Source organism: Anoplophora glabripennis, unplaced genomic scaffold (assembly GCF_000390285.2).
Source record: "Anoplophora glabripennis isolate ALB-LARVAE unplaced genomic scaffold, Agla_2.0 scaffold101, whole genome shotgun sequence".
In the NCBI taxonomy this organism is placed as follows: Eukaryota; Metazoa; Arthropoda; class Insecta; order Coleoptera; family Cerambycidae; genus Anoplophora; species Anoplophora glabripennis.
Window position 1 is genome coordinate 202,348 of NW_019416426.1, and position 72,089 is coordinate 274,436.

At 31.5% G+C, this 72,089-nt stretch overlaps 5 protein-coding genes across 11 annotated transcripts in view; 2 read left to right on the top strand and 3 right to left on the bottom strand.

The window, feature by feature from the left end:
* Positions 1-3,577: 3,577 nt before the first annotated feature.
* On the bottom strand, positions 3,578-48,084 carry LOC108904309 (ATP-dependent helicase brm). Of its 4 annotated transcripts, none has more exons than XM_018706810.2 (20): positions 47,945-48,084; positions 45,496-46,262; positions 19,261-19,487; positions 19,010-19,160; positions 13,186-13,332; positions 12,091-12,287; positions 11,552-12,019; positions 11,324-11,498; positions 11,051-11,270; positions 10,643-10,994; positions 10,413-10,590; positions 10,111-10,353; positions 9,888-10,054; positions 9,647-9,835; positions 9,262-9,592; positions 5,694-5,924; positions 5,345-5,641; positions 5,070-5,284; positions 4,895-5,021; positions 3,578-4,836 (listed from the first exon to the last, which is right to left on the bottom strand). In XM_018706810.2, exons 2-20 carry the CDS (start codon positions 46,255-46,257, stop codon positions 4,525-4,527), a joined length of 4,989 nt encoding a protein of 1,662 aa, XP_018562326.2. In that variant the 5' UTR covers positions 46,258-46,262; positions 47,945-48,084; the 3' UTR covers positions 3,578-4,524. The 4 variants fall into 4 exon arrangements, with proteins under 4 accessions (XP_018562326.2, XP_018562329.1, XP_018562327.2 ...); XM_018706813.1 differs by lacking the exons at positions 45,496-46,262; positions 47,945-48,084 and adding exons at positions 19,563-19,627; positions 19,989-20,026 and having other exon boundaries at positions 4,525-4,836; XM_018706811.2 differs by lacking the exon at positions 13,186-13,332 and having other exon boundaries at positions 4,525-4,836.
* On the top strand, positions 32,546-43,401 carry LOC108904311 (inositol monophosphatase 3). Its single transcript, XM_018706815.1, has 6 exons — positions 32,546-32,664; positions 32,739-32,866; positions 35,864-36,123; positions 40,453-40,558; positions 40,609-40,760; positions 43,060-43,401. Exons 1-6 carry the CDS (start codon positions 32,602-32,604, stop codon positions 43,188-43,190), a joined length of 840 nt encoding a protein of 279 aa, XP_018562331.1. The 5' UTR covers positions 32,546-32,601; the 3' UTR covers positions 43,191-43,401.
* On the top strand, positions 47,607-49,343 carry LOC108904310. Its single transcript, XM_018706814.1, has 4 exons — positions 47,607-47,801; positions 48,143-48,516; positions 48,575-49,024; positions 49,138-49,343. Exons 2-4 carry the CDS (start codon positions 48,235-48,237, stop codon positions 49,282-49,284), a joined length of 879 nt encoding a protein of 292 aa, XP_018562330.1. The 5' UTR covers positions 47,607-47,801; positions 48,143-48,234; the 3' UTR covers positions 49,285-49,343.
* A 3,569-nt stretch (positions 49,344-52,912) lies between these two features.
* Positions 52,913-57,744, bottom strand: LOC108904306 (kynurenine formamidase). Of its 3 annotated transcripts, none has more exons than XM_018706804.1 (5): positions 57,575-57,744; positions 56,611-56,728; positions 55,428-55,529; positions 55,061-55,280; positions 52,913-53,394 (listed from the first exon to the last, which is right to left on the bottom strand). In XM_018706804.1, exons 2-5 carry the CDS (start codon positions 56,714-56,716, stop codon positions 52,953-52,955), a joined length of 870 nt encoding a protein of 289 aa, XP_018562320.1. In that variant the 5' UTR covers positions 56,717-56,728; positions 57,575-57,744; the 3' UTR covers positions 52,913-52,952. The 3 variants fall into 3 exon arrangements, with proteins under 3 accessions (XP_018562320.1, XP_018562322.1, XP_018562321.1); XM_018706806.1 differs by lacking the exon at positions 57,575-57,744 and adding an exon at positions 57,325-57,427; XM_018706805.2 differs by lacking the exon at positions 57,575-57,744 and having other exon boundaries at positions 56,611-56,890.
* Positions 57,745-71,050: 13,306 nt separating this feature from the next.
* LOC108904300 (GTPase-activating Rap/Ran-GAP domain-like protein 3) overlaps positions 71,051-72,089 on the bottom strand; it is a 150,395-nt gene continuing 149,356 nt past the window's right edge. For both annotated transcript variants that reach the window (XM_023454520.1, XM_023454521.1), the window contains exon 16: positions 71,051-72,010. In XM_023454520.1, the coding sequence (XP_023310288.1) occupies positions 71,790-72,010 (221 nt within the window). In that variant the 3' untranslated portion in view covers positions 71,051-71,789. The remainder of the gene's footprint in view (positions 72,011-72,089) is intronic.

Sequence of the window (72,089 nt, forward strand, 5' to 3'; positions counted from 1 at the left end):
TAATAAGCTTAAAGATGAAAAAGTTGCATAACACCTTGTAACATACATTTATGCAGATCATATATTTTAAAATAGGTACAGTAATAAATATTAAATATAAATTGTATCACATTCACTTCATCTATAAGAGGGTATTGAAATAACCAAAATTTCAAAATATTACGAAAATAAGCAACCAAGAAATGACACCGTCTTTGTAGAAAAAACTGTCTATTATGTAATGGAAAACAAATTACTTATAGGGAACTAAACGAGCCTTTATCATTGTTCACGTTGTGAGTTACATGAATCTAGCGAATGTAATATATAAATATCATACTGTTTTGTTGCTGTGTAATTTGTATTTATATTTTAGTTATGAAAAATGCATCACATCCCTGTACCCCAGCAGAAATTTTGTCGGACATCACAGGCAAATTAAGACCTTTGGTCAAAATGGAAACTGAATTGAAGGCTGGTATATAAAATAGATTTACTGGGTTTATGCAAAATACAAAGTTAAGCAACTTAATATTAATTAGTAATTTTATTGTTTCCATAAACAGCCAACCATTTAAGATATTCATCTAGAGGGCACTGGTAGTAACCGAAACATAGTCTCCAGACTGATAAAGTACCATAATCTCAAATCTAGATCACCTAGCTGGTCAAATATGTAATATATATTAGGTAGTGCCTAAAAATGATCAATTTTCTAAGGATCAGCAGGCTTTCAGCCAATGTGACATAAATAAAAATTTGTCGGCCATTTGGAATTTCAAAATAACAGTGAATTTTATAACTCTGCTTGACGCTGATGGCCTGAACTAGATTTTCGAGTATAATTAATCATCATATATTGGCTAGGTTGATCATGAATTTGCAGTCACCAGTGATAGATAACTAATGCAATCTAGATTTTCTTTAGATTTGTGTCTGTCAGGATTGCCACCCGTCCCGTATTTCAAGGGACCGTCCCGTATTTAAGTCACATGTCCAGCAATTAGTTTATACGGGACACTAAAAGTCCCGTATTTTCGTACTTAGGAAAAATAAATGCCAATCCACACCCAAACAACCATTTGAATGCACACAATTTGTGCATTTTAAGTTAAAATAGTTATAGATAGTGTTTCATATAAATTGTGACCAAATTTAAAGAATGCGGATAATAGTGGAACATTTAAAAATTTCAGATACAGAATCGCATTTACCAAATTTTACAAATGCTATGGGCCTGTTCAATTGTTAGCACTGATTACAGTTTAAAAATTAGGCAATTTACAGCCAGGGCACAATCACAATAAGATATAAGAAAGAATTCCAAAAAAAAAATAGGCAATTTGTCGCGTAAACTATGATAACACGCTGATAAAAGTAATAAATAGATGTAGTAAACTATAAAAGTAAATGTATAATTTGTCAGATCTGAGGGTGTCAATAGCAGTGCCTCGGGATCTTGATAGCCTGCTACAAATGTCAAAATTTGTAGGCAAGCGTCAGCCCTTACTTTGACTCATCTGACAGCAATAGCTTATAAAACCAATGATAGAAAATGTTAATATATTATCTTTTATGCGATATTATCTAGAATAGGAGACTTTTGTAAAAAATATGGGTGTTTTTCAAAATTTACTTGAACTTTGTATTGAACTGTTTTTAATTTCACTGCTGTCAAGAACTAACACGATCTCAATTTAACCAGATAAGTTACGGTTTTGTCATCGGATCCACCAAGCATAAATATCGTTTCGTGGAATTTTTGACAGATAGCACTTATTAAACATAAAAATTATTATTAATCGGTGAGTGTATAGGTATTATTATTTGTTAATTTTCTTTGTTTAGATGCAAATGAAAAAGTTCTCGTTATTGGGTTGTATTAAAAAGCGACATTTTGTTCTTAACATAAATTAAAATATGTTAAAAAATTTCGAAATATGCAGTAAATTATCTTTTTAAATTAACCGTATTCTATCATAAAGTGATTTTCTACTTGATAGATCATCTCAAAAAATATCCATTTTGAAAAATGTCCCATAATGCGTTTCAAATGCAAACTCTGATTTTTTGATATGTCATATACAGGATAAACAGATACACAGGGTGTTTTGAGAACAGTAGATTATAAAATAAGACAAGGTTTCTCCTGGCCTATCGGTCTAATGTCTTTTGTTTTTTATGTACACAGAGTCAAAACAATTTATGTAAATTTGAAAAAAATATATTGCATTGTAGTTTGTTACAATTAAATTGTTTAAATGCACTTATTGTTACTTTTGGGCTATCTTGGAGAGGAGGTTAGACATGACCTTTCCAAATTATGAATGTTTTAGGCTATAACTTTCTAAGTTCTAAATTGTAGATCACAAATTTCAATGTAAAATTTAATTTTACACTAAGTACACTCGTTGACATTCCTGAAAATGCACAATTTTCAAGAAAAATACTATAAACAATCAATGCCTCAAAGGTCCACTGTCCAAAACGTCGACAGTTTCTTTTTCTAATATTTCCTTAAAAATTTCATTTTATCACAAGGAAACAGCTCGATATGTAGAAGTTTTTTTTTATCCTCAAAGTCCAAGTTCGAATTTTACGTTAAAAAACTGGTGTAAAGTGCACTGCACAACCGTGCTCAGGCCACTTGCAGCGCGGTATGTAGACATAAACGAAATGTGTTTCCCTTTCATGCTACATATTACTTTTTCTCTCAGTCAACTCGATAATTGGAGATTTTGCGTTACCTAATTCTTCCATTATCTGGACGGTATATTTTGAAGCCGATTTTTTTGGTGTTTTGCAAGATATATTTCCTTTTTAAAAAATCTGTGATTTTCTCATTGAAAGAGATGACTAACGTGTCTCCGATGTTTAGACACCAGTGGTAACGTCAAAATAAATTTTGTTTTTCGGTCAGGCCATTTTCGATCATTATTTTTGTCATTGGGCAGCAGTTCGGGTCTATCACAGACAATATTAAAGCAGAAAAACTTAATTTGAACATTTCAAGATTTGTTTATATCTGTGAGGACTTAAATATTGTAATACCAGATATGGCATATGAATAACTAAATTTGTTTTCGTCGGCAGCAGCGGCAGAGTACGCCATCTGTAGCTAGTGCAACAAACGACACACTCGGAAACCACAGACCATAAAATAATTAAGGAGACTGTATTGGAAGACACAATTAGATTAACCTTTAATTCTGCTATCTAATAGATGTCGCTGCACTATAATGGCAGTAAATTTAAATGTGATAAAATACACTGAGAATAGCAATAGATCACAAAACAGCTACTAATAGTTTAAAAAGGTTTATCTGATTTGGAAGTGACAAACAAATATTCATAAAAAAATTAATATAAGCTTATTAATATGAAGAAAATCCTCAAAAAAAAATTATGAATGGTTTGGATAAACAAGAGACGAAATATTAATAAAATAATCTTTCACGATTTAGTACGAAGTCTTATGAGAATGCAGATTTTTTTGGTCTTTCCACTTTGAATGTGCAACAATTGACGAACACTTTCCACAGCAACTTGTATAAATAGGAAACCAACATCTAAGGAACCGTATGACAGCTCGTAGAAATCGATTAGGTACTTGGAAGATACATAATTTATAATAATTCTGTGCATTTTAACGTATTTACAGGTGCATTTCGAATCTTGCATTTGATTTCGCGGAAAGTTCTAAAGAAAAAGCGTGAAATAGGCACCCAGTCGGCACTATTTCAAATAAATAACGTAGAAAATACGTGAAATAAAATATAAAAAAGCCGCACCCCCGCGCAATTCGAGGCAATCGTCAGATTTCATCGGTAAGGCGTGTGGGACTCATTCTGCCTGCATTCCGCACGAAAAATAGGCTGCGCCCATCGAGGAGCCCCGGGAAAACGTAAATTTCACCGGGAAGGTGCCGAGGAATCACCTTCTAAATATGACGTTAGGACGCAGGAAGGACGCTGCGCGGCCCACAGTAAAAACCTTTGTGGCAGCAAATCGGCACTTTTTAGGGCCGAGTGTGCGACGCGGACGGAGCTATCAAATTTTAATATATAAGAATTTACCTGCTTTTATGTAAAATGCATTGCACAGTTACTTGCCAAAAATTATGGTTAGATACATTTGTTTCGAACTAATTGGTTCTCATCAGTATGATGTAACATATTGCGCTTATAGCAAATAACAATTTTAAATGTGCATTTCGGTTTTTTAAAAGGTGGAGGTGAAAAATCATCCTAAATTAATGTTACGTTAAGAAATTGTTTTGCTGAATGTTGGATATTATCCGATTATTTTTTACAAGCCCTTGCATATATGCCACATCTTTCAAAACACTTTATATTTGATTTTGGCAATTATAATACCTTTACAGAGAAGTGAGATGACTGCATTTATATAATTATTAAAAAAAAATTAATAAAACAGTGAGTCATTTCAAATATATACCGAATTAAAATACCTCAAAAAATATATGATCCACGGATTAAAAATTGAAAAATTCTAACATTTTAACATTTAAAACTACTTATTACTTTAATCGTCATCCTCGTCATCGTCGTCAGAAATATACTTCTTCTGGCTACGCTTACGTCTACTAGGTTGCTTTTTATTTTTGAGCTTGATTCTCATTTTGACTGTAGAATCTGTATCAGACTTATTTCCTTCATCCTTTTCGTCCTCCCCCTCCGATTCGCCCCCATCAGTTTCTATGCGTTGCTTGGCATTCGAGAAAACGGACTGGAGAACTATACTGTCCTCGTGGATTAATGAGGCCTCTTCATTGTAAATTTGAGCATTTTGACAGAGAAGCATAAAGTCCCTCTCTAGATCCACAAAATCGGTGTACTAAAAGAGGCCAAAAGGAATTATAAAAATGTGTTAGAAAATTCGTGTACGCACTCACCTTTCCGTCTTCGATTCTATTAAGAATTTTGTTAATGTCTATGGGCTTCTTTATGATCTCGTAATAGTCTGGATAGTCCTTTCTTGGAGGCAGTTTCATGAAAGGTTCACTGAGAAGCCTCCCATCGCTACAATTTATTAGTGAAATATTTTGTTTACAGAAATCGAAAGATTACCTGTCAGTATATTTGGTGACTATAGCCATAAGCTTTCTCATTTGTTTCTTCAGTTTAGAGTCATTGGCCGACTGTCCCCTCATTCTTCTTTTGTTACTGGTGCCTACTTCACTATCTGAGTCGTCACCGCGTTTTCTTCGTTTACGACCTTTTTTCTTCTTTGCTTTCTCCTCTTCTTCATCTTCTTCTTCGTAGTCTCCAGTTTCATCAATTGCCTGGAAGGGAAGAATATAAAGTGTTTTAAAATGGACACGAATCATTATAGAATTACATACCTTTAACCATTCTTTCTCAGTCAAGCTATCAGTGTAATCGACTTCTTTTCTCTGCCTAGTGCCCCTGCCTAATATACTGTCGTTGTCATCGTAGTTCCACGGATCAACCTCATCGTCTTCTTTCACTAACCAGTCAGGAAGTTCATTTATCTCTAGAAGTCTCGGTTTCCTGGCAGGACCTAATTTAGCTTCCTCCCGTCTTCTCTCCAAGTCCATTTTTTGGAAGAGTTCGAATTCTGCTTCGGTTCTAGCTACCATTTGATTTACAGTCTCATCGTCAGGTACCTCGTTTTCCTCCTAAAAAAAAGCAAATAAAAAATCTGGTTCCAATAAATATTTCTAATTTTACTTCTTCATCATCTCCATCTTGATGCAAAATGTGTTGCAAGAACTGCTGCCTCTCGGTACCAGTGGATTTTTGGTCAAACATACCAGCTTGAATCACTTTTTCGTCCATGTTGAGCTTATACCTGGCAGCTGCCAGGATTCGTTCCTCTACAGAGTTCACTGTCATCAAACGAAGCACTCGCACCTCATTTTGCTGACCGATTCGATGTGCTCTGTCTTGGGCTTGCAAATCCTAAAATTTTTCAATTTCGTGAGCAATCAAAACAAGTCTATATTTTTAACTGACAGAATTTCCGGAAATAACTATTTTGCGGACTATATGCTCCGACCAGTATTCAATTACACCTGTAGTCTCTAGTAAACAGCTTATGATCATCCATCAGTCGAACCTCCAGACACATACTGGTTTCGGAGTTGTTAGTCCTCACAGTATGCCGTAAGTGTGGCAGATACGAAGCGAATATACACGAAATATAGAATATAGAATGCTACATCTATGAATGGTCACTGCTACTCAATACCTATGATTTCATTTGGCCATATCAGTAGTAGACAAAACTTTAAGTGCAGCTTAAAAACAAATTATAATCCGGCTATTCGATTAAGAAAAAAAAATCAGGTTAGTCATATACTATAGAAAATATACAGATTGTTTGAAGCCAACTACAATAATACGAGGTCTTTCCCAAAGTATCCGACCTTCCTTCATATTTCTCTGCTGCACTATGGTACGAAATGCCTAAAAGCTGGCCAAAAATGAAAAAAAGTTTCTATTTGGAATTTTTTAAGGATCAGGTTGGCAATAAGGATAGTTGGGCTATTCAAATTGACCGGTGGAACCAGTTTGCCGTTTATACTGGAGCTAGGATTTGAAGTCGAAGTAACCTTATTGTGTGTGTCTCGTGGCCATCTTAGCGAACACAAAAGTACAGTATATGTTCAAAATGCTGTAAAAATTTATTTATTGTTCTGATAAAGTCGTAATAAAATGGATGTTGTTCCAGGTATGTAAAGTATTTCAACATTATAAATTATTCATAATAAATTGTTCATTGTCCACTTATTTTCATTATTGTTTATGACAAATAATGCTTAAATTTATTACGAAAATCATTCAAAAGTAAACTTAAAAGTTATATATAAGGCACCATAAGGCTAAATTACTTATTGACCCGTAATCTATGATCAATTTACTATAATATGATGAAAAAAACATCCACGCTTTCAATTTTATGATATGAATAAAGCAAAAGTTGCAATAAATCGTAATTCAATTATTTCGTTAATGTCGTACAAAGAGTGAAAAGAATATTGCATTTATTATAAAATAAGTAAAAATAATGTTTGGAAAAATACACATAAGTAGAATAGTAAAGGGCAATAAGTAAATAAAGAGATAGAATACTCAGTATGACATAGAAAAGGATAGTCGATGCGATTTTGTCAATTCACATCCTCAGAAAAAAAAGTGGAATATTTGAGACAAGACCCTGGTATCTAAATGTTTTTGGGGTTGCTGAATCCGAAACCGGTGTCTGTTTGATCCGATCAGGTCTGCGTTAAGGTCAGTTGAAGGTCAAATGTAGAGAATCATTTGCCAACAGAGAACCTCCATATCTATGCATTTTTCCGGACGGTAAATCTGAATCCGGTGTCCGTTTGATCCGATCAAGTCTGCATTGAGGTCAATTCAAGGTCAAATGTAGAGAATCAATTGCCAACAAAGTAAACCAATGTATCTATACGTTTTTAGGGTCGCTTAATCCGAATCCGAGGTCTGTTTGACCTGATAAGATCTGCTAAGTTCTAAAACTCAAAACACTCAAGTATTCATTTATGCGTATTAAAATTTGAGTAACAAATAATATTAAAGAAAGAAAGCTTTAACTCTGAGCCCGTGACTTTCAACAATATTCAACAAATTAACATGATCAAATGACGAATTTTTAAGAATTGTAATTTGTCTGTTTTACGATAAATTGAATTTTCGTATAATTAGTACGGTCAAAAACCCCAATATCCACGTACGTTAGTTTATTCCACTTTTGTCAAATTTCGTCCGCCATATTGGATCCACCATTTTAAATTTCTCAATTTCAATATGAAATTCGTAATCAGTGTTGTCAAAAATCCCGAAACACCTATTTTTGTCAGTTTATTCGACTTTTTTAAAATTTAATCTGCCATACTGGATCCGCCATTTCGAATTTTTCAATTTTGATATCAAATTCATAATCAGTTGGGCCAAAAACCCCAGTATACCCACTTTTGTACAATTTGGAATAAATTTTTATTTTTGGCCAGCTTTTAGGCATTTCGTACCATAGTGCGCTGATGCTATTCTACATCATTGGGCTGGTGGCATAATTCAAAGCAGTCCCCATTTGATTGAAGAATACTCTCCTAACGGCCTTTCCACTTTTGGAAGTCATGGAACTAATTTTTTGGTATCGCCTTTAGAGCGTTCGTCATATTAGTTTCGACTGTTTTTTTTTGGCGTCAAATCGGTGTCCTTTCAGTGGTATTTTTAATCTTCGGAACAGCCAAAAGTCGCAGGGAACTACGTCAGGACTGTACGAAGGCTGAGAGAGCTGTACGAATTTGTGCATTGTTAAATATTTCTGCACGATGTTTAATGGATGCGCTGACGCGTTATCATGAAGAAGCCAGTCCAACCAAGTTGATGCCGTTTTTGCGTCACACAATTTTTTCATAACTTCAAGATAATATTCTTTGTTGATCGTCTGACGTCTAGGAGCATATTTATGGTGCACAACACCCTCATCATAAAAAAAATAATCAGCAATGACCTGACATTGTTCCGACTTTGACACGCTCTTTTCGGTTGTGGCTTTGTCCGTTTTGTTTCAGGCTCATAACCATAAACCCATGATTCATCATCAGTTATAACTTTTTAATTAGATTTTCATCATTACTGACCATTTCCAAATTGTCCTGAACGATTTCAAGGCGAAGATTTTTCTGCTTCATCGTTAGCAATTTTGGAATGAATATCAAACACTAGTTTTCCGTATTTCAAGTATTCTAGTTCTCTCACAACCAAATGACGATCTTCATTGACCGCAAGTCGCACTTGTTCGATATTATCCAGTGTTTCTGTCGTCGTAGGCCGCCCAGAGCATGAGTTACTATCAACAGATGTGCGGCCATATTTGAACAGCTTATACCACTCTCTTATTTGTGTTTTGCTCATACACTCGTCCTCAAATGCCGTCTTTATTATTTCGATGGTCTCCGCAGAACTCATTTCGAGTTTAAAGCAAAATTTAATGCAAAGTTGCTCCGATCTTTCCGTCATTTTTACAATAGCAAAATGCGACGAACGTAAAATACTCTTTGTAAACAAACGCACACTGTACCTGAACTAAAGCGTCCCGATGAAAACTGCAGCATCTAGGAAGTTCATGAAGCTTTACAGTTAACACTCATACCTGGCAGAGGGCGTTAAAACTGTCAGATGTGAATATATGAAGAAAGATCGCATACTTTTGGGAAAGACCTGGTATAACAATTTTCAGATTGTGAACATTTTTTGACAGATTACTTACTTGGTGAGGATTCCAATCGGAGTCAAATATAACAACAGTATCTGCACTCTGCAAATTCAAACCCAGACCACCAGCTCTGGTCGAGAGTAAAAACAAAAAGTATTCGCTGCGTTTATCATTAAATTTTTTTAGTAAATCACCGCGATCCTCCGCCTTTGTTGTACCATCAAGCCTGAGGTAGCCAAAGCCGCGCCAACTCAAATAATCTTCCATAATAGTCATGAGCTGAGTCATCTGGCAAAACAGGAGGACGCGGTGATTTGTTGCCTTGAGTTTCGGTAAGATCCTGTCGAGAAGTTCGAATTTACCCGACGCACGGTATATGTCAGGTCTGAAAGCAAAAATTTAATTACAGTTATACACAGAGACATTAAGTTTGTTTTACCCGGATATAACACCTCCTGCAATTCCAACGTGATCGCAATATTTTTCTTCGATATTCGGAAACATGAAAGGGTGGTTACACAGTTTGCGAAGCTGCACAATTGTATTCATCAGAGCTTTTGCTCCACCTTTGCCTTTATTACCCTTTTCTGACCCGTCTGTAAGTAAAACGCCTTTGCTCTGCATATGTCTGAAAATATTATTAGTAATAAAAACGGGCATAATTCAAAAAGTCTACATACTTGTATAAAACTTTTTGTAGACCGGACATGTCACACTTAATAATGTATTCGACTTTATCAGGAAGCTGTGATTCAACTTCTTTCTTTAAACGCCTAAGCAAGAAAGGTCGCAACACTTTGTGTAAACGACGAATTATTAGGATCGTCTCTTCTTCATTAAGTTCAACCTAAAATAAGACAAAGTTATAATTATAATGTAAATAAAAGGTGCATCCATTTTTACTTTCTCTCCTGTAGTGGCAAAGGGTGCGTTAAACCACTGCTCGAAAGTGGAGCAGCTTTTAAAAATAGATGGTAGCAGAAAATTCAGCAGTGCCCATAATTCTGGTAGTTTATTCTGTAATGGAGTGCCGGTGAGCAATAAACGATGCGGAGCAAGATAGTGGGTATTTAAAACTTGGGTCAGCTTGCAGTGATGATTTTTCATCCGATGTCCTTCGTCAATTATCATGTACTTCCATTGCAGCTGGTGGTTTTAGAAAAGTTACAAGGTGGAACTGAACAAGATAAAGATGAGGTTCTTACCTTTGCAAGTACCCCTTTGTCTTTAATAACATACTCGTAAGTGGTTAAGAGAACATTGAACTTTGTTGATCTCATCTGACTCTGGATTTGTCTCCTGCCAGCAGGAGAACCTTTGTAAGAAACAACGACAACTGACGGTGACCACTTCTCAAATTCTAAGATCCAGTTTGACAGGGTCCTGGAAGATAAACGATTATAACCAAGACAAGACAAACATTAAATTGTCTTACGATAAAGGTACAATAATTAAGAAGGGCCCGTTGACTTTCTTTTTCTCCATCAAGTAGGTAATAAGCGCTATGGTTTGTATGGTTTTTCCGAGACCCATTTCATCGGCAAGTATTCCGTTCAAATTATTGTTGTACAGTGACACCAACCATTCCAAACCCTTGATCTGATACTCTTTGAGTTGTCCATTTATCATGATAGAAGACTGTTCAGTAACTAGCTCGTGAACAGTGTGAGCGATGCTGTAATAAGTTTGTTCTTCAATTGAATTTTTGTGGTATTCATCGTCTTCAACCCTAGCTTTTTTGATGACCTCCTTAGCTTTGTCCTCTTCAGTTTTTGGTTCTTTCTGATCTAAAAACAAAATGTTTATAAATATAAACAGATATATGAAAATTGGGGTGTCTTACTATCATCATCATCATCAGAATCCTCATCATCTGTATCAGATATTTCCCAACCAGGATTCTGAGACAGCCATTCTTGTAGTTGACTTAGCATGGGAGCTTCTTCACCAGAAAGTTTGTTGCCTGTAGCTGTTTCTACAACAGTTATGGGCCGGTCAGATCCTTGTGAACCATCGTCATCAGGGTTCAATAAGCCTTCCAGACCTAAACGTTTTCTCTTTTTCTGCAAAATTATATTTATGGTAAGCACATGTAGCTATGAAATAATTAACTAACCTTTTTGCGCTTCTCTTCTTCTTGTTGCTTCCTCTTCTGTTCCAGTTTATGTTGTTTTACCATCTCCGTCAAATTGCTAATATATTCATCAGTTTGAGACAACAAGAAAGCAAGACGTTTATCTTTCTTCTGATCGATAAGTTTGCGATAACCTTCTTCATCTTCAGCCATTAATCTAATTTAAAAAATAAAATATACATGTTAGAATACTCAACATTAAAAAAGTACCTTCTCATTCTCTCTTTTTCTATCCTCTCTTGCTCTTTCTTCTGCTCTCTCTCTGCGTTAGCGTGATAATTCATTACAGCCTTGTTCAGTCTTAACAGTTTAGCTTGATTATTACGAAGAAACTCCTTAAAATCTTTCCCGTGTTGTAAAACTGAAGTAAGAAACTCTTGATGTTTCTGTCTGCGTTTACGTTCAGCTTCTAATTTCTGTTGTTTTTCCAACTTCTCGGTTGCTCTAGCCTCACGCAATCCTTGACGTTTGGTGCGTTTGTATTGCTTCACATTCACAGCTGTTTCAAGAGTGGTATCACGTCTGGTGCATGCGATTATTTCACTTCTCAGCTGTCTTTGGAAATTCAGGCAACGTAAAGCTTTTAGTTCTATCTGTGCTTGGATTCTAAGTTCGTCGGACATGTTAGTCGGGAGGTTAGACAGTTGTTCCATCCTAGCTGCGATTCTTGCTGCCACTCTTTAAAAATTTGATGAATAAGTATTAAACAAATCAGGAGTGGGATTCTCATAAAGAACTTAAAACTGTACCTGTTTTCTCTTTCTTGCAGTATAACCAAAGGATCTATTCCACAAGGTTTGGGCAGTGTTGTTATACGATTTTGTTTAGTGGATTGGTGGTGGTGTGGCTGCGGTTGATGTCCCTGGTGCATCTGCCCGCTGGGTCTAGGCGCGACACTACCTTGATGAGGAGGTGCGCCATGTTGTTTGTAATTCTGTACTGGCGACTTTAATAATAAAAGGTAATAACTATCTGTTTTATATTTTAAGTTCTAAATAATATTTTTATTCTTTAGGCTGGTACTTCAGCAGCCCTATATGATTTTCTTAAATTAAAATTTGACCAATATATATATGTAAAAAATGTGTTGCATTAAAATTACAAGTATTTGTGGGAGGTAAATTTGTCATTTTTATTAGTTTTCGACTACCCTAGGGGTCACTAGCTGACTTTTTCCAGTGACATTTTGGAATGTGCATATCTTTTTTAAGGTTAGATGTAGTGGTTTACAGTGAAAAATTTTGCACAAAAAAGTATATTTCTACTTGTTCCATTATCTAATTTGTGATTTTTTAAAATTTGAAACTGATTGATTATTTTCATTTAATTTAGACACATACGCCTTATAACAGCTAGACGAATTCCATTGTTTTGCAATCACTGACAACTCAAGTTAGTTTCAAATCTCAAAAATCGCTTTTTAGAGTGTAAAAAGGCTGCTTCCTTACTGCAATTTTATTTTGAATATAGTAGCCAAGTTAAATATGTGCTAAAAGATATAAGCATATTTGTATAGTATATGCGTGTATATACATTTTTTTTCTAGAAACATGTAATTGGGTTGCCAGTAATCTGTTTTTTCATATTCAAAATAAAATATTTTCGTTTTACGAGAAAAAGGTATTCTAGATTAAGCATATTTAAAAAATTATTAATGCTAAATTCGGTCTATATATATATTTAATATATGGCTAATACTTGATTTAAAAAACTACCTTTGTGATTTTTATATCAAAAACAAGATACCCTGCAGCAGTATTAATGAAAAATACGAGATGTAATTCGTAACGCTAAAATACTATGCTTTTTCATCTCCATATGAACTATATCAATCAATTATTTACCTGCGGTGGTAGGTGCACAGGGGGTGGGCCCTGTGGGACCCCAGGCTGAGAGCTTGGGGGTCCAGGGGGTCGCATTGGTTGTAGCTGAACCGGCGGCCCACTGTCAGAAGTCGGTGTCTCAGGAGGTTCATTAGGTGGTGGACCACCCTGTACGTTATATGCGAATGACATTCATTTCTTTATCAAGGTTGCATGCAAATTTCTGTTAATCGTGGTTCTACATCAGATTTGTAATTTTAATTATCTATAAACATAATATAATATATTTCTGACTATTTCCGAAATATCCCACAATAGAATTTTAAATCATTTACAAATACAAATACAAATATATATACTTAAAAACTAGTTCAAAGTAAAATTGAATTTGAAGTACGTAAATATGTATAAATTAATTTGAAATATTGATGGTATAATAATTTAAAAAATTAGGTATATGCTATTTACAAATTTGAATTACTAATGAGAGTAATTCAGTTAAATGTTATTGCTTTTATTATTAATTAATGGAAGAGATTATCTTCTTACAAGTAGTACCAAAACATGTATTGTAAATTTGAATTATATTAATTAAACAAATATTATAAATCTAATGTAGAAAAAAATTATAATCTACATCTTACGCAAAAGTTGTAGTACATGCAAAAGTATCGAACACAAACTACTTATTTAACATATAATTATTACTAGAGCTAGTTAAGTATATTAAAATAGACAATAATTTGATAATTTCAATGCCATATTGAAATAAATATTCATGGTATTATTGTTACCTAATCACTAATATACTACGGAAAAATAACTATTTTATTTACGATGTAGATGTAAAAGCATAGCATAGCATAACAGCATACCTAGGCAGTGTAAGCATGCAAAATATAAGGTGTTCTAAATTTTTAACCACTATAGTGTAGCATTACTTAAGTAACTGTGCATGTTTCTCAATATAAACAAGTTTTCACTTTTTGGTGTCAAAGAAAATCTGAATGTGAAACATTTTCAAAAATGACACAAGAAAAATTAAATCTGTCATCAAGAAAAAACCACTCATGCCTATAATAATACATAGTTTTAAAAAGGTTTACCGATGATTGACAGGAAGTGCAGGAAACAGTACAAAAGTTATTTTAAATTATTATTTTTTCACTGTCAGAAGAGAACACGATGCCGATGTTGTGTAAACAAGTTACGAAGGTAATTCAAAATTTCATAGCACTAATAAAACTAAAAAACTCTTTTTTTTATATAAGCAATCAACAATAAAAATTGATTGTATTTAGAAGTCGAAAATTACAGAAAATTTCACGTATGATTTTGATGATCAGAATTTATATTGGCGATATACAATGGGGCTCCTTAGAAAATAGAACATGACTCTAAAGGTTTTTTGAGTTGTACGATGACATGAGTTTTTTTTATACAGGGTGAGTCATTAATAATGGTACACAGCATATATAGCGATTGAACCAAACGTGTCTTAATCAATTGTTGCTCCTTTTCGTTCTACAGTGTTAAAATTGAAAAAATATTTTCGATTTTTTGCTATATTTTAAGTGTGTATGGACCGATTGTTTTGAAAATTTCTAGTTTTACTTTTTTTGAGGTGGCAAATACAAATATGAAAACACTAATTATACTGCCCTATCAATATGTTTAATATTATGTATTTTATAATATTCAATTTTTTAACTAGAAATCTTAAGACGCCAAGCCTGAATTAAGAATTAAGACAAACATTACAGCAACTGAAATTTTTATTAAAAAAAAATAAATTATTAATCATCAAAGATTCTCAAAGTAACCACCAGCGACTTCAATGCACTTTCTTAGCCTTTTATTTAAATTTTGTCTTGACATTAAATAAAGTTCTATGTTGTTTGTTAATATGAACTGATTCTTGAATATTTGTCTACAGTTGTTCTCGACTATTAATAATGTCTTTGTAAACTAAAGATTTAAGATAGCCCCAAAAGTAAAAATCCAGCGGATATAAATCAGGCCAAGGTACTTCGCTACTGCGTCCAATCCAACGGTGCAGGAAATTTTTATTAAGATATTCTCTTACTTCTCGGATGTAATGTGCTGTCAATTTGTTATGTCAATGCCTACTACTTTGGAAAAAATAATTTTGTAATTTAATTCCCGCCAAATTTCAAAAATTTAAAACGTCGGTATCCTGAAAACGGTTTGAGTTTATCGATTTGTAACAAGTATACCATTTTTATTTAGAATTGAACATAGTTCAATAATTTCTAGTCAAAAAATTCAAAATTATAAAATACAAAAAATAAGACATATTTTTTACATTAATAAGACAGTATAACTAGCGCCTCCTAGACGTGACCCCAATACTGTTTGTATATTCGTATTTGCCACTTCAAGAAATGTAAAATTACAAATTTTCAAAACAATCGGTCCATACATACTTAAAATATAGCAAAAAATCGAAAATATTTTTTCAACTTCAACACCCTGTAGAATGAAAAGGAGCAACAATTGATTAAGGCATGTTTGGCTCAATCGCTATATTTTGACGTTAACAATCAGCTGTGTACCATTATTAATGACTCACCCTGTATATAGAAATGCCTTCCAGATCCATTTGTAGATCTTTAAGTTAAAAACTAAGTGTTTCAGTTTAAAAGCAAGGAAACATTGAAAGTGTTTAAGGATCAAGGCATTGTTGATTATAATTCACGCTGTATATTGTACACTTAAGAACCTGAATAAAAAAGGAAATATAATTCATTTTTTTTTAGATGTTTAGAATTGAAACTGGGACCTACGATGAACAAAATATTAATTTATGCAACTAAAAAGAGATGGATAGAGCCAAGAAACTATAGAAAATGTTGTAATTATTATTTATGAATTCATATATGCCATCTAGATAAAGTTTAATAAATAATTTTTTGATAGATATAGTTCAGTGGCTTGGTTCTAAAAGGGCCAATGTAATTTTTTGCTTAAATTGAGTGTTGATATGATTGAATTACATTTTTCAAGGTGTATTTCTGATAAAACGGCCAATGTCAGATTCCCCTTAATTATGTTTGTATAGAAGGTTGTACTTTGCTCGAATACGTGTACACAAAACTTTAAAACGGCCCATGTTACATGTGGTATATCCATAAAAAATAAAATGTGTTTCTAAAATATTTCATTTAAGAAAATGGCAATTAAAGTTTTTGACTCAAACACAAAAATATAGGAAACAATTTGATTTTAGAAATTCATTAAAAAATAAACTTTATATATTCAAAGCATTTAAGCGTTAAAGAGTGATTAGGAAAAAAGTTATATTAAGAAAAAATATTCTTTCAATAGGCAATGGGACGAACAACAATATACTAAAACAACTATCGATAAAAAACTTTTACATGATACTTAGCATTACTAAACACAAAACATCAATTTTTATCCATATCTTTATGTGATATCTCATTTTTGTCAACACTTGTTATGTCAGTATAGTTGTTGGTGAGACTGTAAGAGTACTTAAAAATTGTCTACAGTAAGGCCTACTATCTTCGTCAATATAAACCTGAAGTTCTTCTAGATGTTGGAGATTGTTTTGAGGGATATCCACCAGAAGCTTATCCGATGAGAGCATAAGTTTAGATATGTCTGGTTTGGATTCCTTGTTAATAGACCAGGAAAGGAAACATTTTGAAATTTATTAATTACTGGGCGTGATTTTATTGTTGCAAAGTCTTGTGAATGATAATACAAGAGGCATCTCATCTTGTGGGTCATGAAAAAAGTATAGCGTCATTGTTTTTTATCAACAAATAGGTCAAAATTTCGTCATTTTTCGTTTAGTTGTATATAATTGTTAACAAATAAAAGGCACTTTTTTCCTTAATAAACAAATAAAATAACTCTGCGATTATTAACTTTTGAAAGAAGTTATATACACCATTCGAAAGCTCGTAAAAAAACCTACATATTGAAAAAAAAAGTTTCTATGACCAATAGGTCTGGAGTTAGCAATTTTTGTACTACATTTGAAAAAAAAAATAATTTCTTTTAGCTAGAGGATACTTGATGTCCCTTCGAAGAAAATGAGCTCAAAAAGAATGTTTTAGTCATAACCCTGCCCCCGGAATAATCATTTGAAAATTTTGCAAAAATGGGACAAATAAATGGAATTTTGCAAAAACTATTTGACCGATCGAGACCATCTTTTGCACATCTCTTAAGGATATAAAAACTCACATTTTGGGAAAGTTTGGTAAGATTTTATTAATTATTTAAAAAGTTATTAACAATTAAAGAAAAATCACTTTTTCAGTTTAATTTTGCAATAAATTTTTTATTTATAAAGCAATTTTAACTTATAAAGTCTCATTTTAAAGATGATTTTCTCTAGATCAATATATCTATCGTCTATTGAACATTTTTTGCTAAGATTAATAGTTCTTTTTACGATAACGCATAGAACGAAAAATTACGAATTTTTGACCTATTTGTTGATAAAAAACAATGACGCTATACTTTTTTCATGACCCACAAGATGAGACGCCTCTTGTACTATCATTCCCAAGACTTTCCAACAATAAAATCACGCCCAGTAATTTTCATGATTTCTCGATGATTTTTCATCTTTACTTCTATAAGTCTTGATTTACTGACTAAAAAATGCTACATCACCTTTAAAGGTATTTTTGTAAAACATGAATCAGGATTCATTCTATTTCATTTCTATTATTATTCCTATACTGAATGTGTCATTTTGTTTCAAAATAATACTGGTTTCAGTTTACTATGCTCAAAGTGTTTTTGAAAAAGTAACTTGAAGTTCAAAAATAATTCAAACTTATCTCTTGAACCAAAATAGGAGGCTTTCGGGGTATCATATGAATAAGGTTAGCCCAGTTCCATAGGTAGCAAATTTCAGAGTTATCGTTTCCTCGACTTTCATAAATTGTTAGGTCGAGGGTCCACAATTTTTGTTTATAAAATGAAATGCCACTAGTCAGATAAGGCGTTCGCCGTTTTAGAAACACATTTTATTTTTTATGGATATAGCACATGTAATATTGGCCGTTTTAAAGTTTTGTGTATACGTATTTGAGCAAAGTACATTGGCCATCTCAACTTTCTATACAAACATAATTAAGGGGAATCTGACATTGGCCTTTTTATCCTAAATACACCTCGAAAAATGTAATTCGATCATATCAAAAGCTCAATTTAAGCAAAAATTGACATTGGCCCATTTAGAACCAAAAGCCACAGATTTATTTACGGAAAAAAGAGTTAAATTTATTTATAAAATATTTTCTGAACAAATTAGCTCAAATTGATGTACTTATAAAGTTTAAATAAACATAAAATAAAAAAATACCACATTTTGACAAAAATAGTACAAATCTTAAATAATTGTCAACTATCTACTCATAATTTATAACATATTTTCAATAATATATTGAGTGCAACAAAACATGTAAAACATGAAGACATGTTTTCTTATGCCACATCTAAGGATATTATCTATTTTTTTTTTTGTTTTTTTTTTTAAAACCGAAAAATCAAAGAGTATATTGAGGCCCACGGATACCGCTTTGAACACATTTTGTAATCATATAGAGGATTCCAAATTTTTCTAAATGGTAAATCTTTTGCAAGAAAATGAAAACTAATGTACATCTACCAAAAAACTATTTTAGCATTTTGAAATGCAGCACTGGTACTTAAAACATGTTACTAATGCGACTAATTAGAGTATATCGGCCAAGTGATCTACATAGTATTGGCCATGCTTGTAAACTTATCTATTAGCGTGGTTTGGTTAATATTTCATGCTGAATGTCCATCTTACCTGATGTCCAGTTGCCCCTTGAGGATAAGGTGAGGGGGGTGGTGTCGGACACTGTGGAGAACCATCGGGTCTTTTGCCTTGCAGCGCCATTGATATCTGAGGCGGTACTGGTTGATTCCTCGCCAAATAACGGTAAGCCATTATTTGATTCCTAAAAAAAATATTGTTATTCCACCACAAAAATAAATTGCTTTCCTACTATTGCAATTTGAAAGAAAAGTATGGGAAAATTTCCCAAAAGGAATAATAACCTTAGTTGTGCCATTTGAGACTGACTGAAAATAGAATTGGATCCATTGCTTCTCGCTCTAAGAGCCAGCAACTGGGAATAACGAGGATCTTCCTGCATTCCCTTCTCCTCCATAGAATCGATAGCTCTTTGGAGGGCACTAAGGTTTTCTTGGCCTTGTGGCGGCTGACCTGGTGGACCGGAGACAGATGTTGGTGGCCCCTGGGGTCCTGGAGACGATGATTGGTTCTAAAACACACATTTAAATTTGTAAAATTTTTATAGATATTAGACTGCAAATATAAAGCAATGAAGGTAACTCACAAAGTACATTTTTCGATTTTGATGTAAAATTTTGGAGACACGGTTCTGGATTTAACCTTTTCGATCTGAAAATTTAGACAAAACAGGAATGTTTAAATTTGGAAATCGAATGCCTAAAACATAAATTTTTATAATTAGTACATGAAAACATTTTTGACAAATTTTTACACAACTTAATAAAATTCTTGCTTCGAATAAACAAACCAGAAATTAAGATAAAGATAAAAGGTGTATCGTAGTGGCGTAAAGATAATAAATGTTAGATAAAGTTAAGAGGAGATATAATTATTTTTATTATTTTCACACATAAGTATATAGTAGGCATAATGATCATGTTAGGTGAATATGAAATATGTCAACTTTGTTCCTTTACCACTGATAATTGTGAAATAAGTAACTTACAGTATAAAGATGAGAAATATTTACCATTTAAAGAAATTAATCTATTATTTGAGAAATTATTCCTGTATAATTATGTACTTTAACTATGCAAGTAATCTATTATAATAGTAACAAGCTATTTACTAACTTATGAAGCCTTGATATTACAACAAAAACATGTAATGGCATTCATTGTAATTACATATATTCTAAAGGCAAGAATATTATGTAAATATGACTACAACTCACAGTGATCAGGAAGGGAGAAAAAGTTCGATGAAAATGTCCGCCAAAACGGCTAACGCAGAAAGTTTCTGTATCATCTGGACATTCAAAATTCGCAAAGCACAAAATCCTATCAGATCCTTCTTGATTATGGGCATTTGTATATACAACGTGTCCCAAAAGTATGGGAACAGCACAATAACTTTCCAAAAATGCATTTTGAGGGAAAATGATTCAGACAAAAGGTTTAGGATTTCCCTCTGGCTATTCAATGGTGACCCTATATTTGAGCTTGTCCTTGACCTTCAAGGTTATTTCAAGGTCAACTTATTTTTTTCAAATGGGATGCCCTACTTTTGACCCCGGAAATGAAAAGAACGGAAAATTTTACGTTCAGATATGTCCTCGACCATTTTCCAAGATGGCGGATCCAAGATGGCGGACGCGATTCCAAACAACCGATTTATGCCAAATTTGGTATCGGGGGGTTTTTGGGGTCGCTGACTACGAATCTGAAATCTGTTTTTGAGGAATTTTAGTCCAAGATTGCGGATCCGAGATGGCGGACGCGATTTCAAAAATCAACCGATTTTTGCCAAAATTGATATAGTGCGGTTTTTGAGGGTTAAGGTCACGGTCAAATCAAGGGTCACCGTCAGATAGCCAGGGAAAAATCCTACAACGTTAGTTATGGTAATTTTTTTTGCAACCCGTTGTTTTCAAGACAGCGCGACAAACCATGCGTGAACTTGATTTGACCTTTAATGACCATCAGTGGTCAAATTCGGAAAATGGTCAAGGACATATCTGAACGTAAAATTTTCCGCTCTTTTCATTTCCGGGGTCAAAAGTAGGGCATCCCATTTGAAAAAAATTCACTTGACCTAGAAATAACCTTGAAGGTCAAGGTCAAGGTCAAATCTAGGGTCACCATTGAATAGCCAGGGACAAATCCTAAATCTTTTGTCTGAATCATTTTTCCTCAAAATGCATTTTTCGAAAGTTATTGTGCTGCTTCCATACTTTTAGGACACGTTGTATATACAAATACCCATAATTCGCAAGAAGTATCTGATGGGATTTTGAGCTTTGCGTATTTTGAATGTCCAGATGATACAGAAACTTTCTGCGTTAGCCGTTTTGGCGGACATTTTCATCGAACTTTTTCTCTCTTCCTGATCACCGTGAACGATAAGGATAAGTAAGGTGATATAAAAATATATAGGTATGATATAGATCAAGGGTCGGCAAGTAATTTTAGGTGGTTTTGAAAATTTTTAACGAGATCCAGAAAAAAACCTCTTATTCTTTACTAATTTTTTGTTTTAATTTGCACTCACAAAATAATATGAAATACAATAAAAAACACAAAACACACCACAGAAATGAGACAACCCCCAAATCCAAAGCCAAAGGCTTGTGCGGAAGGGGGCTACACTTGAAAAAACGCGGACAAACACCCATTATCCATAGACATTGCCAGTGCCGACACCGGGGATCGAACCCGGACCAGAGTAGGAAGCCTAGCCGAGAAATGCTTGCCACCGCACTCTCGACCGACTTCGCTACCGTGGCGATTATAGATTAGATTATAGATTATAGATTATAGCGTGGTGACAATAGATGAGCAATTTGCATTCAAAATCAATGGGAGAAATTACATTTGCGGTCTTGAGTCAGTTTTTTTACTGACGTACTAACCATTAAAAAATGATAAGGGTAGCACTCAAACGTATTGTTATCTATAGAAAAATATATTTTTTAAATAATTTGAGTGATTATACTTTAAAAAAATTTTTGGCGGTCCAGTTTTTTACCTTCCGCGGTCCGGATCTTGACAGCGGTCCGCCAATTGCCGGCCGCTATATATATAGATTATAAAAAATCGACCCTGTTGATTGTATTCAGAACATCAGCGAATTTTCACACACGCTCTTATAATTAGTACAGTAAATCTATTGGTTAAAGAAACAATAAGTGTTTAACACTCACAAAAGATCTTATGTTACATAATTACTATTTATGGGCAATAACTGTAGCAAGTAGTTTAAAATATATCTAATATATATTGGTTATCTCTACAGATCTACAAATACATATATTATTTAACAACTTTGTCGTGATGCTCAAGTGATTTACATCCCAAAATACATATTTATAAAGTTAAGCTGTATCTGGAAATATCTAGTTGAAATATTTAGTGAGCATTAATAAATGCATAAATATACTATTAATATGTAAAAAAAAAATATTATTGCAAGTATTTAGGGCGTCAACATTTTGATGCGAGTTTCTCCATTATGTTCCTAAATTAAAATTATAAAAAGATACGTTGTTGTGGATAATAATCATGTATTTATGTTATAAAAATAAACACGTAGTTGTTTTTAATTTAATAATTTTATAATTACGTTTTATTTATATTTAATTAGATGTATGGTAATAATCAAGGTAACACTAGCAGTGGCACATAATTTTATTACATAGTTATGATTTTGATTTAGAAATAAAGCAAATTAGGTAACAAAAATTATACATTTACGGTATAAAACAATATACATTTCCTCCCACCCTTTTTAATAATAATATTATATTTCAGTGACCTTCACACATTTATTTTTTAAATAGTAAATGCTTTATATTGTCACCAAAATATGTCTAAAATATATTCATTAAATAAAAAAAAAAACATTTTCTTTGCAACTGATAACACCTGATGCAAAGGATTTCCAACATTGCATCATTCTGAAAAGTACATTTAGGTAAAAAGAATGTTATTCCATACAGATTATAATAACTGTTCTTTGTATATCTATAGGAAGTTCAAATTCACAAGGCTACACTTTGTTGCAGATCAAGAATGTCTTGGCAAGAACTCAAAAAGTGTTCACAATTCGATGTATCAGACATATGTGTAATAATATTGCGCAAGAATGTTAAAAAATTGTACAATAGTCTGTAATTGTCTAATTGTGGCATTTTTTAACTTTTTTATTTAACTGCCAATACTGCCATACTGAAAAGAAAAAACTAGATAAAATTAACTCCTTGGACTAATTTTGGCATAGGAGGTAAAAAAATAATAAAATTTCCTTTTCAGTGTAGTAGGAATCTCATATAGATGTGGATGTGTGGTGATTAAACGAAAAATCTTATGTAAAACTTAGATTCTGTTGCGTGATATTACCTTCACAACCATACCTTCTTAGAATCAATCAATTATAAAAACAAATTAAAACACACCAATTCTTTTAACTAAAATTGTTTTTTAATAACAATAGGTACCTAATAGAACTGTTACCTATTGCTACCAAAATATTTAATTTCTAATGAGGAAAATCCTTATGGACAAAACGAACTTTTAAAATTCATAATAACAATCCAGGCAGAAGTCACGTCAAGTGATGTCATTTATTGGTCAGCCACTCACGTCATAATGACGTTGAAAAAGAAGTATTATGGTACAGCATAAAAACGTAGCATTATGATATAATAATTAAGTCGTTTTTTAGCGGGATAGTTACGTCGCCAATAGAGTGAGAACTATCAAAAATATTTTAGAGATACACGATTCGAACTACCTTTTTTTATACATAGTAGTGTTCTATGTAAATGTACCTACTCGTTGAACCAGTTTCGATAGTTTGTAATCTATCGCCCGCTGTAATTTTTTTGGAAGTGATATTTTAGAAAACTACTTTTAAGATTTGTTTTACCAAAACTACGTATCATTTTTTACCACAGCTCTAGTTTTAAATTTTATTTTTAAAGGTTTTTCTTTCATTTTAAAAATCTAGAAAGTATCGGAAATGCCTGAAGATGATGACAGTTACGCAAATTAGAAAAATCGTCTTCAAAATCAATCGCAGAAGGCCACGCATTATCAACTGGATTAGTTCAACAAGTAGGTACACTGCCGGCCCTTTGAAAGTGGACGATTTATTTTTCTAATGTGATGTGGTCTACTTCATAGACTATTCCTAGTCTACTTATTATGACAAGTTTTTATATGTCAGTGTCATTAGTAATTTGCTTGGTAATTCAAGATGCCGCGTTTAACGGAACTAGATAAAGTGAGAGTTATAACTTTACTTCAGAATGATTGGTCATTGCGGATGATCTGCATGTATGCAAGAACAGCATATTTAAACTCGAAGAAAAATGGATTGCGGGGGGTCACGTACGTTATGTTCACGGTGGACGTCGAAAAGTAAGCACCACCTAAGAATAAATCCTTTTGACATGGCAGTAGCGGCTTCCTTTGAGACGAATTTTCCTGGATCAGTGCGAACTGCAAGGAAGCGGGCGAAAGATTCGGAGCTGAAGAATTATGTGGCCGCAAATACAGTTGCTTTGACTCCCCAGTATAAAGAACAGAGGTTAGAGTTTGCAAGACAATTTGTAGGAAGCCCAGACAACTTCTGGGAGAATATTATATTTTCGGACGAAAAAAGTTTTCAGTCTTGCTTCGATGCTTCTGTCCGTGTCTACCCACCAGAGATTATAAGGTATTCGGAGTCTTAGGTGAAACCTACACAGCGCAGCGATAGATTCTTCCATTAACGATTGGGCTTGGATAAGCTGCCAAAGTCCTGATATTTGTAGTGACCATGCTGTATCCTCAGAGTTTCACTTTCAAGCAGGATAATTGTGCAATTCACACCTCAAGAGTTGCGTCAGAATGGTTCATTGATAACAACATCGATGTTTTACCTTGGCCCTCAAAGCCCTGGGGATATATAGTGAAAAAAATTACGACAGAAACTTCCGTCCAGTTAACGTCGAAGAACTTTGGGAGGCAATTGAAAACGCATGGGATAACATCACTGAGGATTATAACAAGAACATTAATTTTATCAATGCCATGTAGATTGCAGTGTTATAGACAAAAATGGTGCTTGGACAAAATACTAACTTTACGAATCGCCTTTTTTTGACGACGAAAACTGTTCATTTTTAGATCTCGTTGACGGCGAATGAATGGCTGTTAGAATGTATAATATATTTCAGTATTGGAAAAATAAATAATTTGCTACCTAATTTGGATTTGTTTTGCTCACTAGAGCTAGTATGATAGACACACATTAAATTTGACATAATGACCGCCGATTTAAACCTCACATTTTCAAGTCAGCTTCACAAAGGCCAATTATAGACAATTTGCTTATAAGAGTCAACCACTTTCAAAGGGCCGGCACTGTACATCTTGAAGGCCACTATATAAAAAGATTATTTGAATCGCGTATCTCAAAAAAAAATTAGATAGTTATCCTGATTCTTAATGAGTTACACTATATACAAACGGAAATAATAAAGCAATAATAGAAACAATAATTTTTTTATATTGTATTGTTTTGTATACAAAAGTAAATTGTACTGGTCTACAAGGACAATTCATTAACTTTTAATCTCAAGCTTCTGTATTCAGTTCAATATACACATGAGTACATATTTTAATTCTTTATGGATACTTAAATGCAATATAACAACACTGCCCAATACACATTTTAACTTATTGAATATAAAAAATTCGAGGATTAATTTTAAATTATGTGTTCAGAAGGGTATAAAAATGTTGGTGGAAGTAGAACATAAAGATTTACAAAATTCCTGTGATAAATTTTTTGTAACAAATATATTAAAATGTTTTGAATTTGGGAGATACATATAAAATAACTCAGATACAGCAAAATACCTTCAAATGTATAGACGTCTTATTTTCAGAATTAGCAATATTATGTATTTTAAAAAATGATTATCTCTCATCATACAATTTGATTCACTAGTACTAGAGTATGAATAAATGTTACGTTTGTAGATATTTTTTTTTGAACTGGAAACAATTATATCCATCTGGAGTTAGATCTGAATAATGTTTAAAAAAATACTGTATCTGACTGAATTACCGAATATTTAAATGACATAACGTATGATGAAGAAAATATTCCTTGCCATAAATCTTTTCACAACGACTTACAAATATTGTCAGTAGTTTTCATTTGCTAAATGACAACCAAATTTTTTAATGTGGCTCTTAGATAAAAGGATTAATGTTACGCAATGCAATAATATAACATGCTCAAAAACGACAATAAGAGATACATTATCGTTAAGAATAGAGTCCAAATACAGTAGAAATGTTCCATTGCTTTCCATCTTGGTTATTCCGATAACCGACGTTGTTTTCTATTTACCTGGAATATAACGTCTAATTGCAAGTGATACGAGGTTTAATAAAAAAAATAACGGAAATTGTAAATTTTCTCAAAAAGTATTTATATAATCTTCAAACTTTATCCCACCCCCTTCAAAGTAGATAGACTAAATACAACACGCGCAATTTGAAAATTCCCATTACTTTTTGATCAAACCTCGTATATTAAACAATCCAAGATTTGTTCAACTTTTCGATTATTCAGTCTAACTTGTAATGACACATCAACCCAGATATTAAGAATTTTTCTGACTACACTTAAACAAATTGAATATATGTAGTCCATAGCAATAGAAAATACTGATCCCATATTCCTCTTAACCTTTGAACCTTAACTCGACCATTGGCATATTCACCTGATGGTTCCGTGCGTCTGTCACAAGATGAACAAGACTTAACACATTTAATATAGGTTCTTACCGGAGCATCATGCATAAAGTTATGAATTGACTAACAATTTGAAAATCAAATCCATCGAACAACAGCGGTAAATTATTGAATTCTTCCAGAAATAATTCCAGTGTTATTATACCTAAATCTAGACACAATTTCCAGTAGAAAAAGACTAAAATAAGTTATCAATTACTAATACGGTTTAAAATGGTAAAACTATGAACTAATGGTAAAAACTAATTTTCATTTCGATATTAGGAAATACGCCGTGTCACAAGATAACAGACTATATTGCAAACCACACATAATTCCAAATATATACCAGATTTCAAATGTTTTAAGCCTGTATGCAATTTTGTTGCAGGGATTTGGTTGCCGCGGTAGAATCAATGAAATTTTTCTTATCAGATTATGCAATACTGTTCCGGCAACTGAATTGCATGAATTAGAACATGCTCTATTCCGTGCAACAAAATTGCATGGATTCTAGTTACTTTTATGAAGATTTGTTTATTACCAACCTAGCTGTTGTTGGCTGTTGATCATATTTCTCCAAAAAAGTATAGTTGAAATTTAAAACTGAAATTTATTTCTTACTCAATATACGTCCAAAAAATATTGTTGAAATTTAAAATTGAAATTTATTTCTTCTTTAATACATACTGAGGTACGTGCTTAAGTCAAACTTTCATAACATCTTCTTCAGCTTTATTAGGGCAATTGCATATGGTAGCCCCTAAAGTTATGATAAGTAAGATAATTTGAGTTTTATGATGTTTGATTTCTTTATTTCTAAAGATTAAAAACCATGTTTTCAGTGAAAATCAAATTAATCTAATTGTTATGTAAAAATCATGAGGAAAAAATACAATGTGTACTACTAATAATTTAAAATAGGGACAAAAGGAGTTTTATCCCAGACTGCTATGGTCTTTCATTGCTATTTTTTGAAAAGCCTTTTGCCTTCGCTGTAAAATGCTAAATATTGTCAAGTTTTCCATAAAATGTGTTATGAATATGATACTAGCATTTGTGACCATATTATACTGTGTCTCCACTGTTCTTGTGGACCAGAACGGAAAATGGTTTTCATTTTAGAGAAAACGTTAGAAAAAATTATTGTTTTTAAAATAAAACTATTTATAATTTTAAGTTTACATGTGCAAAATATCTGAAAATTATGTAAAAGTAACTGCTTTTTTAAGAACACGAAAAAATATTGTTAAAGAAAGTTGTTTAGACGTTATGACAGGATTTCAATTGTGGATAAATCGGCCTACTTTGATTATTCCATAAAAACAGTAATCTTATTAGTTTGATACAAGGTACAGTGGCTCGTATAGAAGTCACTGTAATACAAGGTAGTTTCTTTTTATCTGTATCCTCTGAAAAAAAAGACAGGTATGACGTTTCTGAGATACCGACAATGAAAAATTATTTAAAAAAGAAACGAAATTGGCCAAAATTAATTAAATGGTGAATTTTTTATTTTTTTATTTAAATGAAGATGTTTTTGTCGAGGCCTTCAATCAATAAAAAAATCTTTATAATTAAAAATTCGTATATAAATATTTTCTTATAGGTATTTTTTTATATAATAATTTGTGAAGTTTTAACATGTTGTAAATATGGCAATCGTCTTTTTAACGATAATATGTGATAACAATTCACAGTAAAATGATAAATTAAAAACAAACTATAGTACGATCGTATACGATGCAAAGTAGAGCAAAAAATTGTCGGTCTTTTATCAAAGGAAAATCGTGTCATTATTTTTAGGAGGCGTAAGATGAACCGTTTCAAATTTAAAATGAAATTGAATGTAAAATCTGAAATACCGCCGCATACGCACTGTGTTCTGGTACTAGCTGTAGTCGGCCAGGTGCATCGAGTGTACGAAGTGGTCGGTTATACGTCAAATACTAACCTGGCGAGCTTGATCGTAGAGCAGGGAACAATAAACAGTGGCGCGTACAGAGGTGAAATGTAGTACATATGTGGAATTTAAATAACGAATTGGATTTATAATAAATTACATTTAAAACAAATAGTTTATGAGAATAAAGGGATTTTTGTAGGAACAGGGTTCCAGACGTGAACTGATCTCTTCATCGCACCCCATTACGATTCTTTTTTTTATAAGGAGAACGAAGTTTCAAAGCAAAAACCTTGTATAACAGATATACTATAAATATTTACAGAATGAAAACAAAATATAAATCCTATGATATGATTCTATCAAATGAAAACACTAACAACAATTCTCTACCAATCTCAACAAAATAAGTTATTTTTCTATCAAACAAGAAATGTTAACAAATTATAAACAAAATATAAATTCTATGATTTATGTACTGTACGCCAAACTGCATTTTTCTCATCTTCATTTAATATTAATTTCTTCTTTGCACCCCCTTTTTTAGGTTTCTTAACGTCTCCTTCAATTTTCTTCTCTCTTAAAATTTTGAAAACAGATAATTCGCTTACTCCAGTATATCTAGAACACATTTCCACCAAACCAGTCTTCAGTTTCATGGGATGATCCTTTTCTAAAGGGTTATAGACATTTAATATTATCGTTTTTTCTCTGTAACTTAATATAGATTTTTTTGTACCCACAGCAGTACATCCGGCTCGCGAACATCCAGGCACCGCCTCCATTTATCCATATAACGACAACAGAGCAATAATAATACAAAAAACTTCACTTCACTAGCACAGAAAATATAATAGCATTCACGATTCACAAACAACAGCCCGAAACACACACACAGCACACAAATAAAACACTAAAAACACTTTTGTTACGGAGCACAAGAAATATGATTTCACTCACAAATTCTCAAATAATAGCGCGAAACACACATATAGCCCGAAAGAAATATAATTGCACTTATAACAGTTATAACCTCACAAATATCGCGAGCGAGAAACACGCAGCACCAATACAACCGAAACGAAACTGACCACGCCAGGCCGGCACGCGCGCCGCCGCAAAAAACACAAGACACAAGTCATATGAGGGATAATGAAGGGAGTAATAAATGTATTGTTGTCCTGCCGCCCAATGTGCGAAGGAGATGCCTTTGTTTTTCATTTTGTCCTTCATAAATATATAACTGTTAATCCATAATGCATAAAGAAATTATTCAATTTCCAAAACCCCCTATAAAATGTGTTGCACTGATTCCCTTGACAGGCAATGATTTATTACTTTGCATCGAATACGATCGTACTTATAACTTCATATAAGTCTACACATCTGTATAGTAAAATAAAACGGAATCTGATATTCACAATACAATCTTAAGACTGAAAATGAAAATTTGTATTTCTTGCCTACTTTATTACTAATTTACCATTGAGCTACCACAATTTGTCAGTGATCATTATAATATATAAGTAAATTAAAAAATATACTTTCCTCAAGCTTAAAATGTTTTAAAATGAATGTTTAAACCAAATTTTTTTATAAATTAAATTAAAATGACGTCATATTTACGTAATGTAAATTCATATTTACGATATTTTTTCGTAAGCTGACGTGCTTGACCAAATATCAAAAAATGACGTGAAAAACGTTAGTATGCTGCTTGGATAATTAGTTTTTTCTACAGATATTTAAATAGCAAAAGTATATTTAATACACGATGCTGTAAAAAAAGTTCATTATGTTTTTAATACTACGTCGTCTTCGTATTCAAATAGGTAAATCCTTTGTTGTGTCTGTATTTATAAATTAGTGTGAATCTCCAAACAACGTCAGAATGTTATTCTAGTTTAGTTAACAGTCTAAAAAAACAGTTTCAATTATTTTAAGTAATATATTCTAATCTCTACAGGAAAAAATACAATGCCTTGAATTTACTTTTGATTTCAGACATCCTTGAGCCAAAAACTGCAGTTTTCGTCACAAAAGATTTACACTTAGCTTTTGAAAACCTTGGAAATTAGATCTATAGTCTAAATCAAGATACCTGACAAGATTTGGAGATTTGGTTGAATAAATACGAAACAATGCCTGTGTTATTAATTGAACAAATAGTGAATTAAAGTTTGCTTACCCCAAAGAGCAAGGAACATTCCTCCGTGCTAAATGTTAAACAATATAGAATGTTACAAGGTGTCTTTTTAAATCGCTGACTTTAATAATGTGACTGCGAAGCATACAATCTGAATTCAATTTGAGGAAGTTAGCGGAAAGAATGATAAAAAATCCTTTGGACCAGCCATGAAAATTGGAAAAATGTGCTTTAAACTATCTTTTATTCAAAAAAAAAAAAAAAACGTTGATTAAGCTGGAATCCCATCAACGAAAAAAGGCAGCCACATAATTTGGACCTGATTTTTGTACTAAATCTTTCGTTTTGTAGTAATTTGAAAGACTAGATTGATTGCTATCCTGTTCCTCTACAACAGAGGTCCCCAAACTTTTTTATCTCTTAGACCGTGCCAATTTTTTTTTGTTTCGGATAGACACCTGCCTTTCTGACATTGAAATGTTACAAATTCATCAACTTCAAATGTGTTTTTTGACAGCTGAAACAGTGCAAGTTTTTGCAAGATACAAGTGTTGAGATCACAAAGCGAATAGCACGACGTGCTAAAATGGGATCCATTCTCATGGACCTCCATTTGCATCTCATGCACGCCCAATTTTTGTTTTAGCTGACATGGACCGTTTGCAGTCAAGAGTCGACCCCTAGAGGTCGATATAGACCACTTTTGGAATCATTGATCTTAGACCAACCAATATATAAAAAGAAAGAACAAATTACAGATTTTGGTCAGTCCTAAACACTGCGCAATATAATTTAGTTTAAGATAAAATGTTAATCGGTATGATTTTCTGAACAAAAAAGGAATTAGTTGCTACTATTAATAAAATGTATGTCGGAGACACTTGGTGGACATGGGATTAGTTTACTCCGTTGTCTCAATCGAAATAATACACGGGTGACGTGACACTATTTATTACAAATACGGGAGCTGTTATACAAGTTATAAAATAGGAACTAGCAACCTGTTCACTACTTTTCTATCAAAACAATAATAATAATAATAAAAGCCACACGGCTATGGTTGTTTTCATCAATTAAATGATCCAGTTGCTTCCCGGGCTTTCAGTTTTGTTCCGTTCACAGGGGCGTTACCCAGTGCATTCCCCTACCCTATCAGTTTACTTTTTACCAAACATGACCATATAAGGAAGTGTTAACAAAAGTTAGATAATGATGGTCTTTCACACACAGGCTAAAACTTAACCCTGAAGAGATAATAATTTGGTACTCTAATATTTCTGTAACATAAACAAAAACAAGCCCTTAACATTCCATCGACGGCGACAGTTCTTCAAGTGTCTACGAATTCATAAGCGGTTACAAGATCCAGCAGTTAGGTTAGATTAATTATGAAGTAGATAGAGTTATTTTCATTAATGAAGTTTAAGATATGTAATGATAAACATAAGAAGTAAAAATACGCTTTTTTTTCCTCGTCCTGTATTGTCAACTTGTAAACTGTCAATTATACCCTGGAGAAAACTTGTGTAACTGGTACAGTGAAGAGATATTGTTTCTAACTTGCTTAGATTTCCTAAAATCCTCGTCAAAAGAATGCTATAGATTCAGTAAAAATTAAGCATAAAAACGCCCTCCTTAATGGACGATTGAATGAACAGTGATCCACATAACACGCACACCCTGTACAAGGAAATTACGTTGAAAGTAAAATAAAGCACCGATCCTACCACTCAAGGCCTCCTCCACCGCATATTAATGACGCCCGACTTCATGAAAACTTTTACTGCTCAGTCAGCTAATCAAGATGTGTGATCAAATTCAGGAGTACTTTGACTATGTCCTGCCGCTGGTGAAAGAGTCGGGTAAAGTGAGTTAGTTTGATATTGAAAATATCAAGGATTTTACTAATCCAGATTTCGGTTTTGTTTTAATCATCTTCAGGAGCTACTGACGGCCGAAAATTATGAAGTGGAAACGAAGGGATTCGTGTACGATCTGGTGACGATATACGATAGGAAAATCGAGGAAATTCTCATTAACAGGATCAAGGAAAAATGGCCACAACACAAGTAAGAAAAGTTAATCTTACCATAGTGGATATTTAACCACTTAAACTGTAAGCATACACTGTCTCTACAACGTAAACAAAAAAAAACACAACTGTTCGAATAAGATTTAACAAAATACTAGCATAAACAATAAACAAATTATTGTGAATGGAAAAATTGTGTATAGGTATATCATATGCAGTACATATTTTTATTTTTAATATGTTTTTAAATATGTATGAAGGTGAATACAAGTAGGCACAAACTAGAAAACTATCTAATATTTTTTTGGTAGTTATGAAGATCAATATTCTAAAGATAATACTAGTTTTCATTTCTAAAAGCCACAAAGTTAATTTCATCTAATAATTTTTATGAACGTTTTAATAACAAAGAGTTTATAACAATCATTGTTATCATGACTTCAACATTTTAAATATAACTACGAAAATTTACATTACCAATAAGATAAACTCGATTTGTTAGACCTGGCAATTTTTAAATAACTGTTAAACTCAAACAAACTAAACATTTAGGATAAAACGTGATTGATAAAAATTATCGTTACACACAAAAATTTTCAAGGAAAACCAGAAGATAAACTAGAAACTGTCGCGTATAATTTAGAATTTCCCGGAATAGATTTACCTCTAAAAATCACACTAAATCTGCATTTGAAGGAAAACTCAGAATAATAGGAATAGATTAATTTTTTATAACGCTTTGAAACTTGAATGAACTTAATTTCTACTTATATAACCTCCAAAAAAATTATTCGTATTCGCGGAACTTATAAATTAACACAATGAATTATTATGTTTCTAATAAAAGAATCCGAACCAAAAACCAGTAATCTCTAATTCACCTCATCATTAACTTTAACAGACACGCATGGTAATTCTGAAGGTCACAGAAATAAACTCATTAGGGGCTAAACCAACATCGCTTCCATTCACACGTATTTTAAATTCCTCGAGCTTTTTATATACAAACAAAATAAGATATAAAACCATTGGATAAACCGGTTTCACCAAAGTTTTCTTCTACCTCGAAATGAAGAGCAAAATAACACATTTACGAGGGTGGGTCGAATGTGATTTATTAGAATTTTTACACATTATTTTCTCTGATAAAGCAAAATCGGCCCGTATCTGCTCTAACTGAAGGGAATGTACTTATTGTACTTAGGTATGAGAGCCAAAGAAATGGGTAAATGCGATTTGTCACATTGATGAAAATTGACCATCCCTTGTATATTATTTGCTGACTTACCTACGTCTAAATACTTAACACCGAAAGGTCACCTTACTGCACCTACTAACTAAATGTAAACAATGTAAGAAGAAAAAATGCTATTCTGGTATTTTAAGATTTTCTACATAATTTATATTTAAAACTATATGACAAACCTAACTAAACTTATTTTATGAATAAAATTCAATGCATGTGTCAAAATGGTGAAAGAGGTATGAAAGAAACTTAAATTTGTTTATGTAGGTAGCCAATTAACAAGTCCTTTGAATGTGAAATACGTATGGCATAAAAATTTGAGGAAAAACTCTCTCTGCTTTAGAAACTAAATTTCATTAGTATTGGTATAAGAGATATTAGATTGGTATAAGAGATATTAGATCGACTTTACGTATTATTATGTTACGTATCAGACTTCAGCTTATTTTGATTCAATATGAATCTGATTGTGGACAACAAAAAGTTTCTCACATATGTGTACAGTCCTTTTTTCGCATTTTAAACTCCCTTAAGCCTTTGGATCGCTAAATTTTTTTGTCCATCATACTATGCATGACTTATATTATATACACATAGATCAATAATTTCTATTAATAAAAATAAACAACTTTTACTTTTACTCCCGGACTTATCTACAATGATTGTCAAAATGTGTATATCAACATTTACGTTGAATAAATCGCAAATTTTTTGTAATTGTATAATAGCCAGAAAGATTTTAAAACCGGTTGTTTACTATGTGTTCAATTTGAATAATGATCACCGGATTATACATTATATTTAAGTAACAATAGCTTTGTAAAAAAATCAATGTTAAAGTTTTTTGATCTCTTAATGCGTGTGCCTTCCAAAAAACCTAGAATTTGATGGAAAACAATTAGCATATGCCATTAAAATGGTAATAATCCATCCTTCCTAATATTTATGCATGTCTAATTCTCCAAAAATTACTAAGACGGTCGTATAACGTAATAATTTAATTAATTAATTTTAATAAGAAGGTTGTTATGATTCCACTAAAAGGCGTATTATTACAGTTTAACGAAAAGTGACACTAATTAATCTACTAACAACTTCCGCCAAATTACGTTCTTGCGACAAGTTAATTAAAAAACTTAATATATGCTTATCCTTCAAGAAATTCATAATTTCACGCTTGTTGATGGAAGGTCCTTTTAGATCTACTTACGCTTTCCAATGTTACTTTAGATGCTACCAGAATCAATGTAAAAAAATCAATCTGTAAAATAGCTTATATTTTTCTATTTTCCTTTACATTATACGCATAAGTAATATATTCTTAATACATTAGTGCAAGCCTTGACATTCACATTTCAAGGTTAAGATATTAGTAATAATTGAATTTGATACAATTATTGAGATCATAATATTCATTCACTACTGTTTATGATTCACTAAGATAGAACTAAATTACATTTTTTATTTTATGCTCTGTGGGTATTTACCCAAATGTATGGGAAGTTTCATCCATTTGAATAATGTTTACAGATTACCTACCATTGATTTGCTTATTTAATGGGAATTCCACGTTATTCTAAACTACCTCAATCCTCAACTATGTTATTATTATGAACCATTTAAAATAAGTGACGAACAAAGAGTAATGTCAAAATAAATAAGTCTAATCTGACCCATAGAATAATTATATTGTGCATAGCTACTGTATAAAATAATATGCGCAAGAAAACAATTTTAATCTTACAGAGTTGGTTAAAATACAAAATGTATCGTGTGAATTTTTAACAGGTTTATTGGCGAGGAAGAATCCGAGGTGAACGGTATAAAAAAACTGACAGATGACCCCACTTGGATCATAGACCCCATAGACGGAACAGCGAATTTTGTAAGGGGATTGAAGATCACCTGTGTCTCCATAGGTTTAGTCATTAAAAAAGTACAAATGTTGGGAATAGTCTACAATCCATTCTTAGACGAATTGTATACGGCCATTAAAGGACAAGGGGCTTTTCTGAATGGCAAAAAAATATCCACTAGTGGCCAGACTGGTGAGTGGAATAACTCCGTTCAGTTATACAGTTTTTTTAATGAAAAACACAAATTCTGCCAAATATACGTTCGTTCAAAGTTGCTTCGTTTGTGAGTTACAAAGTGGTATGTTGAAATAAAAAATATATATATTTTTATCATATCTTGGAATCTGGCATTAGGTAAATGACTGTGCTATTATCATAACTAGATTCCTTAAAACAAAAATCTATACCCCTGTCGAAAATTACATCCAATTGGTTTTGTTTAGTTACATAATCAATTTGCTAAAACAAAATACTCTTTGTTTAAGAAAACTTAGAGTTTTGTTGCAAATCATTTGAAATAATGTCTCATACACTGCGTCTAAATTGAGTAATTCAAATTTTATTAAATTTTATAACAAAAGAACTTTTCTCTTTCTCCCCCTTTTAGATACAATTTTAAAATAAAAAAATATACTAAAAAGTAATTTGAATATGACAAGACGTCGTTGAAGCTACACACTGATGTATAGTCCAGTCATTGAAGGTAAAACACGGCGTTACTGTATAATTCTCCCAAACCAAAATTTGGGTTTAGGTTCTACTTACCCTCTACTTCAAAGTTGACCAGTGCTGGGGGCTGCTTTTTATTTTTTAGGGGTGAAAAGTACCCCTATTTGAAAATAATTATAGAATTGTAGATTCAAGCGTGTAATAGGTTGAAATCATCTTTAAATAAGTAATTATGATGAAATGAAAATTGTCAATCCCCTCATCTATGACAGTAATCTAAAAAATAATGTTGAAAAATATTATTCAGCAACTTGGAATAATTTAATCTGTTAGTGATGAAATTAAGATTTCTTTACTGTTTTAATTTTTTGTTATTTATAAGTTTCAACATTTATAAAAACCACCCTTGCAAAAAAAAATTTTTTTAGTTCAAAATATAATACAATCTTTATTATTTAAAATGTAATACATTTATTTTATCAAACCTTAAAAAAAACCTACTGATTAAAATTTGCAATCAAAAATATCGAAAATAAGAATTTTATTTTTACATGAATTTTAATTTTTTTATTTTTATAACAAAATTTTTTTTTATTGCAAATACAGGGTTCATAGTTCAAAAGTAATGAAGAATTCCCTGACTTTTCCAGGTTTTCCCTGACTTATAAAAATAAAATCCAGGTCACTTGTAGTTCATTTTTACATACTAATTGGTGTTTATGCATTAAATTTTTTCTCGACTGGACTCCATAATCTTTTTTATACCCTAAGAACCTCTTATAAAGGTTTCAAAACCACAAATAGTTTTTTCTTTCAAGAACCCAGGGCCGGCTTTCACAAAATTTCCAGTTGCAAACATCAAATTCCCTGACTTTCATGAATATTTTTAAAATTCCCTGACTATTCCCTGTTTTTTATGAAGAATAACGAATTCCCTGACTTTTCCCGGTTTTCCCGGCCGCTACGAACCCTGAAATAACATATAAAACAATACGGACCAACTTTATTTTCGTCATAACTCGCTTAGGTTTGATGCTAGGGACTTTTATAAAAAATAAAAATAAAGGTTTTTTCAAGCACTTTAAAAATGGTTCAATGAGTAATCCCAGAAAAATTCATTGGTTTTTGGTTATTTCACGTTCAAACTTTCAATTTTGACGTTTGACGTATAAGAACCAACCTTCAACAAGCTATTACTCCGCTTGTATTGAGTCTACAGACACCATAAATACACCATTCTTTTTGTTTTTTTATAAGCTACATTTTTATAAAAAAATATTTTTTTGATAAAATACTTACTTTTTGAGTTATTCGCGAAAAACCGTCTGAAATAGTGTTTTTTTTTTGGTTAAAAAATTTACACTCACTCGCGAATAAGTAGAAAAGTACTGACTTTCAGAAAAAACTTTATAGAACAAAAATAGCTTAGAATTAGTCAATATATCCATTTCCGAAGTTATTTTCAATGAAACATTTTTTATCTCCGAGAAGGGGTGGCATCCACCCCCAGGGTAAACGCAACCCCCGGTACAAGGTCAACTTTGAAGTAGAGGGTAATTTTTATGAAAATCGGTGTTGTTTGGCAAAAATATACGGGAAAATGGTCATTGACTGGACTAGTATGTATAAATTTGAATATAATTTGTTTATTGACATCGCAGATACAAAAATATGTTTGATTTCAACATGGACATCCTGTTCTCGCAAATGAAACAACTTATCCGTTTATCCGATTATCCGTTTGCTGTTGCTGTGCTCCTTTATTTAAATACAGGGTGTATGTACTATGTACATATTATTAAAATTTGATTTTTGTATTTATTAAACGTTACATATGTTGTAAGTACTTTCGTAAGTTTACTAAATGCCTAACATTTTATAAAATGCGGCCAGATTGTTAAATCTTCATTAATCTACGTCATTTTACTCTTTGGATAATCATTTTGTAAAAACAGTGCGGGATCAGATTGTCAAATGTTTAAAATCATCACCTCTTTGATATTCCGGCTCTTCAGCCATTCAATGACACGTCCAATATCAGTTCCGCCAGACTATAGAATGTGTTGAATGATTTGTTGTTTCTCTAATTTGCAGTGGCGGCTCGTGACATTGAGAATAGGTGAAGCATATTCGTTGATTGACTAAAGAGAAAAAAAGAGGCGCCGCTGGCGCTGGCTCACTTTCAAATTTTCAAGGTCAAACGACGGCTTTAAATGAACCTGGAAATTTCTAGTTGCTTTTGCAATATTACCGAAAAACTGACGTTCGTGAGAAGGGTTTTCATTTAGATTTTATAAAAAATAGAAATATTAGTTCGGCTTGTGGTTACACCACAGAAGTAGAAATATTATTAGGAATTCAAATAGAGTAATGATCTTCTCCATATTCTATTTTAATTCCTAATAATATTTCAATTTTCTACTGCTGTGTACTGTAACCTATTTCAATTAAATAATAATACAAACTGTCAATTAATAACAATGTTATCATGACATTACCTGTCACTGTCACGACCTACCATACAACATTGTCCATGAGTAAAAAGGCCTCTCACGGCCTAATTAGTGGGATTTAGAATATCTATACGCATTTTGGTCCATATCAATGTCCGACATGTCAAAATATATTACAACTAAATCTGTAAATCCTTACGTAATTGGAAAAAAGGCAGAAGTGCCTGAAAGAGGTATAACAATTACAAGATATCTTATTTTTTTAATAAAAAACATTTCCTTTTTTTAATAGTATCTCGCTTATTGTTAGAGATGGACCCAACAAATCCTATATGACTATACACGACAGGGAACGTTCTATCCAAATATGTAAAAATATACAGAGTGTTCAATTTAAATTAACAAAGTTAACATCCGCGGCCATTTTGTTTGGACTTCATTTGTTTTTCAAATGTCATTTTCGAAAAATTCATACAAAATCGTGCAACTTTTGTATTTCCCATTTTTGTATAACTCTTAAAATGAAAACGTTAAAAGGGGGTCAAAATATAGTGAATCGCCCTGTACACGTTGTCTTTTGACTTCCCTTTTTTCCATATCGAGAGAATAAGGCACAGGTCTCTCGCAATTTAAAAAATCCGTTTTCTTCTCAATATTCCATCTGGAAAATGACGTTTCCAACAAAATACATACTGGATCACACATAGGAAACATTTCTACAATTATTGTGCAAGACAAATATTAACAAAGAACCGTTATAATCGTGCACTGAGCGACTCGTATCTCGTATGGTATAAACCGTTAAAGGCAGGCGATGGGCGATGCTGCTTCAATTTCTGCGTCACTCGTTCTATTGGCCGTTGATATTCGCGCTCAACGAAAGTAATCTTTAAAAGGCATTCACCGCGCAATTATTCTGTTTATTTCTGCGTATTAAACAAACAAACACAATACATTTTCAATATAGAATTATACCTAAATCATAAAATTTATATAAAATTAAAAATAATTTTAAATTGCACAACCAAACGGAAATTTTAGGTAAAGCGGTGCGTCACTTGCGTCACCTGACGAGCCGTCACTACTAATTTGTATGATTGGATTTTATTTACTTCTTTAACAACTAACTGTGACAATTTGTTAAATTATTCATCTGTATAGATATATGTTTGCCGTTCTAATTTAATTTTTCTTCAGAGCCGCGTTCTGTTCGTCGTACAAAATGACTAGTAAAATCAACGAAAATTTGACAAATTGGTCGCCTTTTAGAAAAGACATATTCCTAGGTCTTTTATAAACCGACATATTGTACAACTGGGCACGGTACATACACTAAGTATACAGCAAGATAATCAACTGCTGCTGCTTTTTTTAAATCAAACACCTTTTTCTTTTTCAGAAATTGGCCAGACCATATTCAACTATGAGATGTCACTGGCAAGGCGTCCAAAATATTACGACCTGTATATGTACAGGTTTAAGCATTTAATAAAAGTTATAATGGGGTAAGAGAAATTAATAAACTAGAAAACAAAAACTTATGTTTTTCTCCCAGATTCAGATCTTTAGGATGTGCCGTTCTGGGACTCTGCTACGTGGCTGATGGGCGATTAGACGCCTATCAGTGTGATGGGTTATACCCCTGGGATGCCGCGGCAGGAGTTCTAATAGTTAGAGAAGCAGGCGGATTTGTATGCGATTCGAGGGGTAAGTTAATTATTAGGTATTAATATTTAAAAAACGTAAACACATGACATATCGTGGGGATGGTGCATATCTATACGTTCTAAATCTCTCGGCAAAACTGATGCGGTACTGGCTGAAACGATCACATCAGGTACAATTCATTTAACGTCTTGTTCATTTCTACATTTTCTACATACTAAAATTAGTAATTTAACTACGTTCGTTAACAGAGTGCAAGCGTGCACAAGCGGTTGACGGGCTCATATTCTCCGCATATTGATTGATTCTCTAAATTGTGATTTAGGTACACGGGTGATCAATGATCATAATCATCCAAAGATAATTCATCGGGAATTAATTGCAACGTTGCAATGAAGGTAAAATTCCCATTTCATTTCAAAATGGAGTCAAGTGTAATTGCAGTAAGGCCTTGTATCCTTAATCTTTATTTTTTATATTATTGTGCTTTATTATTCCCAACGACTAGTTAATTGTTATTGAAGGAATTGAACTATTAGCACATGATCTTTTTTGCTTAAAATTAATTAGAAATCGGAAAACAATGTTAAATTTAATATGTTTTACGTACCTAGCTAGTTCCCTATTCGTTTCATGTGCTAGAACGAAAACTAGAACAGTTTCTATTTACATCATCCGCAATGAAGAAAAGTTTGAAGTATTGAGAGGAAAGGAAATGTGATAATTATCATAACATCTAAAGAACAAGCATGTCAAATTGCCGATTATTACACATTTTTAGGCCTTTTGCTAAGAACGAGAAAGGAATAATAATTTTTTTCAATCTATGGCATTTTGTTAATACTTCGGGTCACAATCAAAATGTCGGTGAGATTTCTGGCTTTTAAGTCAGTCAAAAAAGATTAGTTGATTTTAAAAATAGAGTTTCAACGACACGGTTTTTATTAAAAAGGCGTGTCAGTGTAGTTTGCATTCTCTGCTTTGCACTTTACTCACAAAAGTTGCCAAAAGGAACAGAAATTCTACAAAATCACGCTTCTTAAGCTTCGATGGTTCAAGCATTATATTGGAAGCAGTTCGAGTGTTTTTGTATAGAAAGAAGGCACGTTCTGGAAAAACATATATCCTTTTTCAATTGGTGCTAATTTTAAAGGATCCTGCCTTCAAAATCAAAACAGTAGATGGAACAGAGAACAGGCTATAAGGAAGCTTGTTAAAACGATTTGGAATCCAGTTGCAAATGCTTCTGGTGAAATATTATGATGATATTAATGTTGTATATTTGATAATTTTAATGTTCTCCAAAAGGTTTGAGACGTTAAAAGCAAACAACTCCAAATAAACCTAGTATGAAACAATTAACACCAGAAAATGTGCAGAAAAATTTTCTTCAAGACTTCAAGACCAGCAGCTGCCACAATTTGTTAAGAAGAGAAAAGCAACATATAGTTAACCTCTGATAACCTCTGAAATGTTTGACCTATATCTCAATATTTGAGAACAGCTATATTTTTTCAAAAAAATAAAAAATCACAAAATCAGACAAGTAAATGTTTTTCTGATGCAAAATAAAATAGCAAAGCTTTTTTTCGTGCTTTTTATAGTTACTTATAGAGAACAGATGGTGATTCTTATTATCTTTGTTATTTGACATTATCCAAAATACTCACGGAGAATAGAGGTCCGAATGTGAAAACAGATCGTCTATTTCCACATTAAATTTTGCATGGTGCAAACACCCCTTTGTTGGATATTTTTTAAATTGCCCCATATCATGTAATGAAATATCACAATAGACAAAAGCTGTAGACCAGGCAGTAGGAATCGACGCCAAATAAATTCTTTTAATAGTTGTAATTTATTTAATATTTAAAAACCTCCCATTGTTTAAAAATGAATTTAAAAGAAATGGTAATCCCTTATTTTTGAGTCTATTTCTATTTACATTTCAACTTAAAAGTAAATTTTATAAAAAGATCTACGTTTCCATTGATTTTGTTGATGATTTGTTTTTTTTTCAATTGATTAAAAAATGCCAGACGTGTTTATTCATTGGTTAAGGAAATAGGATAAAAATAACACTGTAGACCATTATGAAATTTAATGTTTTGTTCCTTCTTAAATCTTATAATATAAATCATCATAATTACAAAATAACTTTCCTTCTTTTTGCTGAGTAACATTAACCACAAAATCCATGGCCTTCATGTCAGTCACTACAATAATGATAATATAATAACTATTGTTATCAAAGTAGAAATAAGTATTTTTACACATGCTTATATGTATAAGACATGGCGTACACAATTTAAACAAAATAATAAATTTAAATTTATTGTAGGTAAAGAGTTCAACTTGATGGATCCAAACTTCCTGGCAACGGCCACAAAATCATTGTCCGATCAATTTATGGTTATCGAACGCAAAGCAGACGAGGAGCGAATAAACGACAGAAACGCATCGAAGCAATAAATACTATATTAAGAAAATTAAGAAAATAATATTCATTAGACTTTGCAAATTGATATGCACTTAGTATACACAGGGTGTCCCTAAAATAGAAAGCCTATTGCTGTATAGCCCTCTCGATGTGATACCGCGAACCAATGTTAATTATATCTTTTGATGGCTTGAACTAGAGATGTCTTACTTGGTACACATCTTATATTTACGTGTAAGAAAATTCTAAACAGAATAAAGGTTTATAAACCACGTGAACCATTGAACTTAGGCAACCTAACATTGCACGATTGGTACTGCTAACGAAAATTCCCTAGATCTTGGCGTCACCAATATTAATGACTTGTTTATAATGACCAATGACAAATCATTACGTCTACGCTCGAGATAAAGCGATCGCTGATTGGTTGAATAGTATCTCGTGAAAAATTAAACCAATCACAGCCGGTAAAACGAACGTTGTGTTTTAATGTAACCTTGATATAATTTGTTATTTTACCCAAATTTAATTACCAACATGAAAGAAATAAAATTACTGTTCTCAACAAAATTACTGGTCACGTGGCTTGTAAAGATTTATGAAAGTTCTGTAGGTGCATTAAAAGCAATTCTAGCCATACAAATAAGAAAAATGTTTGTAAGAACATGCTTCCAAATGTCCTTAAATGTTAAATTTCCCATTTTGTACAAAATGATTTTCATTGATGTTAGTTAATTAATAAATACTTTCTTGTTAATAGAATTAAGATTAGTTTAGTTGAAATATTTATACATTTAAATTGTGAATTGATTGTTGTAATTATCATATACTATATTCTGGGTGTTTGTTTTTCTTTTGTAATATCAAACATGTCTATTAATAAAGTTTGTGTTGCTCATTCTGATGTTTGGTCTTACGGCCACATCTTGAAAATATTAAGTATTTTATGTAAAAACACTATGGATATTTGGTTTATCTAAGACATGGCTTTGTTGAAGAATATAATTTATAGAGAATATACCTACTATAGAAGTAGAGGTTGTGGAATTTGCTTTTACATTAAAACCAATATCAAATAAAAACTTATACAACAGCAAAGAAAAAAGTGTCTCAATACAACTTAGCTATATTCCATATGGTATACAAATCATGACACTGATCAGTTAACAGTTTAAAGATGTTTGTTTTTGTCTGATTTTATTTTGTTATTCTGGGTGATATGAATATTGGTCTGTCTTCTAATGATTTAAATATAATGAGATTACTTGGACTGACGCTACTATAGAATAACTCCATATTGAACTTCACTAATAGATCACATTTTTATATCTGATGAGCATTTCATGCAGAAAACTTGTGTTATTTCAACAGATTTCTTTAATCATGACGGTTTATATTGTTTGAAAGGTAAAAAAACCCAAAATGATCGATCATGCTAGATACTATAAAATCTGTAAAAGTTACTAAACCACAATTACCTTGGATAAATGGAGGGCTCAGAAGCCAATCAGTATAAGTCACTGAATATAGTAAATGAGAAAATTGGATATTTGTAAAACTTGTAATAAAATAAAGATTCCCGTAAAGATACTAATAATAATTTTTATTGAGGTATAACATTTCATACATTCATACATTTCAACTTTAAGAAAAAACCTTCAATACGTAACTCAATTTGAAAAGTGACTTAACACTGATTGGCTTCTGAGCCCTCCCAATGATCCCGTCAAATTATTAATATTTCTCAGAAATAAAATTAATTGAAATATAATAAAATGCTTCGAAACTTTAAAACTGATACTATAAAAGATAGAAAAGGGAGTATTTTTAATAACTGCAAACTAAAGACACTAAATGATTTACAAATAATTAAGACGTCTTAATATTAGTAATAAACGTTGCCAGAAAACTTACACAAGATCCTAACATATAAAATCTATAATTATGTTACTATTATAAAATAAAATATTTTCAATACATACAAAACAAACAGTAATTGCTTCCATAATTTTTATTAGGATGAATAGAAATTTTGCGATAAAGTGCGTGAATGAAATCTAGGTATGTGGCGCTATGTGGATTTGTAGATGGACGATTCCAGCGGATCAAAATAGATCGTGACAGGCACGCCTATGCCTTACGTTTATTATTGAACTGACAAACATACAGTTCACTACAATTGGTCATTATTACGTCAGCTGCATAAAACCACCAATTTTTTTTTCTAATTTCACGGACAGTATTTCATCATTTATTCTCATTCCAATACTTTACTAACAGTCGCAATCAATATTTCTGTCAAAGACAACGATTAAAGCATACAATCACAGTATTTACCTGTCTTTGTTGTGCGTGACCCATAGGCATTGGATGTCCAGCATAAGGTTGCCCTTGCGGCATATTGCTTCCGTGTGGTGGACCTCCTGGCATATCCGGATGTCCCTGTGGGCCAGGATGACCCTGTGGAAGACCACTTGAATGTACTTGACCACCAGAATGCCCCTGAGATGACGGATGGGGGCCAATATGATGAGAACCAGACGGATGACTTTGAGGAGGAGGCGCACCACTCATCATTGGCATGGGGGGACCTCCTGGATGTTGGGGAGGGTGAGACGGGCCACCTGGGTGAGGCGGGCCACCTGGGTGAGACGGGCCACCTGGGTGAGGCGGGCCACCTGGGTGAGACGGGCCTCCTGGATGTGGTTGAGGCCCACCCATGTGAGGTGGGGGGTGACCTGGGTGGCCTTGAGGAGGAGGGTGATTTGAGTGGGGAGGATGCGGGTGAGGGGGCATGCCTGCGTGAGGATGCGGGGGCATACCAGGATGGGGCTGTGGAGACATGTGAGGGGGCAGAGCGTTCATAGAATGAGAATGACTAGGACTTGGCAAGGAGGTGGGAGGAATTTGTCCCATGCCTGGATGACCGGAGGGGGGCATGGAAGGCATAGAATGGGGTGGTCCATTCATGTGTCCCATAGGAGACTGATAAGGGCTGTGAGGGGAGTGTGAGGGAGCGGGACTTTGGGTGGGCGGGCCCATTGGGCTTGGTGTTTGTGGCGGTGGCATAGGGCTGCTCTGCGGAGATGGGCTCGCCATAATTTCTGAAATAAAATTAGAAAATATTATATACCGATTAAGATCAAATTACCTTAGTACAAACAGGTTTTTTATCCAAATAAAATTGTATGTTATACTATATCACTAATACCGCAAAAGTTCTAACCTCAAAATATGTCATAAAGTATCACTGAATAAAGTCATAGTTAACGACTTCTAGTAGATAGTCAAAAACTAACAAGACTAATGCATTTAGTCCTTGAAAACTAACCTGTATAATATTTCAATGCATTATGTTATATTTCTACAAAATAAAGATTAATAGGCTCATGGTCCAAAGGAAATTTTCTTATTTTTTAATTATCCATAAGTCCCTAAATTTGTGGTACCTTTTTCCAAAACATCCTATATAAATTCAAGAAAAATTTCATCTTAAATAATTTTATGTAGTACCTAGAGTATTATTACTAGGATGTAAAAAATATTCTTAAAAATTTTACTTCTTTTTCTATGAATCTAGAAAAAATATAATTATGACTCTTCACATAGGTGATTTTCTTCATCTCACAATCAGTTCAAATCATTCTAATTGATGCTTAAAAGCTTTAGAATGGTTCTTTAAAGTTATGTAAAAAAATTCATTATAAAAATTATGACGGAATGTAATTCAAATTAATAAATTTCCAATACTCAAACACAGCAGATACATTAAATTAAACGAATTTAAAACCACTGTAATTTCCAATAATAACAAATGAACTTCTGCCATCTATCTGCAAGAAGCTAAAACTTTCTTGTTTGTTTCACTATCTTATAGGCAACCAGTATTACAAATTACAATTTATGATAACTAACCAGTTAAAAAATTAAATTTATAAAAATTTATTAATAACAAGAGCATCTTATTAAGTAAGAACTTTCTTATCTATATAAGACTAACATCATCAATAAAATGTAATGTTTAATTTTATAAATACACCTATTTACAAACTATTTTTTATCATTTTTAAATAAATATATTTTTTTAATTTTACAAATACTTAAGTAAATTAAAAAGTATTAAAGTACCGCTACTGATTTCCCTGCGCCGCTGGTGTTACTCAGAGATAATATATGGATTTATGATTTCATTAACATAATGGTTATATTAAATGAATTGAAAACGATTTTTTTCTCAGGGAATAAGTATTTTAAAATTATTAAAGTTAGTTATGCTGCATTTTAATGTGATATTTTTTTATTTTTATTCGTTTTATTTAATTTTATTGCCGCACCAAGGCCGAACAAAGACAAAACATTTCAGCTTCGGCGTTCCCTGGAATTATCGATAACCTATTTTGCATTAAATTTTCTGGATCCTTACACGGAATTACTGAAAATCCAAAATTATTTTTTAGAATTTGGTCATCTGGCGAGTTTTTTGTGGGGATGACGTTGTACCGTCCGTCATTCGACCATTCCTTTTGATCTATGACCGCTCTCAATCTCATTGGTAAAAAAATCCAACCGCCGTTTCAGTCAAGTATTTGAAGGTTACGGATGTTGTCTAACGAAAGCCGGTTATATTTAACAAAATAAATAAGGTGAGTTTGACAGATTTATACGTTTTTCGCGTGTTACGTAGAACAGTTTTAAGATACAAACATAATTACATTGCAAGTAATTTCACAATCGACCATAGAATAACTAATAAATTTTAATAAAAACACAAGCATATTTTACTCACATTGCAATGTTATTTTGTAAATTATTTATCCTATTTTGCAGACTGTGATTTATCGATAAGTTCTAAGTTTAATTTGACATCGAAAATGTTTTTCGAATATTTTTTTTTCACTTAAAATTAGAAAACACAACACTCGCCATTTTCTACTGGAGCTGTAATAATTTGTTTTCTTGTTTTGATTTTTCCGTCTCTTTTCAGCCAATTACATTTGTGTGAGAAGAAAAGAGAAAAGTTCCTAGCCACTGAACGTGTGCTCTCAAACAAGCGGCATATTTAAATCTAGAAATTTTATGATGGATATATTTTCCTGTATAAAAGATTGTCTCTTAACATATAATTACCCACTTGTGCACTCCATGAATGAAGAAGAGATCGCAGATATATTCAAAATATCCAACAGATGTTTTTTAATCACTTGGATGTTGAAGTTAATAGACAGTGCATATGAAGAGGTTTTGGTAAATTTTGAAAATGACAAAGAATTTTTAGGTAATATTGTTTGTGAACTTGGTTTATGTAGTAAAAAGGTGAAAATACCTTTTATGGAAGGAGAACTACCTGTTACTCAACAAGTAAGTTGTAATAGTTACTAAAAATTTTGATTCTTTTATTTATAAATGAATTTTTTAGGTAAAAATTATTTACAATATATGTACATATATAATCGATATTAAAAAATATAAAGATGAGGAAAAGACACCTATCGTAAGTAGTGATGATCTTGAAGCATTGGTAAATACGGATTTAAATCTATTCCCGATGTACGGCGATATAAAGTTATTAAACCCATCAGAAAGGGCAGTGAAAGAGGCAGTGTTACAGAAAGAATTGGAGACTGTCCGAATTGATGAACAATCAACAGAAACTAGGACTGAGGATAAGTGTTTATTAGAAAATGGGTTTAATGAAGCTATACAGGAATTTATAGAGAAATTGAGAATGGAATTTCCAAAAATTAAGTCCGCTATGGAGATGGTTAATAGAAACAGTTGTCTGGAAACTAATAATATTATCGAGTTACAGCCAGATTTAGTAGAAACGTTAAAGGAGTCTTGTAAAAACTTAAAACTAATATCTCAGGTAGGAACTTATTTGTCCATGACTTGTCTAACTATACAAATTTCTGTCAATATCAAAACATGACGAAACAGGTGTACCTTGTACCAATACATTATTTTTTTTTTTAATTTCAGTTCATCAAAGACATTAACACTATTGAGAACTTTGAGTGTGACTTTGGATTAAAGGAACAGGGTAGAAAGAATAATAGCACTTACAATATGATTAAAATGCTGCATAAAGAGGTATTAACTGTATTAAAATACAGTAGATATCTCTAATATCAATTACTAATTATTAGAATTTTGTAAATTTGTTTCACGTCTCTTTTTTACTTAGAGGTTTCCTTTCAATAAAACTTTTTACATTTATCAATTTTTACCAAATAAATTGAATAAGAAATTATACACTTTTTAGTGACTTTTACGTAATTTCTAGTCAGTGGTACCAATAATAGTTACCTTTATCGAAGTATAATTTTTATTAAAAACTAGCCGACCCAACGTCCTGTCCAAATTTCAGAAAATTTGTTTGTGATAAGCACTCAGTTTTACCCAAATTTTCCAGTTTTCCGAGCAACTTTTCCAATTTTTCTTTCCCTAAAAACCTTATTACGAACATTTAAAAAAAACATTTGCCAAATCGGTCCAGCCATTCTCAAGTCATGCGCTTACCAACGAACAGCATTTAATTTTTATTTATATAGATTTATTGTATTTAAAAATTCGTGACACATGTAAAAGTTATACAGGGTGTTCCTAAAGTTCGTCAGGAAACTCCGGGAGGTGATTCTACGGACTAAAATAATAGCAGTATGTAATGACATTTTTTTCGAATTGTCAATTGTTTGCAAGTTACAGCTTGTCAAAGTTCAATTTTTTAAATTTTTCTATTTAAATAACTTATTTAATTCAAGTTCTATTAGTCTCATTTGCCACACCCACTAAGTAGATAAAGCTTTATTGGAGCAGTCAGAGAGAAGTTTCATTATGGGCCGCTAGAGGGCACTTTACCTAGATCTCAAAATTCGTTCTGTTCATAACTTTTTTCTCTTGCTAATAAGCATTGAACCCATACCATTTTTTAGATGATATTTAGGCTCACAAAGAGAACTTTTCTATTGAAAATTTTTTGAATATTTGTAAAGGAAGAAATTAAAGTTGGGGGTCTTGAAAAAAAGGTTGCACATATGTGCAAAATATATTTTGTTTCATAATTAACTAATAAATACAATTAAGTATTTTCCCTTTTTGCAAAATTTTGATTTTTCTCAGTTACAGCATTATTAATTTTGAAAAATGAGTGTCAAATTAAAATTTAACCAGGTAACTACAAAAAAAATTCATTTTTGTGGACTCCTACTCATAATTGTATGTCCCTTGATTAAGAAAAAAAATATTTTGCATAAATATCTGCAACCCTTTTCAACATCCCTAATTTATTTTCCAAATTTTCTCAGAAATTTTTACATCATAAAAACTCTCTTTATAGACCTAGAAATCAAAAAATGGCATGAGTTGTATGTATTTATAAAAAATATGATCACCTCAGTTTTCTCTAGTCATACGCTGCTATTTGATTTTTAAAATAGAACCTTCACTTTTAATATTACATTTCAAACATTGAAAAGTATATTTCAAAAATAGCAGGATATACACAATTTCTAATAAGTACATATCTTTAGTTTTTGTAAACCGAAATACTCTACATAAGTTGTTAATCCATAAAAGCGTACAAAGGAAGGTTTTAGAATTTTCCAAATTGGCTATTTTTCAACTTTTTCATAAATTTCTTTGTTCTATGTACTACATACTACCAGGGCCGGATTTTCCCTTAGTGCCGCCCTGGGCACCGTAAACAATACCCGTACCCATTACCCATATTTTACACAAAATTATGAGGGTTTAGAATACTTTTTGACTTTCCGCTACAAAAACCACTAATTTTTCAAAATTGGGAAGTTATTGATTTCAAGCCGATTTTTGAAAATCGAGTATTCATCAGATCTCGACGTTTTGAGATCATAGGAAGCTGAAGCTCAAAAAACTACTCCGAATGCTGTACCTAAATCCCATCAAAATCAGTTGATCCGTTCGAGAACATCATTGATGAAATGTTTTGAAAATTTTTTTTTTTCTTTTGAAATGACATTCGAGTTCCTAGTGAAATCGAGATATGGTACTCAGCTATCTCTATGTGCTTTAAAAACGTTAACAAATGGTGTGGATCGTACCTCAACCGGTTGATTCATTTAAAAGATATTTCTGCCCAAATATTAAAAAAAAGTAATTTAAAACAATTATCGGATCTCTAAGAGCTCGATTACTTGCAAATGCGTATGTTTTCCAGCGCTTTGAGCTCGAAAATAACAAAAAATTTGAGGGATGGCCTGTAAGGTCAACTGTTTCAGTTTTTTTTTTAAATAAATAAAATAATTGATTTGTTGTTGAAAATATTTTTATTATGATTAAAATGATTAAACAAGAAACATTATTTTTCGTATTAAAAATCATAAATTATAATGACACATAAATTGAGATACAGGATACATATTTTCAGACAAGCACGCCTGATTTTTTGATTTGCAAATTGGTCAATTAAATCTTCACAATCCAATCGTTGAAGCAACTCTGATTCAATGCATAATATGGCTAAACTTCCACATACTTCCTTGTTCTGAATTGATGTATTAACTGGCTTTGTTTCTGTACCTTCCTTTTTTGAGAAAGATCCATCTTGTTTACGAGTTTTATATAATATTTCTTTCTCCTTTTTATTTTTCTCCAAAGCACGGTTTCGATAAGCAAATCCGCTTAACTTTTTCCATCCGTCGATCATCTTTGTAAATTATGCACAGGTTATATATGTTTTTAGATAAATATATAAATTTATTGCAAAATGCAATTTTTATTTTGCAATTATCTTCCACAATTTCTCCATCGTAAAAGTTCTTTATGTATGCATATAAATCATCTAAAAATTGGTGTGGGTCCTATATTTTTTTAACAAAATATGACCACTAATTTGCATTAGCCGCCACTAGTTATATGTAAGGAGCCATCCATAAATTACGTCACACGAATTTTAGGACTTTTGAACCCCTCCCCCATCCTTGTCACAGGTTGTCACATTTTTATAATCCCCCCTCCTGATGTGACGTCACACATTTTTTAAATTTAGGCATATATTTAAAAATAATCGAGAGAAAACAGCTATTTTCATTTTTTACTCTTTTTTATTAAATGTTCTAATAAAATCAACATAAAGTCCAATATTTCAGATAGCGAGAATGCTAAATTATTAATAAATATAGATCAAGTTCGTCGATTTTTATACTTTTTTATTCACATCTAAATTTCGCGTTTTAGTATTTTAAATTTTAACAAAACACACAAAACTTTTGACCCCCCCTGCCCCTTGTCACATCTCGGTGATACCCTCCCTCCCCATTTACGTGTGACGTAATTTATGGATGACCGCTAATGTATGGTACTTCAACCATATTGTAAACAGTGACAGTTTCTTGAATAATTAGGTCAATAAAACAAATTTGAAATATGTGATACTTACAAAAAAAAAAACAATCTGATCTACTTATATTCTGACAAATTGAAGTGGTCATATTTTGATAATGAAGTATGGTAGGTACCCAGACCGTTTTTTAGGGAATTATTTTTATGCTCACAATGTTTCTGTGTATTTTGCAAATATGTACACAACCCTGATTGAAATCCCAGGATCGGCAACTCTCAATTTAATTTGTTTTGGAAATTTACTTTTGAATTTTTTTCACATGACCTGGACCTGGAAATCATTTCCTAAAAATGATCTGAGTACCGTACTTTATTATCAAAATATGATCCCTTTAATTTTTGATAATATAGGCAAAGGCATTAAAAAATCAAGTACTACCCATAAATATAACTTTATTTCCATCGGGACATATTTTTTAATTGTTTATAATGTTTACAATAAGTTGAGTGAGTTCAAATTCTGGATCAATTAGTCTTTCGATTATATCAAAGTGATCTACATTTTTGATAGAAACAAAATTGGATTTTATTCCAAATTTTAAAAGGTATTCGTTAAATCTCCTCCCATTGTCGACAAACGCTGGACTGTCGTTCTCTGCTACAACTACATAAAAATCTGTATCTTTTCTTACAGACAACTTCTTAAATATTGGACTTGCAGCCCTTGCTGAGTCTTCGTCGAATTTAAAATCTTTATTGTACTCAGTTTTGATGAGCGGAAGCAAGTCGTATATTCCACATAAAAGAAACGCTCCTTTGAATAGTGACTGATCTGCCTCGGGAAGGGAAGGTATAAAACTTTCGAAGAGCCTTGCAACTATTTGGCCTCCAACAGAATGGCCGCTTAAATATAAGCCGCTAAAAAAAAAGAAATAAAATAATCCAATGAATATCGTATTTTATATGAGATGAAATCTTAATAAAAAAATATGCACAGAGCACATCTTATGTATTTTTAGTATTAATTTGTAGAAGACTAAAATGAATGATAGAGGTGTTAAACTGGTTGCCTATAAATTGTAAATTATACAGTTTAGAATCTTTTAATTTTAGAGTAGGTATATGGATTGTGATTAGTGTGAACCTGATAAAAAAATTTTACTTTAGTAACCCAAAGTGCCTATTCACACTTGACTAAACCGACTAACAATACTCCGGTAGTAGATGTGTAAAAAGGCAATAAATGGCGAAGTTGTTGAGATTCATTTTCCTATTCTAAATATATTTTGCACATGCTCAGTAGCTACTTTAATTTTTCAATCTGCACGTGCTTATGCAATATCAAATATGCATAGGCAATTAGACTGAATTTTTGAAATGAGTAATCAGTCCATTATGGAGTGTATACAAGGAGTGAAGACTTCGAGTTAAAAAAAATGAGCCATTTCTTGGGTCAAGTAACGGCGGCGCTGCTGTAAGTAAGTAGAGTATGAAATACTGAATACTAGGTACTGAAAAACAAAATGACATGTGGAGATGATCAAATTCCCAGTTTCCTAATAAAGGATTGCTCGGGAGTTTTAATTATACCACTACTACAACTATTTAATCTTAGTCTCTTCAGCAACTTTTCCCGATATTTGGAAAATAACAAGAATATGTCCTATACTTAAAAGCGGCGATCCCGGAAATTTGATGAATTATTGTCCTATTGCAATTTTATCCAACTTCGCAAATGTTTTCAAGATGTCTCTATATACTCTAATCTTTAGTATTGTCAAGGGTTATATTTCACCAAATCAACATGGACTTGTAACGAGACGATCTACAGTAACCAATTTAGCTCAATTTACTCAGTATACAGCAAATCATATGGATAACATGTTGATGTGGTGTATACCGACTTCTCGAAGGTCTTTGACAAAGTTAATTATGGCATACATACTTCTTAATAAGTTATGTTTATTTGGCTATGTCAAGGCAAATAATTATAATTTAATATCTACGCAGTGTGATATAAACCACGCATAACTCTTTGAAGAAGCAAGGTAATTTAAATCTAAATTGGTTTATTTTCATCTGAAGGAGCTATTCTTGAAGTTTCGTTTTCAAACACTCTGTATATTTAACAAAGGTCAGTTGATTTTGGAACAGCAATTGCGTTTTTCTTTAAAAAGAACCCGTGTTGTTAACGATTTTAAAAAATAGGTACCTCAAGAGATTTATATCAAAAAATGTCATTGGGAGAGATCGTGCCTACCGACTTCTAGGGAGGTAAAAAATTAACAACACTGATTATTTATAGTATCCTCCAAACTTATCTCTACCAAATTTCAATAAAATATATTGTTTTTTTTGGTAAAGATATGGCTAAAATTTGATTTACAAAAATCATTAAAAAAAAAAATGAAAAAATTGTCTTTATGTTCTATCAGTCCTCGAATTTACATAATTAATCTGAAACACCCCTGTTCATATGTAGGCAGTTTGAAGTGTTTTGACAGTTTTACTTTAATGAACTTTTGTAAAGTTTAAAATTATTATGATTTTTAAATTGACAATAACAAGATAACATTGATATTACCTAGATCCATGTTGCTTGGCATATTCTAGACACTTTGCAACTGCTTTTGTAATGTTTGCATTAATTTCTTCTACAGAAACTTTTGGCAGGAGCTCGTAACCTACCAATATAGATTTTATTTTATTTTTGTGTAACTGTTTTGCTATGAATGAGTTGTTGCTGTGTGTTAATAATTCTTCTTTCCAGTAACCACCATGAAAGTGGACGAATATTGGAGCATCTAAAAAATGAATTAAAAAATAATAAATAAGTGTTTGAAAAATGTTATTGCGTATGCGTAGGTAGGTACCTATTACAATTTTTCGTTTTATGAATTACTATAATAACATGTTTTATCGAATTTGAACGTTATTTTTCTGTAACTCACCATCTGCTAAATCGGTTCCAAATATATTATATGTTTCCCTTTTTCCAGAGCCATATGGTATATTTAAAGTACATGGGATTTGATTTTGGACTTCTTTACTATCTAAAGATAGATATTAAACATTAGGTAGATATATTAAACAGAGATAATTTTTTATAAATTTGTGGCAGTGCACTTTTATCAGTAATTGATTTCAATTTGATTTACTGATTTCTCATGGGACTTTAATAAATTTGTATTTTTTATACAATTTCAAAATATTTTGTGTTAGTTATTTTGTCACGCATAATTTTTATTTTTTTTTGTTTTTATTTGCAAAAAAAAAAGAATTAGTGAAAAGTTGTTTTTATGAAGCAGACGAGGAATATTTTCTTTTTTGTAACAGAAATATTAATTTTATTTTTTTTTCGTCGGTAGCAGAATGCTCAATAAACAAAGAAAAAATATATAAGTTTGCCATTTTCAATATATTTTCTTAGTAGCAGGTTTTCATAAGTCAAAGAAATTGATACATTTTGCAACCTTGAATTAAGTGTTATATGAACCTATAACACACAAAATTAATTTTGTAACACTATTTTAGTGAATTCTGGTTACATTAGGCAAGTTCAGTATTAACATTTAGATGCCCTGAATGTGTTTTGTTCTTTTCTAACTATAACACATGAAAAAACAAAGAGGTATAGGTACTTATCTGGAGCATTTCGATATAAATACCCAACTTGCTTATTTTGATAAAAAGATATAGTGTCAACAGTGCTGATGATAAAAATAGTTAAACACTATTTATATTCATCATTTTGTTGTTCTTGGGAATCTTTATTAAGTAAAATAAATCAAGTTGCTTTTTTTTCAATGTAACTATAAAGTCTTTCCTACCAATGCCGTTTTAATTTGACTTCGTTTCTCGTTTCCTTGTTATTGTCAATCTTATTCTTGTCGTAGAACGAGTAGAAATTATAGTAGATAACCTCATTTATTAAATAGAACAAGTTGAAGTCAATTTTTAAAATTATTAGAAGTTAATATCAAATAAATAATATTCAAATTTGGTCTTATTGAATGGCAACAATGATAATAAATTCATTAAATTCTTTATGAATGCATTTCTTTGATTGTATAAAACGTCTAGATCATAATTGATTACAATTACAATATTACAAATTTACAAATTTCTACTTACTTTTTTCGATTATTTCAACATGTTTGGAAACGATAACATCAGGTAACAATCTTTTCGACCATTTGGATGGGGAATATAAAATATCCAATTCTGATTCTGCTTGCATTATAGTATAAAACTAGAATAGAAGCCGTTTAAATTCATTTGGTCCTGTATTCATTAGTGATGGGAGATTTCGAGTGAAAAATCGAGTGGTACTCGATTATTGAGATTGATTCGAGTGATTAGGTATTACCCTACGGTTGCACCCCAAAATGTTAGTGCATACTGCAAATAGTCACGGATTGCGTAACCTTTTTCTTAGAATAAAACGAAAAAGTGGTTAGGTTTTGAAGTGCGTGAGCTTTTTTTTTTTTTTTTAGCTACGCTTATAAGTAATATATGACTAATACAAACATATTTGTGCGCCGCTGGGATGAAAACGACCAATATCTCGTATCTCGAGTGATCACTCGATTATCAAAATTGGTCGATTATGCCCATCACTAGTATTCATTGATCGTAATAGTGAAAGGAACTAGGAACTTGTTTTTGAACATTACTCACAAATTGTGAAATCGACCTACAGACTAACCACGTGCGCGAATACAATACGACATTTATGGTGTTATGTTTTCGAGATAGTAACAAAATATAAAATAGAACATTAAGTGCAATTACAAGTTATAATTGAAGCAAATACCGCAGAATTTTTAAATATTTAATGTTACTTACGTGAATGTTTAAATACCTAAGGGCCAAATTATTAAAGTAAGTTTAACTTACAGTTAACTAACAATAAGCTTAGAATGTGATTTAATGCAATTAAAACGTACCGACATCAACACATTCTAATCGTCCAGTTAGTTGTACTGTAAGATAAACTTACTTTAATAATTTGGCCCTAAACAAATCACGAATGTGTAAAAATACTATATCCTTTGTTTAAATCATTTATATAGTCTTAATTATAATGTTTACTTACACTTTTTCAGAGTAGATGAAGCTAGATAAGATACGAACGTTTATAAGACAACAAATCTGCCTTCGTATTTATAAGATGTTATGTTAAGGACGGGATTTTGTACAAAAAATATCGCCCAGCGTGTCACGAAACGGGACCCCGCTACTCTAGCGGCCAACACTTCAAGGTGTGTTAATTTACGCTGGACCACAGTATACTAAATTGATTAGTATACTGTGCGCTGGACCGATATTTTAACAGGCCTCACGCCCGATTGTTCAGGAACGGCTCCAATTTGTGTACATCAGAGCTGGGTAATTACTTGTAATTTAAAAATAGTTACAATTACAAATTACTTTAAAAAAAAAGGAACTAATTACAATTACAAAGTATATTCTTTAAAAAAGGAATTATATTAATTTAATTACAGTTACATGGAAAATGGATTTAGCAATTACTTTTCTAATTACTTTTCTAATTACTTTTATGATAAAGTAAATTATAGTGACCAAACAGAGAAAAAGGAAAAAGTTAAGTTAAAAATTTAAATTAAAAGTGTTGTGTAATATTGCGTTTTATTATTTATTAGAATTGATACTAAAATGAAAAGATTATTCTTATTCATTTTCTGATATAGAATTTTTATATTTTTATTCCTAATCTAATAATTTAAACTAGTTCAGTTCATACTATAATTTTATATTATTGGTCAGGTAATTAATTCAACCCGATGCTCTTTTTTTTGGTTGTTAGTACATTTGCAAAATATAGAATACAGTAGTTTTGGGTAGACTGGAAAGCAATAATTATTATTAAAAAAATTACGAATCGAACAAGTACGAGTGAAAGGCTGAGTAACCGAACCAGAAGTTTTCTCAACTCAAAATAAGAGCAGTAACACATAGATACATAATATATATTTTTATAAAACTTGATGCTATAGACAACATATTTTTACTTCGTATATTTTCTAAATTAATAATAATTATAATAAAATAAAATGTACTCTGTTAATTCTGAGGTTAATTCACCAAATCACTTTTTATTGTTCACGCGGCACAAGGCTTTCCTCAAATGAAATAATAGAAGTCTGCAAGTCTGTACGCAATTACGCAATACGCATGATCTTAAAAGTAATTATAATTATTAGAAAAAGTAATTGTAATTGGAAAAAGTATTTGTACTTATAGAAGTAATTTGTAATTCGATAGTTCAAATAATATAATTACAAATTACAATTCCTATAACGATTTTGCTGCAATTACAATTCCAAATTACTTTAACAAAAAAAAGTACTTAAATACAATTACAATTACAGGATAAAAAAGGGAATTGTAATTGCTAATTACTTTTTCACCAGGAATTACCCAGCTCTGGTGTACATACAGTCAGGAAAGAGAGTAAAGATTTTATTAATCATTAATAGATTATCGAGGACAATAATAATTTTTTTATTAAGTAAGCAATAATTTTTAGTTAATAAGCTTAAACAATCTTAGAATTACCATTCCTTTATTATAAAAGCAGATATAATTTTTAAAATTCCATGTAGTTTCTTCTTCAAAAGCTTTAAAAAACGTATAACAGGAATAGTCAACAGACTAATGTTTATATTTTCACGTTAACAATCCGATACATAAATTACCTGCTATTTTCAGTAAAAATGATATAACTTGAATTATTTTTTTACTTTGGTGAGACGTATTAATTTAAAAAACACTGCCTAATTACTAAAATATATAGAAACTTGCTACTAATTACGTTTGGAGAATAATATGTATAGTAGGGTAACGATTTTTTTTTTCGTCTCTTGTGAAAATATGTTAGTTGTACATATGTTATAATGTTTTAAGAGCCCCCTCAAAAAATCAGCTCAAAAAAAATTTTTTTAAAGGTCGCTCAAAATTTTTAAAAATTTCGAAAATCGTCAAAAATTGATTTCTTTTTTGTTTAATTTTTTTCCCGTTGTTTTATGATTTTCTAGGTTGAAAAAAATCTCGATTCTGAAAATTTCAAATCGATATTTTAATTTCTAAAGGTCATTCATAATTATTTTAATTTTCAAAGTTGAGCGACCTCTAAAAAATAAAAAATATCAAAAAAAAATAAAAAATTATTAATATTTTATACTCACAGTGCGGTAGTAAATTTTGCCTCGAGACATTTATTAAGTGTCTCGTGATTTATTTCTATTATTTTGTTGATCAAATTCAATGAAAAAAATTGTTAGTTCGTTGATATTTATTTTTTAGAGGTCGCTTGAAAACAAAGGTATCTACACTACTTTGAAAATTAAAATAATTATGAGTGACCTTTAGGAATTAAAATATCGATTTGAAATTTTCAGAATCGAGATTTTTTTCAACCTAGATGATAAAATAACGGGGAAAAAAAATTAAACAAAAAAAAATTCAAATTTTTACTGACTATAAGTCGCGCTATCGTCTTTAGTACTGTGAAGGTCATTTGTCTCGAAAGCTCTTTTTTTTATTTTTAAGCAAAACAGAAGGGGATGCTATCTCCGTAAACAACAATCTGAAAAAATTTGTTAAAATAATACAGTTATAAAGGCTATACTATATACTCTGCATCGGACCGTGAACGTAATTAACCATTTCGATACTGTTTTTAAGAATGTCATATTTATAACTGTATTATTTTAACATATTTTTTTCAAATTGTTCTTCACAGTTATTTGCTACCTATGTCAGTTCTTTCTTTTTTTAAAGAACACCATATTTACGGAGATAGCACTCCCTTCTGTTTTACTTAAAAATAAAAAAAGAAGACCTTTTGAGACAAATGACCTTTACAGTATTAAAAACAATACTTCGACTTATCGTCAGTAAAAATTGGAATTTTTTTATCAGTTAACAAAAAAATTACGACGAGTTAAAGTGAGAGGTATCAATAATTTTATATGCAGAAAATCGTGATTTTTTCAACATTTTCATTAATAACTAAAAAATGGGATAACGAAACCAACTGAAATTTTAGCACACAATAGAGTAATAGCACAGAATATATAAGCTATATATTCTGTGGTATAATTAAAAATATTTTAACCAGAATAAATACAATATTCATTCAAATTATTCAAAGTATGATATGCTTTGTACCTACTGGTAGAAAGGTAGATATTATGAAGTAGGTAAGTAAGTAAACATTTATTTCCTTAAGTTATTACAATATGAAGTTATATAAACAGAAACAAAATTTTTGAGATTAGAGAAAAATAACATAAAAAACCTAATTAAAGGTGTAAGGAAAGTATTGTGTTGACGATAAATATTAAGTAAGTATACCAATATATTTACATATCTGCGTTTTAATGTAAAATTTAAAAAAAGAAGAGGAAAAATACCTATATAGAGCACAAACTTACGCTAAACATTAAAAAATAAAATAAAAGGCAATAAAAATTAACAGTAAATAAACAGACACATATTTGTGTATTTACATGTACAAGTTAAAACTTAATTTTGATAAAAGACGTGATAAACTATTATTGCCTTAGAGTGCACTGATAAAAAATTCATTTAAACAATAGAATTCATGACCTCGTAAAAGGATCTTTAGTTTTCGCTTGAAAACTTTACTGTTTAATGTCTTCAGGTGAGATGGTAATTTATTATAAACCTTTATCCTCGAATACAAAGCACCATTGCGAGTTCTATTATAATTATTATATTGTGGTAAAGTGATTTTGATGATGTGTAGGATAACTATGATAATTACTTGGTGTGTTGATCAAATGTTTATTTTTATGAATTAAAATAAATAATCTGTAAACATATAGATTAGTAAGGGTAAAGATTCCAATTTTTTTAAAATAACTACTGCAAGATTCTCTATGAGATAAATCACATAGAATTCTTATTGCCTTTTTTTGTAGTAGAACTAGTAGATCCTCCCCAAAGCTCCATTCCATATTGCAATACACTCTGGAAATATGCATAATAAACAATCTTTGCTGTGGAAAAATCAATATTTCGTTTAACAGTTAGTATTGCATATATGACTGTCCCTAACTTTGTCTTTAAATTGGTCATGTGTTCCATCCAATTCAACTGAGAGTCGACATAAATGCCAAGAAATTTTGTAGATTGTACTGAGCATATTTGATCACTATTTAATTTTAAAGAGGTATCTGTAATTCCACGTAATTGAAATGTTATATTGTTAGTTTTATTGCAGTTTAGCATCAGCGTATTTGCAAGAAACCAATCAGAAACGTGTTCTAAAATATTTTGTGGTTTGGTTATTAAATCGTTTTTGTTAGCATCTTAGCAAGCTGGTGTCGTCAGCAAATAATGAAAATTTGACCTCTGGAAAATTTGAGACGATATCATTAATATATAACAGAAATAACAGTGGTCGCAAAATAGAACCTTGTGGAACTCCGCTTTCAACACTGGCAAAGTTGGAATGATTTTAATTTAGACTATTTCAGTACACATCTGTCTTTTAAATAAATATGTTTTAAACCAATTATTTTCCTTGTCAGTTATGCCATAATACTCCAGTCAAGTAATATTTGGTACAATCAAAGGCTATGGACATATCCCAAAAAATGCCTAACGGGATTTCCTTATTTTCCAAACATGTTTTCTATTAATTTATGAAAAGTGTAGCCCGCATAGTACCTAGTTTTCCACGATAATTCCGCAAAAAGTTAATATAAACATAGATCCTGATGTTCTTTAATTTAGAGATAGAGGACGTTAAAGATTTCAATTTTTTTAAATTTCCAAACTGTCAAAGATAATAATTAGATCAAAAGATAATATGTACAGAATAAAGTGTCATATCAGCTAATAATTTCAAATTTATGATAATTTATAAGTGATAAAGAGAATATTGTTCCAGACAACAACCGAGCTGACTCCAACAATGTTGCCTATTATAAATAAGGCCTAAAACTATGTCGTCATATAAGCCTAGTCAAATATTAAGAGAAAATTAATTTGTCTAATTGCGAGGATTTTCAATTGTTTATACATGAAGGTTATGGGGGTTCACAATATGCCGTGGTACGAAACATCCATATTACTTGATATAAAAAACTTGGATCTTGACCAATTTTGTCCAACATAGTTCTGCAAAACTCTAAACGACAGGGTAGATCCCCTGATTGCAAACCTTGCACAGGTTGATAATGAAAGAGGTGTGTACAGTTTATTTTTATTGCTCGCTATACTGTTGTTTTGATAATGCTCCAAATTTGCGAAGCATTCGTTGTGCTCAATTTATTATTTGGTCGGAAAGAATTTATGATTCTTTTAGTTTCTTCTTTCTCGTTGATTTATTACAAAAACTTCTTGTTGGTCATTGGCCACAGTTCTTCTGACACCGAACGAGCATATTTCTATTTGGAAACCTCGTTCTGCTTCTGCAGATATTCCTTCACAATAACCATGTACAAAATATATGTCCACAAATTATTCAGGGATTTTTGATGTCCTGAAATTTTTAAAACTTCATGCGAAACAAAATGATGTAGCTTAAATAAAACAATCCATGGCAGTTGAGGTTATATTCTCTCACAGCCAACAGCGATGCCGGCCAAAATATTTGCAAAAAAACTTTTGCAAACCTAAATTGAAAGATTCAAGTTTTGCTCGAAAACGTTGTTGAATGCTTTACGCTGATAATGTATTTATGTATTTCCTGTACCAAATTAAAGAAAAACGTTAGGACCTACGTTTATATGAACTTTTTTCATTAAAATAAGATCATAAAATAGTTGTTTCATTGTTTCCCATACAACATTATTAGTCAGAATAGTTCTTTCTAATTCACACCTGTATGGGTAAGATGGCAATAACAATATTATGATATTATTAGCACAAAGTTGCTACACGATTCAAATTATGTCTAACAGAAAAATATTTAGCTCAGCTGAGTCTATCCTACCTTTCATTCTGAAAATATTGAGAGACAAATTAGGGCCATAGGATTAGCAGGGTAAATTAAACAATATAAAATTGATATTCGTTTTATTCACACATAAACTTTTGAAATACGTACAATGGTATCACAGAATAAAACCTAATTTACTTTCAATTTTGACTCAAAGAGGAAAATATAAGTAGTTAAATTCTTGCAGTAACAACTCATTTCAAACCTTAGTAGCTATATAATTCATATTTTTAAAGCCATCTTCATAAAATCTACTTTATTTAACATAACAAAAATATCAAAATTAAAGGTAAATCAGGCGTAACAACAGAAGAAAGGCTGAGAAAACAAGAGATGGCCGATAACGTTGATACAGGTATTTCATTCTCAAATTTTAAGATATGAGACGTTAGGTATAGCCCAAAAAACCCGTTTTCCCGAACTCAGCGGTCTCATAATAAGAAAGACAGTAGGTAGAGAATACCAAGGACGTACGTGAAACAGACTGTCCAGGATTGAAGTTCTGTCCTACGTCTAGAAGGAATGTCTTGTACGTCCTTGGAAAAAAACGTTAAAAAGATCTCCATAAAGTTATATTATATACATGTAGCAATAATTGTTTAAAATACTAATGTTAACAATATTTTGATTTAATTTTTACTAGATGTAAAGAAAATTGTTGGACTTCTTACCAGGTGAACATGTTATTGCCATTAAAAGAATATGATTTAATGGGATTGTAATAAAACCTCTGTCCATAATCGTATTTTGTGATAAATGAAGCAGTAAAGAAACGTATTTTTTAACGGACTAGGACTAGGAAAATAGCCTGTCTCACCTCAAATGCGTATATTCATGTTCAACTAAGCATTGTAAAAATATAAAAATTTACCTATGTTTCGAGTAAATTATTTCTTATTATATAAATATCTGATATGCAGGGTGACTACAACCTCTATTGTACATTTTATTTGTGAAATCTTCGTTTTTCAGCTTATACAAACAATATCACCCTGTGTATTGATGAAGTAGACGTATAATTATTATTATACTTATCAGCTACGACTAGACTATGACTATCAATTTGTCCTTGATCTTAAGTAAAATAGATCACCACATAAAGAAAAATAAAAATTTGTTCTACAGAGAAACGCCATACACTCAATTTATGTACAGGAATGACATGTATATTTTGTACGTATAACGATAATTAGAACTACAGTACATATTTATAAAACGTTAGTCACGACCATCTCAAAATTATCCGGTGAGTTGAGAAGGAAGGAAATGGGAGAATTGTGGGTATCTTTTTGATATAATTAATATTTTTCAAGATTAAACGTTTAGAACCTATGGCTATTAAGTTTAATCTACATTTGTATATCTCAAATTAACTTAGTTAGGGAAAGTGCGTCCCACAATTTTCTCCTTTTTTTATTTGTAAATTTATGAGAAATTGTTATTATTTAAAAAATGTATGCTTGTCCTGAGTTTTTTAAAACTGCTACTAATATCTCAATTTTATATACAGGGTGCAAAAAAATGTGAAGTCTCAATACCTAATTGTTTTGAAAACAAAATAATTACCTCAGAAAGATGTTTTAGACATACTTATAATTCCCGTAACTAAAGCAGAAACCGAGGGGCGATCCGCTGATGTAATCTTCGTACGTTTGCCCTGGAATCTTTATGTAATCTACGTAATCTTATCTGTAATCTATGTAATCTGTCTGTAATCTACGTAATCTTATCTGTAATCCTCGCTGTAATCTATGTAATCAGCTAATGAATTTCGTCGATGTAGTCGTTATACAACGCCCCCCCCCCTACCTCATTTTCCAAAGAATGCCACAGAAACCTCGACAGAAACCTATATGGTGCGATTGGTGTGTTCCGAAGGGCAATCCGCCAAGGAAAAAACAGACGAAGATTACAAAATTTCTGAAATCTCTTGTAATGTATCTGCAGATTTCAATATCAATTCAAAAAATATTACAAATTTCATATAAATAATCAAGATTACAACACATTTCAGGAGATTTCAGAGTTATTTTAGTAGATTTCAATGATTACTTAAGATTTCAATAGGATTATTAGAAATTAAAAGAATATTTCAAAATTTCTTAATAAGGTTTCAAGGAATACGGGAAGATTACAATAAGTTTTGAATGTCCATTTGAACAAAAATAATTGAATTAACTTCAAATGTCATTCATTTCATTCATTAACAGTAGTACTTTGATTAAGAATTTCCAGTATCAGGCATTTTTTGGGCAAAAATTGTAACATTCTGATTAAGTTTTTTGTTCGAATGAACGTTAAAAACATTTTGTCATGACAAAAATGATAATGCTATTTTGAAAGTAGGTAAGTATTTTCCCAAAAACTAATAAATAAAAAATATATTAAGCTTTTATTAATACTTGCATTTAATACTTTACTTGTATACAGTGTGTTTAAAAAAGACGCGGCAATATTTAAGGGAGTGATTGCTCAGGTCAGTTTATAAAAAAAGTCCTATAAACATAGGTCCGCAAACGCTTCGTTACCGATCTACAGAATGTGAAATTTCATTAAAAAACAGTAAAAATTAAATTTCTCTAAAACGCAGCCCCTTATTATTACCTACTACAAACAACAGTATGTACCACATTTCAAAAATCAATCAAATTTGATAATTTGAATTTCTTTGTTCAATAATTTAAATTTCTCAATTAAAACAACATTGGGTTTAGGTGCGCAATAAAATGTTTTTTATTTTTTTACTCAATAACGGTGTGACGTACGGTGCGTATAATCTGAGGAAAGCTTTCTTCTTCATAATTGAACAAGGAATTAAAAAATTATATTTTTAGAAAAACCAGCGGGGTCCTATTTTTTTCATTAAAAATAGCTAGTCACTGGTAAGACTAAAAAATCGTTTTGTATTGCAAAGTACGCGTCTGCCATAGCTATTGACAGGCCTAAAATTTCATTATAATATCAAGAGGTTTTGGAGAAATTTAATTTTTACTGTTTTTTTAATGAAATTTCAACATTCTGTAGATCGGTAACGAAGCGTTTGCGGACGTATGTTTATAGGAACTTTTTTTTATAAAATGATCTGGGCAATCGCCCCCTTAAATATTGCCGCGTCTTTTTTAAATACACTGTATACAGGTAAAGTATTAAATACAAGTGTTAATAAAAGCTTAAAATATTTCTTATTATTTATTTTTTGGGAAAATGTTTATTTTATGTTACTTCTATTTTTTTATTTTTATTAGTTTATTGGATTATTATATTTTTATCTTTCAATAAAAATATATACTTACCTACTTTCAAAATGGCGTTATCATTTTTGTCATGACAAAAAGTTTTTAACGTTCATTCGAACAAAAACTTAATCAGAATGTTACAATTTTTGCGTAAAAATGATACTGGAAATTCTTAATCAAAGCACTACTGTTAATGAATGAAATGAATGACAGTTGAAGTTAATTCAATTATTTTTGTTCAAATGGACATTCAAAACTTATTGTAATCTTCCCGTATTCCTTGAAATATTATTAAGAAATTTTGAAATCTTTTAATTTCGAATAATCCTATTGAAATCTTAAATAATCATTGAAATCTACTAAAATAACTCTGAAATCTCCTGGAATGTTTTGTAATCGGTTGAAAGATATTGTAATCTTGATTATTTATATGAAATTTGTAATTTTTTTTAATCGATATTGAAATCTGCAGATACATTACAAGAGATTTCAGAAATTTTGTAATCTTCGTACGTTTTTTCCTTAGCGGATCGCCCCTCGGCAGAAACTGACTAACAAATTATAATTTATTGAAATCCATTGGATTCGGATCGGTACATCTGAGAGCTCATAAAAATTTACTGCATTTTACTGTTCTGATATTAAATTGTGAATGTACTGTTAAATTATTATGAATTTTTAAATTCTTCTTGGTATCATAACCCCTGTAAGAACTATTTAGAAAACAATATCATTTGCAGTGTAAAGTTTTATGGCCTCTTAGAAGTCCTGATCTGAATTCAATGGAATGAATTACTTTTTGTTAAACAGTGTGACAATTAAGAGAATATACGTGTGCTCAAGCCATCTAAATGATATGAAATAAGGTAATAATTTTTTTTTCAAAACAATTGAAATGTCATATTTACAGCCTATTACTAACAATATTTTTTATTGATATTTCGGAAGGTTAGAGTGCTGTGATAGGGTTAATTTTTTCAAAAAATTATACACTGTTTCTCCTAAATTTACAAATAATAACAGTATTTCCTCTGCATGACATAATCGTGGGATACACTATGTGAATTCATATCACGTAAACAGTAGTCAAAAGGTGTTGATCAAATCACTTGATTCAAGACATATCTTATACTTGTCAGTCTTGAAATAAAGAATTATTAATTTTTTTTATTTTAACAAATCATTTTACTCATCTCATTTTCTAAAAAATCTCATACGGACTTGAATAGGAATAATAAAATATATTAAATGGTTTTAACATTAAAACATACTTTCTCAATAGAAATTTTGATACAATTAAGGAAAACATTAAACGATATTAGAAAATTGTATTGCTATTCATACACTGTACATTTTGTAACACATTTTCATTATTATTATCTCATTCCAATAATAATTTTTGGTAATAAAGATGTACATGATGACTAAAAATAGATAGTAAAAATCTTCTTGTCATCTACAGCTGTAATTTTCCCAAACAATTTTTTTAGTGCTGTCTAGGGTTTCTGGTCGAGACTTCTCGAAGCGAGAATTCCCGGGAAATCTGGCCTTACTCGAGAAAAAAGTGTCGAGAAATCGAGAAATTTAAAAATCACGCGCGTCTTAAGTTCTTGACTGGAGTTCGTTTCGTTCATGCGTTCAACTCGTTTCTCGACAAATAACTATTAAGTTTTAAGTTTTTAAGGCTTTAGTTTACTTTGATGATTCTTATTTTTTAATGTACAGGGTGATTCACTATATTTTGAAAATGACAGTAGAAAAACAAATGAAGTTCAAACAAAATGGCCGCGGATGTTAACTTTGTTAATTTAAATGGAACACCCTGTATATTTTTACATATTTGGATAAAACGTTCCTTGTCGAGCATAGTTATATAGGGTTTGTTGGGTCCATCTCTAATAATAGGCGAGATAATATTAAAAAACGAAATGATGTTTTGTTTATTAAGAAAATAAGACATCTTGTAATTGTTAGACCTCTTTCAGGCATTTCTGCCATTTTTCCAATTACGTAAGGATTTAGATTTAGTTGTAGGTATTTTAAGTAAATCTCACTAATTAGACGGTGTGAGGCCAATTACTCATGGACAATCTTATATATATATATATGGTAGGTCGTGACAGTGACAGGTAGTAATGTCATGATAACATTGTTATTGTTTGACAGTTTGTATTAGTATTTAATTAAAATGGGTTACACAGAAGTAGAAAATTGAAATATTATTAGGAATTAAAATAAACTATGGAGAATATCTTAACTACTCTATCTTAATTCCTATAATATTTAAATTTTCTACTTCTGTGTAACCCATTTTAAATAAATAATAATACAAACTGTCAAACAATAACAATGTTGTCATAATATTACCTGTCACTGTCACGGCCTACCATATAACATTGTCCATGAGTAAATAAGCCCCTCACGGACTAATTAGTGCGATTTAGTTAAAATACTTATACCCATTTTGGACTATATCAATGTTCGATATGTCAAAATATATTGCAAATAAATCTAAATCCTTACGTAATTGGAAAAAAGGCAGAAATGCCCGAAAAACGTCCAACAATTACAAAATATTTTATTTTCTTAATAAAAAACGTTCTTTTCGTTTTTTAATATTATCTCGCTTATTGTTAGAGATGGACCCAACAAACCATATATGACTGTGCTCGACAGGGAACGTTCTATCCAAATGTGTAAAAATATACAGGGTGTTCCATTTAAATTAACAAAGTTAACATCCGCGGCCATTTTGTTTGAACTTCATTTGTTTTTCTACTATCATATTCGAAAATTTCATAAAAAATCGTGCAACTTTTGTATTTCACATTTTTTTATAACTCTTAAAACAAAAAAGTTAAAGGGGGGTCAAAATATAGTGAATCACCCTGTACCTAGTTATAAGTCTGTGTAGAAATTTTATTATAAGCAGATACCTAATGTTGAAGTGATAAATTAATAGGAAGAACGCTTCTGTATCTTTAAATTAAAGCTTTTTTTTTTTTAAGATTTCTTCGGTTAAATTCCTTATTTACTATTTATTTAATTAAAAGACTGCATGATTAATGATTATTAATAATTATTATTGGAAGAAAACTACGATTCAAAAACATTGAAATAAACATAAGTATATTGAAAGTGTTTAATAAAAAAACAAGTTAAAGGTTTTTAAGAAGAAACTCAAAGTTTAATTTAGTTTTGTTAGTAGAAGTAGCAACATAAGTAATTAATAAAAATACTGAATAAATAATAAATGTTAATGATGATTGTTAAATATAATGGCATGTTTATATTTCGCATTGCAATACCAAAATTATGACTTTTTTAAGTTTTAGAAATTTCTCGAGAATTCCCGGGAATTCCTAGTCGAGAATTCTCTAGACCCGAGAAAAAAAGTAGGCCGAGAAATCAGAAACCCTAGTGCTGTCCAAATATGTAGATAATCTTTAACCTGTTTCATATGACTTATTTACATTTTTATTTTATTTGGAGATTAGAATCAGCGAAGGTTATGTATACTATATTCTTAGACAAATAATTTTTTTTTCATTGATCATGCATTTAGAGAGTGTAATAGCGACATTGCGATACATTTTTAGGGCTAATTCCTTTTATTAAAACAAATAAAAAGGCAATTACCATTTTTTTAAGAACGTATTCTAAAGCCGCATATTGCAGGTATCTAACTATAATTAATTGTAAGACATTGTGTCGGATTCTCGTATATAAAATAGTAACTGGTTTTTATGAGTAAATAAAAATTAAACTATGAAATAATCAGAACCCTAATTTTAACTTCGTATTTAAATTTGGTTTTGTACAAATATGCTTACCCTTACCGTATACAGAATAATTACCTATTTTCAACGACTTTGGTGTTTACCGTAAAATATTAGGAATCTATATACAAAATTGTGTATATGTGATCTAAATTAGTACATGTACCTGTGTAATCTAGTCACCTTTATATACTATTAATACGTGAAGAATTGAACAAGTCCCAAATAATTTTTGTCATTCAGACCCATTGGTGCATATCCGGAAAGGAATTGAATATAATCCTCTCTTAAAAGGGCTCTATAGCAAATAGGCAACCAGCAATACATTTTTATAGATTTTATTACACAGTTTGCCTAAATATGAATTAATGGACAAATAACAGACTTTTCCCCATTTTAACGCAGATTTTCTATAAAATGGACTTGGTTTGAAACTCAAAATACATTTTGGTGTAAAGAAATTTGTAATTTACTTACTTACTTACTTACTTACTGTATTTATTATATGGTTAAGGCAAAATGTGATATTGGGAACATCTTAAACAATGAGTTCAATCCGCATTTTGATAATTAATTTTTCAAAGCATATAATTGTAATATCCAATACTCTTTTATTTATTTAACTCTAAACACGCATGTATAGATACTTCTTAGGTAATAGTAAGCATATGTGTATATGTTTTGTGTATTATGTTTTTGTATTTTAGAGGAAGGTATTAATCAAATTTTATTATGTGTCTATATTCTGGTTGATCTCTAGTTGGGTTAAACCTATTGGGTTGGGTTTCAACGCCACTACTAGGAAAGACTTGGACTGTACCAAATATGAATTCTATAATTCTTGAATAAATTACCAAAAACTGCGTTTCATATTCAATTTTTGAATGGTCATAGAGCATTTAGTAATCGTTTTAGAAAAAAATAGTTACTCATGTTCTTTTAGTTGATTTGGCTGAGGAAATTCCCTTAAAATGTATCGCAAGTTCGCTGTTACACTCTATATTATTAACTCAGTCGACTAGATCTGCAGCGATAGCTCTTAACTAATCAATTTAGAAGAAATAATTATCTCAGTACATGCCTCAGTACAAGGAAGAAATATTTTGTAGTAAGTAATACTCCAAACACACAACTTGGAACAATATTTTGATTTTACCGTCTCATTTCAGAAACCGACACCCAAACCCAAACCGTTAAAATTCAATCAATTTTCCTTCCACGCAATCCGATGATTTCCTTCCCACCAACCCTGCGAGACGCGATTAACTACGATAGCAGAAAGGAAGAGTTCCTCGATCATCACTTAACAGTCCCCTGCAGCTGCTTGACTTTGGGCGGCACAGGGGAGCTGGTGGCGCTCCTGGACACTCGTGGCTGTTCGGGCACTGCCAATTTGGCTTCCGCCGACTTCCAAGTAGGTGGGGAGCCGCTGGTCACGCAGCTGTGGTCCTGGTTCACGTTGCGGCTCAGCGCGTGGATGGGGATGCGGTAGATGCGTAGAGGTCTAAGTTCTGGAGATGCTGGAAGAAAAATTAGAGGTTAAAGCCTCGTCTACTACGTAAGAAAGTCGCTAGATAGATATCCTGCTACGGATTTCCA

What these genes read in the sequence shown, in the direction of transcription:
- LOC108904306 (XM_018706804.1), bottom strand. Translation starts at nt 56,716, where the DNA reads ATGCAAGCAGAATCAGAATTGGATATTTTATATTCCCCATCCAAATGG. An exon ending in TGGAACCGATTTAGCAGATG is followed by an intron (nt 55,281 to 55,427) that starts GTGAGTTACAGA and finishes TTCATTTTTTAG; the next exon opens with ATGCTCCAATATTCGTCCAC. An exon ending in GCCAAGCAACATGGATCTAG is followed by an intron (nt 53,395 to 55,060) that starts GTAATATCAATG and finishes CTTTTTTTTTAG; the next exon opens with CGGCTTATATTTAAGCGGCC.
- LOC108904311 (XM_018706815.1), top strand. Translation starts at nt 32,602, where the DNA reads ATGTGTGATCAAATTCAGGAGTACTTTGACTATGTCCTGCCGCTGGTG. An exon ending in ATCCACTAGTGGCCAGACTG is followed by an intron (nt 36,124 to 40,452) that starts GTGAGTGGAATA and finishes TTTCTTTTTCAG; the next exon opens with AAATTGGCCAGACCATATTC. An exon ending in ATTTGTATGCGATTCGAGGG is followed by an intron (nt 40,761 to 43,059) that starts GTAAGTTAATTA and finishes AATTTATTGTAG; the next exon opens with GTAAAGAGTTCAACTTGATG.
- LOC108904309 (XM_018706810.2), bottom strand. Translation starts at nt 46,257, where the DNA reads ATGGCGAGCCCATCTCCGCAGAGCAGCCCTATGCCACCGCCACAAACA. An exon ending in CTGTGCACCTACCACCGCAG is followed by an intron (nt 12,288 to 13,185) that starts GTAAATAATTGA and finishes TTATTATTAAAG; the next exon opens with TCGCCAGTACAGAATTACAA. An exon ending in CCGATTGGAATCCTCACCAA is followed by an intron (nt 5,925 to 9,261) that starts GTAAGTAATCTG and finishes GAAAAATTTTAG; the next exon opens with GATTTGCAAGCCCAAGACAG.
- LOC108904310 (XM_018706814.1), top strand. Translation starts at nt 48,235, where the DNA reads ATGATGGATATATTTTCCTGTATAAAAGATTGTCTCTTAACATATAAT. An exon ending in AACTACCTGTTACTCAACAA is followed by an intron (nt 48,517 to 48,574) that starts GTAAGTTGTAAT and finishes TGAATTTTTTAG; the next exon opens with GTAAAAATTATTTACAATAT. An exon ending in ACTTAAAACTAATATCTCAG is followed by an intron (nt 49,025 to 49,137) that starts GTAGGAACTTAT and finishes TTTTAATTTCAG; the next exon opens with TTCATCAAAGACATTAACAC.